General features: G+C 45.4%; 1 protein-coding gene across 3 annotated transcripts; it reads left to right on the forward strand.

Moving 5' to 3' along the window:
- Nucleotides 1-18,783: 18,783 nt before the first annotated feature.
- SUB1 (SUB1 regulator of transcription) lies at nt 18,784-41,091 on the forward strand. 3 transcript variants are annotated; one of them, XM_082251868.1, is made up of 5 exons: nt 18,784-18,866; nt 27,192-27,267; nt 31,458-31,583; nt 37,330-37,438; nt 40,777-41,091. In XM_082251868.1, the coding sequence occupies exons 2-5, from the start codon at nt 27,196-27,198 to the stop codon at nt 40,854-40,856; spliced, it is 387 nt and encodes a 128-aa protein (XP_082107994.1). In that variant the 5' UTR covers nt 18,784-18,866; nt 27,192-27,195; the 3' UTR covers nt 40,857-41,091. The 3 variants fall into 3 exon arrangements, with proteins under 3 accessions (XP_082107994.1, XP_082107993.1, XP_082107992.1); XM_082251867.1 differs by having other exon boundaries at nt 18,784-18,862; XM_082251866.1 differs by having other exon boundaries at nt 18,784-18,862; nt 27,195-27,267.
- The last annotated feature ends 30,998 nt before the right edge of the window (nt 41,092-72,089 follow it).

A 72,089-nucleotide genomic window follows, 5' to 3' on the forward strand; every position in this document is an offset into this window, starting at 1 on the left:
AGGTTTAATACCAACTTAATTCAGAATTCTGAGATTAAAAGTCAATTCTGAAAGTAAAAAGTCAGAATTCTGATTTTCAAAGTCAGAAATTTATGATCAAAATTCAGAATTCTGAGATTAAACATCAGAATTGTAAATTTTTAAGTCAGAATTATGATAATAAACATCAGAATTTTAAAATGTAAAATCAGAATTTAAATCTCAAAATGTTGATTTTAATGTTAGAATTCTGACTTGGAAACCCACAATTCTGACTTTTGAATCTCAGAATTCTGACTTATAAACACTGAGTTCTGACATTCTGGATTTTATTTCATTAATGTATTTTATAATGCCCCCAAGGCTTTTTTATAACAAATGAGAAAAAAACAATTTTGAGTGCAATTTACTCCAGAAAGGTTTTACTCTCTTAATGACCAGGCCATTTTTTGTGATTCGGCACTGCGTTACTTTAACTGACATTTGCGCAGTCATGCAACGCTGTACCCAAATAAAATGTATGTCCTTTTTTTCCCCCACAAATAGAGCTTTCTTTTGGTGGTATTTGATCACCTGTGCAATTTTTTTTTTTTCAACAGAAAAAGAGCGACAATTCTGAAAAAAACTATATTTTTCACTTTCTGCTATATACGTAACATTCCCAATAAAAAAAATTAAAAAATCTAATTTTTTCATCCTTTAAGGCCAATTTATATTCTGCTACATATTTTTGGCAAAAAAAAAAATGACAATAAACGTTTTTTTGATTGGTTTGTGCAAAAGTTGTTACGTCTACAAACTAGGGGAAAGATTTATGTAATTTTTATTTATTTATTTATTTATTTTTAATAGTAATCTAGTCTGCGATTCTTAGTGGGGCTGTGACATTGGGGCGCGCAGATCGGACACCTAAGTGACATTTTTGACACTTTTGGGGGGACCAGTGACATTACTACAGTAATCAGTGCTACAAATATGCACTGTTACTGTAATAATGACACTGGCAGGGAAGGGGTTAACCCAGGGACGCTCAAAGGGTTAAGTGTAAGCCTAGGGAGTGTTTTCTAACTGTGAGGGGGATGGGCTTATGGAATCAACACAGAGATCTGTGATCCTAAATAGGAGGATCACAGGTGCTCTGTGTTCATTCCAGAGAGAACAGCAGTCTGCTGTGTTTAAAACTGCAGACCATTGTTCTCTCTCCACGGGGAGTGATCGTGGGTGCCCGGCAGCAATCGCGGCCGCTGGCCCCGTGGATCGGGTTCCCTGCTGCCTGATAGGGGCGCGCGCCCCCAGGAGTGATCCCGCGAATTGACGTACCTATACGTCAGTTCGCGCAGCCGAGCCCAACCTGCCGCAGTATATCTGCAGCGGGTGGTCGGCAAGTGGTTAAAGACACCTGTTTTTTTTCTGTGTGCCCAGAAAGCCACTGTAGGCGGAGCATGTACTAATCAGGGGCGGGCGTTTATTTAATATGGTTGTGGTTCTACAAGAAGCATATCTTTACCACATTCATTTATTTGTTGCAGGCAAATCCTATGTAATAAAACTAGTTAGGAGGCATCACACTGTGGAAAGTTAGAATCACATAGAACAAAGCTGGAAATCCTTTAGTAAATGAAAAGACACAAGCAAACACTTTCAGATCCAGAGAAAAGTGAAAATAAGCAATTCTACATCACAATTTTTTATTTTTTGTTGGCGCACTGCTATTAATCAAAGAAAAGTGGTCTATACTGCTGCATAGCTCCAGCGTGTCTGGTTAAAGCAGTGTATTTAACCACTTGACCTCCAGAAGATTTACCCCCCTTCATGACCAGGCCATTTTTTGCGATACAGCACTGCGTTACTTTAACTAACAATTGCGGTGTAATGTTACTGGTAAGAAGTATAAGTTTGAGCATTTTTCCACTTGCTCCACAAAAAACGTGGGGTATCTCATTACCTGCCCTTGAGGGTTGCACTACGTGGGTCGTACTATCCATGCATTTCAAACAAGGATGAACGAACATGTGGCAAACATACGGAAGGGGTTCCCCAAACATTCCTTATCTAAACATTATGACCAACATCATGGGAGAGATCCCATGGGTACATCCTTCATGGTCATTGATGTTTTTCTTCAACCTTATTGGAGGGGGAGCCACATGAGGAGAGAGATCTCCAAACTGGAAACTAGGTGGATTTATTCACTTAGGTGTACGTTTAGTAAACTGAGAAGTTTTCTCTCAGTTCACTTCTCGGCAATTCTCAGAGAAAAATTATCTCCTCTGGCACCCAGTTTAGGTGGCCCAGAACTTCAATTCTCAAAGGGTGATCAGAGGAGAATTTTTTTCTCTGAAAACGGCCGTGATCACTGTATAACTGGGTGGACTCAATGGCGTAGCCTGGGTTATCAGCACCCGGGGCAAGGCAAGTAATTTGCGCCCCCTAACCCGACTTTGAGGTCACAAAAGTGGGAAAGGGGCCTTCAGTAATCAAGGTATAGTGTACCCCCTTTCGATGCAGAGAGATCATCGTGCCCCCTTTCAATGCAGAATGACCAGCGTGCCCCCTTTCAATGCAGAATGACCAGCGTGCCCCCTTTCAATTCAGAGAGACCAGCGTGCCCCCTTTCAATGCAGAGACCAGCGTGCCCCCTTTCAATGCAGAGAGACCAGCGTGCCCCCTTTCAATGCAGAATGACCAGCGTGCCCCCTTTCAATGCAGAATGACCACCAGCGTGCCCCTTTTCAATGCAGAATGACCACCAGCGCGCCCCCTTTTAATGCAGAATGACGAGCGTGCCCCCTTTCAATGCAGAATGACCAGCGTGCCCCCTTTCAATGCAGAGAGACCCGCGTGCCCCTTTCAATGCAGAATGACCAGCGTGCCCCCTTTTAATGCAGAGAGACCAGCGTTCCCTATTTCAATGCAGAATGACCAGCGTGCCCCCTTTCAATGCAGAGAGACCAGCGTGTCCCTTTTCAATGCAGAATGACCAGCGTTCCCCCTTTCAATGCAGAATGACCAGCGTGCCCCCTTTCAATGCAGAGAGACCAGCGTGCCCTTTTTCAATGCAGAATGACCAGTGTTCCCCCTTTCAATGCAGAATGACCAGCATGCCCCCTTTCAATGCTGAGAGACCAGCGTGCCCCCTTTCAATGCAGAATGACCAGCGTGCTCCCTTTCAATTCAGAATGACCAGCGTGCCCCCATTCAATGCAGAGAGACCAGCGTGCCCCCTTTCAATGCAGAATGACCAGCGTGCCCCCTTTCAATGCAGAATGACCAGCGTGCCCCCTTTCAATGCGGAATGACCAGCATGCCCCCCTTCAAGGCGGAGAGATCATTGTGCCCCCTTTCAAAGCAGAATGACCAGCGTGCTCCCTTTCAATGCAGAATGACCAGCGTGCCCCCTTCAATGCAGAGAGATCATTGTGCCCCCTTTCAATGCAGAGAGACCAGTGTGCCCCATTCAATGCAGAGTGACCAGCGTGCTGTGCCCCCCTTCAATGCAGAGAGATCATAGTGCCCCCTTTCAATGCAGAGTGACCAGCATGCCCCCTTCAATGCAGAGAGACTTACCTGCAGCTGCGGCTTCTCCTCAGTTTCCCGCATCTCCTCGAGTCCTCCTGCCTCCTCCTCGGCCAATGGCATGCGTTCGCCTTTCGGCCAATCAGGAAGCGGTCTCGGACCCGCTTCCTGATTGGCCAGGAGGAGGATCCGTGTGACAATAGCGAATTTTAATTCGCTATTGTCACACAATGGGTGGGCTTGGGGCGTTGGGGCGCACTGCTCTGCGCCCTGGGTCCACCATTTTTTGAAGCCTATTAGAGCCTGTGGCTCTAATCAGGTGATTAAAAAAAAAACCCACTCTGTGACAGCGCCAGGTTGCTGACTCACTCACTGCTAAACTGACTGAGCAGTAAGGAGAGGCGGCATAGGCGGGGGTTGGCTTGCAACGCCACCCCACCCTACACCAATGGACAGGTGAGGCACAGTCCAGCCCCGACCCGCAATTTTCAGCCATAGGGCGGCCGCGCTGGACATCTCCCAGCCTAAAGATGGAGGCAGCCGCAGACAGTGTGTGAATTGTGTATGTCAGACACAGACGGAGTGACACTGCAGATGCGCCCCCCCCCAGATGTTGCGCCCGGTGCGGCCGGCCCCCCCTGCACCCCCCATGCTACGCCACTGGGTGGACTGCCTGTAATCTCACGAGATTTTGTGAGATTACAGTGCCGCCAAGTTTTAAAAGTGAAACCAAAGTTTAAAAGCACTCGTAATGGCATGTTCTGACACATGAAAACGAACTGAATATCTATCGATCTATACACACACACACACACACACACACACACACACATATATACAGTATATATATACAGTATATATACATATATACATACAGTGTATATATGTATGTACATACAGTATGTATATATATATATATATATATATATATACATACACACACCAGTACATACAGTATATATATATATATATATAATACACCAATACATACAGTATATATATATATATATATACATACACACACCAGTACATACAGTATATATATATATATATATATATATATATATATACATACACCCACACACACATACGTACATACATACCATATATACATATGTATTTTTATTTTTTTTTATTTTGAACCCACTGGTGCTGATATATCGGAAGAAAGAAGTCTTCTTCCTCTAATCACAAAGCTTCTCCCCCTGATTCTCCACCTCTGAGCTGGAGAATCTGGAATGGAGATATTTCAGAATAACGGCTGTGAGATCTTCAGATCTCACTTTTCTAAACTGGCCATTTGTGACAGAACGGTCCATGTACTGTGATGAGAAGAGAAGAACATGTTCTCTGCTCCTCATCTCAGCTAACTAAACTGTAACTCATCAGAGATCAGTCGTGATCCTGAGGATCACGGCTGTTCTCTGTTTATTAAAAGTACACCTTAAAGTATACCGGCCGTATGGCCTAAATATAGAATGGGACGTGAATGCGTTCATTAACACCAGTTAGATTCATTCTATTGGCTTTTGTCCTGACATAATATTCCACTTCCTTCCAACTTGTGTCATTCTGGCTATGGCAATTCTTTTAGAGTTTCCAACATAGTATGTATAATTATGATATTATTATGATGATATTTGAGATATATTTTAATGTTAATACCATTTTATTCTCATTCATGTGTTTTTCTTTTCTTCATTTTCATTTTATATTTTTGTTTTAATTTTTAATTTTAATTTTATTTTTATTTTATTTTCATTTTTATTTATTTATTTTTTATTTTATATTTCTTTATTTTGAGCTTTTATTTTCACTTCAACCTTATTTTTATTTTTTTTCATTTTCTATTTTTTATTTCTATAATATATATTTTTATTTTGATTTTCATTTTATTTTCCAATGGAGTGCACTCTTTTTTAATTTCCTTATATAGGATCTTTTTAAGGATTTGTGCATTGATGTATTTTGTAAACAGTGCTCCTTTAGTCCCCGTTCACACTAAGGCGACCTGTGAGGCGACCTGGTCGCCTCACAGGTCGCCGTAGGTCGCCTTCCATAGGGAAGCTGCGGACCCGTTCTAATAGGAGCGACACAAGTCGCTCCGACTTAGAAAAAGGGTCCGGAGCTTCTTTGGGGCGACCCGGAGGCGACCGCCATAGACTTCAATGTTACGAAGTCCGTGGCGGCCGCTCCGAGGTCGCGGCGCGCTGCTCGCACCGCGACCTCGGAGGTCGCCCCCCCAAGTCGGATCGCGGCAATGTGAACGGGGCCTCAGACTTCCGTGTGAGACGTTTTTTCTCTTATTGTTTATATATCAGACCATGAAAAGGGCTATGTCCCCTAATGGTTGGGTTTAATTATTCATCAATTTCCGGTTCCGGGAATGGGCTGGTTAAGCACTCTTCCTTTTGGTGAAGCGCATACGTAATGTCTGGTTCCGGTTGATCTCACAGGTGTCTCCAATCTTGGCCCTGTCTGTTGTGACTATAAAAAGGATGTGATGCAGATTCCACGCCCCCTGAAGATGTCGTAATGACGAAACGCGTCGGAAGGAGCTAGCCAAGCGCCATTTACGTCACACCCGGAAGTCGATGGTTGGCCATATTCTTGGTTATCACCGGAGGAACGCTGTCCAGAGCTTGTATTTATGCCTTTACTTTTACACATTTGGTGAGTGCATACCCTTGTTTTTGAACAATAAAATTTTATCGAAGATACTACACTATGGGCCTGTTTCCTTTTGGTGTCTCCCCTTATCTATGAGGTTGTTGGTCCATCAAGTCACCTTATGAGTATAGGGCTCTCACATGATATGTGGATTTCTGGAATTAAGTTTGGAGGTTGGAGGCTACGATTATATGCAGTGGATGTCCCTGGGTTGCCTAGTTCCTGTGAAGGGGGTCTTAGCGGTCCCTTAACTGCTTACTGCTGCATTTCTTTAACCATCTGGTAAGAGTCAGTGTGTGGTGGATGGGTCTGTCAGGTTTACCTCTTATCAAGCACCTGGGTGAAGAATATGCTGACCCTGTAATCTGCATCCCTCACAACCTGCATTTTTTATATGGACTAGTTATGGTCTTATGTTTCTGTATGATTTAACTAGCGCTACTCATATGTTTACATAAATTCTTTTAAACCATCCAATGTTTTTTGAGTTAGCTGCTGGTGTCCTATAGGGGCGCGGGGTATTTTGTTGTTAAATTGCGGGGTAATGCAATGCTGCACCCAAATAGAATTTGTCATTGTTTCCCTCAACCACTTTAGGACCGCTCATGTTGCTGCTACTGCGGCACATTGGCAGCCCTGTGTCCTGCGACGTAGACCTACATCGCTGGACTCCTAGCTGTCTCGGCAGCGCGCTCGGAGGAGGAGAGGCAGTGATCACCGCCTCTCTTCCCCGATCGTCGGGGAAAGATTGACAAAAAACGGCCGCCTTGTGTAAACAAAGCAGGCGGATCTTCTCTGTGACAGACAGCGAGAGATCACAGGATTCAGCATAGCTGAACCTGCAATCTCTGTCTCTGTCACACAACCCCCTCCCCCCACACACGTCAGTAAGCATGAGAAATACATTTAACCCCTTTATCACCAACAGTGTCAACCCCTTCCCTGCCAGTGTCATTATTACAGTAACAGATTTTTAGCACTGATTACTGTAGTAATGTCACTGGTCCCCCCAAAAGTGTCAAAAATGTCAGTTAGGGGTCCGATCTGTCCGCCGCAATATCGCAGTCCCGCAAAAAATCGCAGATCGCCGCCATTACTAGTAAAAAAATAAAAAACAATAAAAATGAAAAATCTTTCCCGTAGTTAGTAAACCCAATAACTTTTGCGCAAACCAATCAAAATACGCTTATTGTGATTTTTTTTACCAAAAATATGTAGCAGAAAGCAAATTAGCCTAAAATGTTAAAAAATTTTGATTTATACATTTTTTTTTTGGAATGTTATATATCAGAATGTGAAAAATATTGTTTTTTTGTTTTCAAAATTTTCGCTCTTTTTTTTAAAAAATTAGAAATCGCACAGGTGATCAAATACCACCAAAATAAAGCTCTATTTGTGGGAAAAAAGGACATAAATTTAATTTGGGTACAGTGTCGCACGACCGCGCAATTGTCTGTTAAAATAACACAGTGCTGTATCGCAAAATATGGCCTGGTCAGGAAGGGAGTAAAATCCTCCGGTCTTAAAGTGGATAAAAATACGCTTATTGTGAATTTTTTTGTCAAAGACATGTAGCTAAATACATTTTGGCCTAAATATATGACAAAAATTGAATATATTGGATATTATTTAACTGTCAAAGTAGAAAATGTCAATTTTTTCACAAATATTTTGCTCTTTTTTATTAATATCACAAAAATTAAAAAGCGCAGAGGTGATCAAATACCATAGAAAGCTCTGTTTGTGGGAAAAAAAGGACATCAATTTTGTTTAGGTACAGCATTGCATGACCGCTCAATTGTCATTAAAGTCTTGCAGTGCCAAGTTGAAAAAAGTGGCCTGGTCATTGAGCAGCCAAATCTTCCGGGGCTAAAGTGGTTAAACACAGCTTTCTTTTGGATGTATTTGTTCACATTATAAACATAAAAAGACTGACAATTTTGAAATAAAAAAAAAAAAATGTTTTACTTTCTAAACATATCCAATAAAAAAAATTGGGAAAAAAAAATCACCTTTCTTCATTAATTTAGGCCAATATGTATTCTTCTACATATTTTTGGTAAAAAAAAAACCCAATAAGCGTATATTGATTGGTTTGCGCAAAAGTTATAGCATCTTTTATTTATTTATTTATTTATTGTTATTTTTTTACTAGTAATGGCGGCGATCAGCGACTTATAGTGGGACTCCGGGACTCCGATCAAAGGATTAACTGTGTGTCTAGCTAGTGTGTTTGTGTACTGTTAGAGGTGCTTTTACTAGGGGAAGGCACAGATCCATGTTCCTGCTTTGCTGGAACACAGGACCAATGCCTTCCCTACCGAAAGAATGGCAATCTGCCTAACGGTCAGTGGGTGCCAGCGGACATCGAGTCCGCGGTACCCGCAGATCAGTTCCCGTTGTGTATAATCACAGTGGGAGCAGGATGCCGGTGGCGCGCATGCGCACCCCAGACCTAGAAGTGTCAGATGACGTTCTAGGTACAGGACCCGGCGCAGCAGTGCCACCTTGCTGCAGTAAGTATGTGGCAGCAAGTGGTTAAAAAAAAAAATTGGCAGAGCTATTCATCCTATGAAATTGTATGTATGTTTGTTCTGAGTGAATGGTGGCAAAAAGGAATGTTATGACGGCTATTTTCCCACAGAGGAATGCAAATGCTGTTTCACAGGATTAATATCTCCACATAATTTTATAAATACACCCCCAAGTAAAGCTAGCTATACCTGATCCAATAATTCAGCTAAGTTACCTGTGCTGTTTTAATGCTGAACACAGCAAGCCACCCAAAGTGTCTGTGCATGTTTATCTCAAGCCCAGCAGAATAAATGAGAAAGGGTAGAGGGAGAGGTTGCTGGAGCCATGCAGGGAGGCATGCAAAGCAGAACAGTTGGCAAATATGCAGGATGGTCTGTTATAGTCCACACTAGAAGTGCTGAGTTTTAGAGGAGGATATTGGTCTGTGTACTTAGGCCTGTTTCACACGGGTTTGGCTTGTATAAGAGCAGTGTGATTGGCACGCTTTCACAAAGTATTTGCAAAGCTTTTAGCAAGCGTTGTTAAAGCTATTAAATACCACACAACTTACGTTTTTAAATGTTGAACAAAGATCCTAATGGGAGTGCTGATTGCCAATTAGGCTCCATTCACACCTGGGCGTTTTTGAGTGTTTTTCAGCTCCAAAAACGCTAAAAAAAAACCGTTCCAAAACGCCCAACAAGTAAAACCCCATTCATTTAAATGGCCCCTGTTCACATCTGAGCGTTTTGCAAAATGCCTGTAGCTGAAAAAAGTACATGAGCTTCTTTTTGGGCTGATTACCAGCGTTTTTGATAGATGTCAATGAAAAATGCCTGAAAAAAACGCCTGAAAATCGCGGTAAAAATCGCGGTAAAATGCAGTAAAAAACGCTACGCTCAAGTGTGAATGCAACCTTAAAACAAGCCATCACCCCCCCCCCCCTCCCGCCCAGAGACACAGAGGCTGCTATTACAGCCATCATCTTCCCCCAAGAAAAACAGCCTTTAGCCCCTCTTCCCCAGAGAGACAGAGACCCCCATCTCCCCAGGGCGAACCAGTACTACCATAACTCCTTCCCACATCCCAGAGGTTTCCCCTCTGAATTCAGTGCTTCGCAATGATGCTATATGATGCTTATGTCTCCGCTCAAACTCTTGCTACGATAGCATCAAAGGGGGGATTGTGGCATCACCTGGAAAGCCTTCTAAAATGGTGGATAATTAGCAAAACCAAATGGTTGATTCTGACAATCCCAGTAGTACTACAAAGAAACAAACAGTCAAGCTGTGAAGTTTAGTAATAAAGAAATATGACCAGCGCTACGGACTAGATGTTTGGGAGAGAAATAAATTAGATAGAGGTGTGAGCTGCCCCAATCAGACCTTGGGTGTAAGGTGCAAGTGTTATAAAAGAAGTGTGAAGATTGGTGGTGGCGCTACCTCTGAAATAAAAAATGCCCCTTGTGAAGTGTAAGGGGAAGTATACTAGTAAAAAATAACCCACAAATGGTGCAATATCTAAAAATAGAAATGGATAACAAAGATATATTCAAATCAAACAATAAATATATAAACCGATGTCGTGACAAAAAGACCCACAACCGAAGATATGTGAGTGATTTCCAAATGAATGTGCCACGTGATCTGTATCAGCGTGAGTGAAAAAAATATATAAAATAAAATAAAAAAAAGTGGATAAGTGAAATTCCACGAGTGGCCACTAGGTGGCGCAAATAGCTTGGTACAACCTGTATGTTGATGTATGGAGATGTTCCCTTCCGAGATGAACGAGCAGTAAGAGAAGTCAGCGGCGGGTGCCCTGAGTGCTCACATGAAAGGAAAAATACCCCATGGTGAATAGTAGTAACACACAGTTGTAAATAAGCGGCGTAGTAGACTCACTCGTACAGTAGATCAGGATCAGAATAGTCGTGTTCGCCGGGAGGCTTCCGCGTTCCACGGCCGACAACCGGAAGTGACGTTTGACGTCGGAGACTCCGCCCTACGCGTTTCGTCACAATGACGTCAACTGGAGCGGCCTACTAGTGAGTCTACTACGCCGCTTATTTACAACTGTGTGTTACTACTATTCACCATGGGGTATTTTTCCTTTCATGTGAGCACTCAGGGCACCCGCCGCTGACTTCTCTGACTGCTCGTTCATCTCGGAAGGGAACATCTCCATACATCAACATACAGGTTGTACCAAGCTATTTGCGCCACCTAGTGGCCACTCGTGGAATTTCACTTATCCACTTTTTTTTATTTTATTTTATATATTTTTTTCACTCACGCTGATACAGATCACGTGGCACATTCATTTGGAAATCACTCACATATCTTCGGTTGTGGGTCTTTTTGTCACGACATCGGTTTATATATTTATTGTTTGATTTGAATATATCTTTGTTATCCATTTCTATTTTTAGATATTGCACCATTTGTGGGTTATTTTTTACTAGTATACTTCCCCTTACACTTCACAAGGGGCATTTTTTATTTCAGAGGTAGCGCCACCACCAATCTTCACACTTCTTTTATAACAAGCTGTGAAGTTTAGACCCTCCTACTCTCCCTTTATCTCTTTCTCTCTGTTCTTTTGTAACTAAGGGGAAAACAGATAAGTGTGAAGTCAGGAATGTTAATTGCCATAGGTAAGAAGTAACAGGGAACATCTGTATTGCTTGCCAAACTAGTTAGGAAAATATGTATCTGTGACGTAACTGCTGTTATATATGTGATGTACATGCTTATTTGGGCACTGAGTCTTCTTTGCTAGTGAATAAAAAGTTTTGTTTTTCTGAAGTTTGCGTCCAGACTCCAAATTGGGTTTCCCCCAAAACTGTTTGCTGCTAAACTCCCACTCCAACTACAATGTGGCTCCTATACCAAACACAATACTGTTTCAATGCCAACCACAATATGGCTCCCATTCAAACTACAGCAGCCTTTTTCAACCAGGGTGCCCAGGCACCCTGGGGTGCCTTGAGGCTTCTTCAGGGGTGCCTTGGCAAAATGCCTAAAAATTTAACAAAAATTGTATACAAGCCAGCAGCTGGATGAAGCCTGCCTTTTAGCTACAGAAAGCCATACTTTTTCATTATGCACCATTATGACTTTCTAGACACTGGCATCCTAACAACCAATGATGTCATCAGTTGAAAAGGAGGATGTCTGTTGCCTCCACAGCATCCGTGTTTGACCCTCCTGTGCCTCTCTCCCTCAGCACTGGGGTCACATTAGCTGACTGAGGCTGAGTTCACACTGGTGCGAACACAGACATTGCACGTAATTTGCACCGCACTGCTGTGCAGATCACATTCGATGTCTGTGCGATGCAAATTCAGCCATGCAGTTTATATGGCTGAACTTGCATCACAATCACACCAAAATGGTACAGGACCCTTTTTTTGGTCCGCACTGAAATTGGATTGCGTGGGCATTCACACCCATCCGATCCGATTCCTGTACCATTTCACAGTTTGCACTGCGATCTGTGAACCGATCTGGGGGTGTCATTACCTTTACATTGACACCCACAGCCTTTCGCAGATGTCAGTGTGAACCGTCTACGATTCAGGTGCGATGCAGGAACCCGCACAGGATTTGCAGGGTTTCCCAGCATTGCACCAGTGTGAACCCAGCCTAATGGAGAGAAATTAAGGGGGAAGAGAAACATTGGAATACTAGTCAATACCAGTTTACTAAGGTGTATTTGCTTTGGAAGATTAAATTACCTCTAATGTTGGATGTCCTGGAAATATTTCTAAAATGGTGGATAATTAGCCTTCTAAAATGGTGGGATAATTTACAAAAATGGTAGATTCTGACAATCCCTGTGGTACTACATAGACCAGGACCGTCAAGCTGCCTATTTTAGACCTCCCTTCTCTCCCTTTAACCCTTCCTCTCTGTTCTCCTGTAACTAACAAGAATACAGATAAGTGTGAAGCCAGGAATGTTAATTGCCATAGATAGGAAGTTACAGGGAGCATCTGTATGAGAAGGATATGTATTGCTTACCAAGCTAGTTAGGGAAATATGTATTTGTGGTGAAACTGTTGTTATATATATCTGATGTACACTTTTATCTAGACACTTGGCAAACGGGCTAAGTTATTTTCGCTAGTGAATAAAAAAGGTTTGTTTTCTTGAAGTTCGCGTCCGAATTCCATTTCTGGTTTCCAACAACTATATCCACTATGTGTGGATGTTGCTGTATTATGTAAAACTTTAGAATCGCTTTCTACATTTTAGAATGGGGTGCCTCAAGGCTGTCCATAATTATAAAGGGTGCCCTGACTAAAAAAAGGTGAGAAACACACAACTACAGTATTGTTTCTACACCAACCACTGTATGGCTTCCATGCAAACTACAATTTTGTTTCCACATTAACCACAATATAACCTTCATACCAAGTGAAGGAAGCCATGTATGGCTGGCATAAAAACAATATTGTAGGTCAGGGATTCCCCAACTACTGTACGGCCCTCCAGTTGTTCAGAAACTACAATTCCCATTATGCCTAGTCATGTATGTGAATGTCAGAGTTTTACAATGCTTCATGGGATGTGTAGTTCTGCAACACCTGCAGGGCCGTAGTTTGGGAATCCCTGTTGTAGGTTATATGAAAGCCACTCTGTGGTTGACGTAGAAACAACACTGCAGTTTGTATGTATGTAATATTACGGTTGGTGTAAAAACAATATTGTAGATGGTATGAAAGCCATATTGTGGTTGGCGTTGAGATTTTAGTGCCGGTGTTCCGTGAAAAAGCCCTACCCGTGAAAATTCCCTACCCTCGTCACTTCCGGTGAGGGTACATCATTCATCAGCTGAGCCGCTTCCCAGTGCGCATGCTCACAGCTGCGGAGGGTAGGGAATTTTCACGGGGTAGTTTTCATGCGCGTCCCACTGTGCATGCCCAGCCACTAAATTAAATCATCTCGGCTCCAACCCGTGAGACTTTCCTGATCTCGGCTCCAGGAAAATGTTTTAAATTTTCATATACCCTGCCGCTTTAACATTTTCCTGGAGCCGAGATCATTTGGGATGCCGCACCTGTTGATGAATGATGCGCACGCTCAGGGAAGTCTCAGGGTTGGAGCCGAGATTATTTCATTTAGTGACTGGGCATGCGCAGTGGGACACGTGGCAACAGCTGATGAATGATGTGGTGTAATGTTAAAAAACACTACCCAGTGAAAATTCCCTACCCTCCGCAGCTGTGAGCATGCGCACTGGGAAGCGGCTCAGCTGATGAATGATGTACCCTCACCGGAAGTGACGAGGGTTGGGAATTTTCACGCGGTAGTAGCCGCTTCCCAGTGTGCATGCTCACAGCTGCGGAGGGTAGGGAATTTTCACGGGGTAGTAGCCGCTTCCCAGTGCGCATGCTCACAGCTGCGGAGGGTAGGGAATTTTCACAGGGTAGTGTCTTTTAACATTACACCGTGTCATTTATCAGCTGTTGCCGCGTGTCCCACTGCGCATGCCCAGTCACTAAATTAAATCATATCGACTCCAACCCGTGAGACTTCCCTGATCTCGGCTCTAGGAAAATGTTTGTCAGGCTTATTTGGGGAGGTTAAATTAAAAAAAAAAAAAGAAATGAAATGTTATATTTTGTTCTGTATAGAAATATGAAGCAATGACATCCATTTTTGTTAGGTTACTGTAAGGTTAAATCTCTTTAACAAAAAGTGCCTATTCAACAGGTTAACCCAAGACATGCTGTGTTGACCTAAGGTAATAAATAAATAGTCTGTTGACTTTCCTTAGATATAAGTCTAAGACGCTATACCAAGATAATCTTGTGTGTGTGGGACCATAAAACACTGGTTAAATATTCTGTGTTTAAACCCATGTAAAAATAAGATTTAAAGATATATTATAATCTTATATGTAACAGAATATTAACAATGAAATATATATATAACTAACATACATAGATATGTAGAAAACCGTTATATATTATAATTGTTTCATTCTTGATAACTGATATTGATGACTCATCTCTGTATGTCAAGAGAGGCTTCAGTAGACATTTGTAAATTGTAAGTTGTAGAAAGCATCATAAACTTTTCTAACCTTGCCAGGCTCTAGAAAGTCTGAGATGGTAAGCTCTTTGTCAATATAAGGTTCGAAGTTTATTTGTAGGTAAATAATGTTGTCATACTGAACCTAAGAGCAACACAATACTGCCATCTCTGGTGACTGACTGCTACTAGTTGAAGTCTTAGGTTAAAAAGTAATTTCCAATATATATAGATATATATATTAAATAATATATATTAAATATTAAAATGGTGTTACCAGATTTAATCTTTAATTAGATACATGGTGGATATTAAATGGACATGTAATAGATGAGAGCATGGATATATTTTATGTTGTTTTATGATACTCTTAAAATATGGAGATATCATCATTTAATTTTAATATACTGGTCAACCAAGAGGTGTCACCCAATGACCTCATCGGTTAATGGTTAAGTTGTCCCAACCAATGGGGATAATGTCACTCCTTCTGGGTTTAACTTATGGTAATTTTAATAGTCCTTTGTTCTATACCATATAAAAAGGCAAACTCAGATGAGAGGGAGACATCACACATGACATTTGCCCAACATACATCACACATACAATACACACGCTACTACAGCTATGCATAGACTCATCTATACAGACTCCATTTTGCTCCATCATGTATCTGAAACTTTGAGGGACGCCAAACGAAACTCCTCCCTACCTGGCCACCATCTTGGGAAGGCGGCCATCTTAAGGACTCTGGTAACGACCATTCTAAGCTAGCAGCCATTTTAAATATGGTAAATATGCCTTGCTAATTATTTGATTATTATTCAATATTGTTTATGTACTTCCTTAAATGTTTTACATTGCATATTCAAGGATAATGAGAGTACAATCCCAGCCGTATAAACCATATGTAGATTTTTCTCTAAAAAGCTGATTTTTGTTTTTATAACATTTTTATTAATATCAGATTTAGCGCATATTGGCGTATTAGTCTCACGTTTTGCATAGCCTATTCTCGCTTCATCTGCAGTGGAGTGACTATCAAGCTGTGCATTGCGCAGACAATTGTGGTCTGATTATATAGAACATTCATTTATGGTTTATACTATACCTGGAGAAAACGTAATCTTGCTTTATTTCACTTTCATTATTGAGCTACACATCACATTGCATTTATTGTTTGAAGTTCATATTTTATGTAAAGTTATTTTTTTTGTGTCATCTCAAGTTTGATCATTTATCGTGATTACATGTCTCGTGAATAAATATTCTTATACATTCCATACTGTAGACTGTTTTCACTAAGATTGGTATATGCTTTTAAAAAGAAATGAATCAATAAAAAGAATTCGCTACATATTGACTTGTGGAAATAAGTGGAGATTCTCCTTCTGCACAGATCTTTGCTTATTGACATAAATAGACACTGTTATATTCAGAGCAGTATAAACATTCTGACATGTTTTAAGTTTTCATATACCCCGCCGCTTTAACATTTTCCTGGAGCCGAGATCATTTGGGACGCCGCACCTGCTGATGAATGACGCGCGCCCGCAGGGAAGTCTCAGAGTTGGAGCCGAGATGATATCATTGAGGCTACGTTCACATGTGGGCGCAGCGGATCACGCTGATTCTGCCCGTGATCCGGAATCATTGCAAATGGCGGGACGCCTGTGCGATGCCCGTGATTTGCAATGGCACCCCAAATGCTGTGCGATGTTGCAGCGATTTCCACCTGCCGAATCGCGGTAACATTGCGCAAACAGAATCGCGGAACGCATGACGCCCAAAAATTTTGTTTGCGCGATGTTACCACTATTCGGCAGGCGGAAATCTCGGCAACATCGCACAGCGTTTGGGGTGCCATTGCAAATCACCGGCATCGCACAGGCGTCCGCGGGCAGAATCGCGGTGATTCTGCATGTGATATGATTTAATTTAGTGACTGGGCATGCGCAGTGCGACGCGCGGCAACAGCTGATGAATGACGCGGTGTAACGTTAAAAACACTACCCCGTGAAAATTCTCTAACCTTCCGAAGCTGTGAGCATGCGCACTGGGAAGCGGCTCAGCTGATGAAGGACGTACCCTCACCGGAAGTGACGAGGGTAGGGAATTTTCACGGGGTAGGGTTTTTTTTTTTTCAAACAGTGATATTTATTAAAGCGGTAGTATACTCTAAAAAAAAAAAAAAAAAAAAAAAACCCCTGCAAGACAAAGGCATAATGAGCTAGTATGCATCGCATACTAGCTCATTATGAAATACTTACCTTAAAACGAAGCCCCCCGACACGGACCCCCGGACACTGCTGTGGGAGCTCCGGGTTCGGCGGCTCCGGCGCTGTGATGACGTCACCCCGCGCATGTGCGCAGGGTTTTAACTTTCCGGCAACTTCCCGGCAATGAACTCTGAAGGTCCGCTGGACCTTTAGAGCGCATGCACTGCTCGCGTCAGCGGCTGCATGCAGTGCAAATATCTCCTAAACCGTGCCGGTTTAGGAGATATTAATTGTACCTACAGGTAAGCCTTATTATAGGCTTACCTGTAGGTAAAAGTCACAAAAATCGGTATACTACCACTTTAACCACTTGCCGACCGTCGCACGACTATTTACTGCGGCGGTCAGCCCCTCACAGGCAGAGTGACGTAGGTCTACGTCGCTAGCCTGTGAGGGTCTAGGGAGCGAGCGCGCGCCGCCGGAGGAGGCGCGCTCCCGCTCCTGAGTGGTTACGGACCCCCTCGCGTGTGTGACCGGCGGACCCGATGTGCACCGGTCACTCGGCGATCGTCGGGGGAGAGGGAGAAAGGCAGGCGGCTGATGTAAACAAGCCGCCTGTCATTCTCCCCGGTGTATGAATGGTGATCACACGGTTCTACTATGTAGAACTGTTGATCACTGTTCATACATCTCAAGCCACAGCCAATCACAGTTAGAATCACGCCCCTAGGGACACACATAGCCCCTCCCTCTCAAAAAAAGTTAACCCCTTCACTGCCAGTGTAATTTTACAGTAACAGTGCATATATATAGCACTGATTACTGTAGAAATGTCACAGGTAATCCCAAAAGTGTCAAAAATGTCAGTCAATGGTCCCATCAGTCCGCCGCAATGTCGCAGTCCCGCAAAAAAATCGCAGATCGCTGCCATTACGCGTAAAAAAAAAAACAACAAAAATGACAAAAATCTTTCCCTTTGTTAGTAAACGCGATAACTTTTGCGCAAATCAATCAAAATACACTTTTTACGATTTTTTTTTACCAAACATAGGTAGCATAAAACAAATTGGCCGAAAATGTTAAAAAATTTTGATTTTTACATTTTGTTTTGGGGGAATTTCATATAAAAAAATGTGAAAAGTATTGTTATTTTTGCAAAATTGACGCTCTTTTTTTGTTTATAGCGCATGATCAAAAAATCGCACAGGTGATCAAATACCACCAAAAGAAAGCTCTGTTTGTGAGAAAAAAGGACGTCAAATTTGTTTAGATACAGCGTCGCACGACCGCGCAATTGTCCGTTAAAGTCACGCAGTGCCGAATCGCAAAATACCCCCTGGTCAGGAAGGGGGCAAAATCTTCCGGGGCTTAAGTGGTTAAGGTTTCAGCACAATAAAAAAAAAAAAAATTAAAAGAGGGGTAGGGTATTTTAACGTTACACCATTATGGACGCCATATTGTGGTTGGTGTTGAGATTTTAGTGCCATTATGGACGCCATATTGTGGTTGGCGTTGAGATTTTTTAGTGCCATTATTGTGGTTGGCATAGATCTGACAGAGCAATTGTTATGGAAGCCAATTTGTGGTTTGCGTAAAAGTCACATTGTGGTTGGTGTACAAACACTATTATTTCTACACCAACCACATTATAGCATCCATAGTAACTTCAAAAGTTTATAAGTCATTCAATTTACGACATCCACAATATTGTTTCCATACAAATATTATTTCTCAGCCAACCACAAAATGGCTTCCGCACCCAACCACGTTAACGTTTGCACGCCAATCACAATATGGCCGCCGCTCCTACGTCACCTCGTCACTCCCGCCTCTTTACAGGCGGTGCGCACAGATAGGCGCCGAGACGTCACTTCCTGTCAGGGACGGTAGCACAGAGTGTGAGCAGCGTGTGTGAACAAGGAGGTAGGTGAGTGCTCCTCTAACAATGAAAGGGACGGGCGAGGCGGCATAAACGGGGGTCACCCTCCTCCGACACGGAGGGAAGTGGGGTGCAGGGCGCGCACTGTAGATTACACTCTCACCTCACGATGGGCGGGAAGGAGTCTCGCGGGGATAATCTCGCGCCTGCAGTGCCGTCCATGAGGAGCGCTCGTGGCGCGGGTGTGTTCTACCGCCGGCGGGAGCGCGCAGTGTGTGTTGAGGCCGCGGGGACATGTTGGTGAGGGCAAGATGGCGCTTGTCGGGCACAGAGCTCCTCAGAGAGCCGTGTGAGGAGGAGTCCTAAGACTCCTGGCAGCTGCTTGTGCCAGCTGTGTGTCATCCTCCAGAACAAAGGACTGCCCCCCCCAAGAATAAAATGTCTTTAATTCCCCCCCTCCTTCATACCAATGCAGCCTCCTCAGATATCATACAGGAGCAGGGGGATGAGGCAGATGTGGTACATTTGGGGGGGGGGGGGCAGATATGGCTACAGAACAGCTGCCTATGGATGACAGAAAAAAATATGGCGGAATGTCAGCTGAGAAAACATCGATAAGTGCAACGAATCCAACCTGTGAGAAAAATTGAAACTAAAGTAGAACTAATGACAGTTTATTTTTTCTATGTAAGACTAATGGAGGGTTATCATCCCTGTCAGGTTTTTGTCATCTGTCCCATTGGGGGGGGGGGGATTTCCTTTCACTTCCTGTACCCACAACAGGAAGTGTAGGGATCCCTGCTTGTAGATTTCCCTCTTTCTGTTTCGGGGGCAGCCCAATATTTGGTATTTTCTTTCACTCAGTGATGAATTTCCTCTTAGCTGCATAAAAGGCCCCTTACACCCCAGCAGATTGATGGGGGTCAGCCTGTTTGTCCGGCGCACCCGATCGGGGGTCAGTCTGTCTGGCGCACCCGATGGGACCACCCAATGCTCTCTATGGAGTGGCAGGCTCACACCTGCCAGTGTTCTATCAGATCTCCCTACTCCATCAGAAATCCAAACCCTCCTCATTTCCTGTAAAGATCTGCCGTGGATTCGTCATGCATCAGCTGTAGTTGCATCACACGTTGTAGTGCTCATGAGTGGAATAGGTAGGGAAATTTGATAATATTGCAATGGTCGGGCACACATCCTAGTGTGCATGTGCGGCAATGGGCAGGGAGATCCTTTATAACAAACATCCACCCGATCTCCATGCCCCACACTGCACTGACCTGACAATGGGACAATCCAATCTCCATGCCCCACACTGACCTGACAATGGGACAATCCGATCTCCATGCCCCACACTGCACTGACAATGGGACAATCCAATCTCCATGCCCCACACTGACCTGACAATGGGACAATCCGATCTCCATGCCCCACACTGCACTGACAATGGGACAATCCGATCTCCATGCCCCACACTGCACCGACCTGACAATGGGAAAATCTGATCTCCATGCCCCACACTGCACCGACCTGACAATGGGACAATCCGATCTCCATGCCCCACGCTGCACCGACCTGACAATGGGACAATCCGATCTCCATGCCCCACACTGACCTGACAATGGGACAATCCGATCTCCATGCCCCACACTGACCTGGCAATGGGACAATCCGATCTCCATGCCCCACACTGACCTGACAATGGGACAATCCGATCTCCACGCCCCACACTGACCTGACAATGGGACAATCCGATCTCCATGCCCCACACTGACCTGACAATGGGACAATCCGATCTCCATGCCCCACACTGCACCGACCTGACAATGGGACAATCCGATCTCCATGCCCCTCACTGCACCGACCTGACAATGGGACAATCCGATCTCCATGCCCCACACTGCACCGACCTGACAATGGGACAATCCGATCTCCATGCCCCTCACTGCACCGACCTGACAATGGGACAATCCGATCTCTATGCACCACACTGCCCCGACCTGACAATGGGACAATCCGATCTCTATGCCCCACACTGCACCTACAATGGGACAATCCGATCTCCATGCCCCACACTGACCTGACAATGGGACAATCCGATCTCCATGCCCCACACTGACCTGACAATGGGACAATCCGATCTCCACGCCCCACACTGACCTGACAATGGGACAATCCGATCTCCATGCCCCACACTGCACTGACCTGACAATGGGACAATCCGATCTCCATGCCCCACACTGCACCGACCTGACAATGGGACAATCCGATCTCCATGCCCCTCACTGCACCGACCTGACAATGGGACAATCCGATCTCTATGCCCCACACTGCACCGACCTGACAATGGGACAATCCGATCTCTATGCACCACACTGCACCGACCTGACAATGGGACAATCCGATCTCTATGCCCCACACTGCACCTACAATGGGACAATCCGATCTCCATGCCCCACACTGACCTGACAATGGGACAATCCGATCTCCACGCCCCACACTGACCTGACAATGGGACAATCCGATCTCCATGCCCCACACTGACCTGACAATGGGACAATCCGATCTCCATGCCCCTCACTGCACCGACCTGACAATGGGACAATCCGATCTCCATGCCCCTCACTGCACCGACCTGACAATGGGACAATCCGATCTCTATGCCCCACACTGCACCGACCTGACAATGGGACAATCCGATCTCCATGCCCCACACTGCACCGACCTGACAATGGGACAATCCGATCTCCATGCCCCACACTGCACCGACCTGACAATGGGACAATCCGATCTCCATGCCCCTCACTGCACCGACCTGACAATGGGACAATCCGATCTCTATGCACTGCACCGACCTGACAATGGGACAATCCGATCTCCATGCCCCACACTGCACCGACCCGACAATGGGACAAGCCGATCTCCATGCCCCACACTGACCTGACAATGGGACAAGCCGATCTCCATGCCCCACACTGACCTGACAATGGGACAATCCGATCTCCACGCCCCACACTGACCTGACAATGGGACAATCCGATCTCCACGCCCCACACTGACCTGACAATGGGACAATCCGATCTCCACGCCCCACACTGCACCGACCTGACAATGGGACAATCCGATCTCCATGCCCCTCACTGCACCGACCTGACAATGGGACAATCCGATCTCCATGCCCCACACTGCACCGACCTGACAATGGGACAATCCGATCTCCATGCCCCTCACTGCACCGACCTGACAATGGGACAATCCGATCTCCGTGCCCCACACTGCACCGACCTGACAATGGGACAATCCGATCTCCATGCCCCACACTGCACCGACCTGACAATGGGACAATCCGATCTCTATGCCCCACACTGCACCGACCTGACAATGGGACAATCCGATCTCTATGCCCCACACTGCACCGACCTGACAATGGGACAATCCGATCTCTATGCCCCACACTGCACCGACCTGACAACGGGACAATCATCAAATGTGGGACATAGCCATCAAATGGACAGTGGGCATATTGTCGGGCCGGTGCAGTGTGGGGCATGGAGATCGGATTGTCCATTTGTCAGGTTGGTGCAGTGTGGGGCATGGAGATCGGATGGATATTTGTTTTAAGAGATCTCCCTGCCTGCTGCCTAAGCCCGCTGCATGAGCACTACGATGTGTGACGCGGCTACAGCTGATGCATGGGGACTCCACAGATGATCTGAACCGGAAATGACGAGGGCATGGATTTCTGATAGAACACCGGCGTCCAATCTGATCCTGTCCATTAAAACCAGAGGGGTGGGGATGCTCCGTGTTTATTTTTTTTTAATATATATTAAGCTTTTGTGTATTGATGCCCCTCCCTAGTTGTTGCCTGCCAACCACATGATGCAAATTACTTTTGTTTGTTTTTTTTTTTTCTCAAGGGGAACTCCAGGATTACTGGTAAATGAACAGCTCATACACATCGGTTAACTGCTTTCCCTGCCAAAGTATTTGTACTTCTGTATAGTCAGTCTTGTTTTCACCTCTGGTAGTTGAAAAGAAAGCTTTTTTCCAAATTCAAGCAGTTCCAGACTGGCCTATAGCAGATATGCAGCTACAGGTTGGCCCTCCTATGCAGGATCTGGTGTGTGTAAATATACGTAGTTTTGCACTTCCACCTACAGGGGGCGTGTGTGTGGTGAAGCTGATCTGTGTGTGCTGGGCACTGGATGTCCGCTGGCACCCGCCAATCACTGGTAAAACACAGAACAGAGATCTGCCTATGTAAACAAGGCGGATCTTTGTTCTGACATGCAAGGATTGGAATTTGTGTCCCTGGGAAGCAGGGAATAAAATCCATCTCTTCCACTAGTGAAGGCAGCACACCTTTTACACACAAACACTGGTTAGGCACATATTGAACCCTTTGATCGCCCTAGATGTTTAACCCCTTCCCAGCCAGCATCATTAGTACAGTGACAGTGCATATTTTTTAGCACTGATCATTGTATTGCTGTCACTGGTTCCCACAAAGTGTCAGATTGTCCCACTATTAGTTGGTGATTGCTGCCATTACTAGTATAAAAAAAAAAATTCCGTAAATATATACCATAGTTTGTAAACACTATAAATTTTGCATAAACAAATCAGTATACGCTTAAGATTGTTTTACCAAAAATATATAGCAGAATACATATTGGCCTAAATTTCAACAATTTTTTTTTTTTTTTTTAATTGGATGTTTTTTATAGCAGGCATGTTCTACCCTGTGCCTGTGAGGTTCCTCCAGGCCCTCCGGTTTTCTCCCACACGCCAAAGACACGCTGGTAGGGTAATTTGCTCCTGTCTAAATTGGCCCTAGTATGTGTGTGAATGTGAGTTGGGGACCTTAGATTGTAAGCTATTTGAAGGCAGGGACTGATGTAAATGTGAAATATGTAAATTGACAGTGCTATATAAATACCTGTAATAAACAAATTAATATGGGTCCTGCTTAGTAAAGCTTACCATCTGTTAGAGGGCAAGGTAGGTGACGGTGTCTGTCTTTCATAAAGGAAGAGTGTCATTGTTTGAATATTCCTTTTTGTAGCTTTTATTTGCAAACTAGATCACTAGCTCTGCATGCGGTTGCAGAAGCAAGGGGAACACGTTTGCTATATGAACTGATGTAGAAAAATGACTTGCTCTAGAGTCCAATCTCTTTGGCTTTCATTGTTTTACACAACATGTCACATGCTTTGTCATGAAGCCAAGCCAACCTGAACTTGGGTGTTTTTTTTTATTTCACATGTGAAAGAACCGATAACAAAATATGTAGTTCAGTTACATGTTTGCTGGTTTTTCTATCAAAGAATTTCTAATTTTAACAAGCTATGCTGGCACACCTTTCTGCTTGTCAAGAAGATCATTCTGCAACTTGGGCTAAATAGTAACTTCACCCAATACAAATGTGCCACTTCACCCTTTTACCTTTTGATTTCTTTGTTCTAATAACACAGGCCCTGTCCCATGCCACCATCTTCCTCCTTCTGTCATGGGGAACTGGCTGTCTCATCTGGGGTGGGGCGGGGAGGGGGGGTCTTCGGTATCCTGGATGTCTCATTAAAGAGAACCTGTCACCAAAAAACATTAAATGGGGGGGACATTTTTAATTGCAAAAACTTTGTTACACCCAGGCACATAAATCCCCCCCCCCCCAAAAGAAAAGTTGAGCCCCCACATAAACATAAACTCGGGGGGTGCCTATGCCTAAAAACCTTAACTGCGATACACATGTAAAAGCCCGTACACACAGTAAGAAAATCTGTAGGGAAATTTCGTCCGACGACCGATCTGCCGATTTTCGGATTGTTAGTATGAGGCTTTCGAAAGCCAACTCCGACTTTTCGGTTGACAAAATCCTGACGTGCAGGCTATATATTTTTTGTCATCCGTAATACAACGTCCGATTTTCTTCTCATTAGTACAGATTTTGACGGAAAAAAATCTTAAGAGCAAGACTAGGCATGCTCAGAGATGAAAGAACACATACAAAGCAATCCAACACATGACATCACTTCTGAAGTAGAATTCTGTCGTACGGGAAAATTCCTATGAAAAAAACCTCTTCACTTTCCACATCAGACTAGCATGCCACAAAAAACGGACGACAGATCGTTCGATAATTTGATCGTGTGTAAGGGGCTTTACATATCGCCGCGCACGCCCGAATGAGAGCAATAATTCTAGCACCAGACCTGCTGATGAACTACAAGGAGCTTTTAATGCGTCCTCTGGAAAATATAGGGTGCTGAAATTTGTTACCTTTTCACAGGCACACACACACTTATGGTTTGATGTGTTGGGTATCTATTTGTTCAGTGCAACGTTGGCGTTTATATTTTAGTAAAAAATTGGTTAATTTATTGGGTTTATGTGCCCCCTAAAATTAACTTTTAATGTGTGTGTGTGTGTGTGTGTGTGTGTGTGTGTGTGTGTTTTTTTTTTTTTTTTTTTTTTTTTTCTGAAGCGTTTTGTTTTATAGACCTTTGCAGTAATATCGCGTGGCACACAAACTACAACTATTTTATTCTCTAGGGTGTTTGCTTTCTGAAAATGTTTGGGGGGTTTTATGTCATCTTCAGGCCTTAAATTATTTTTTCTTAAACATGTGCAAAAACTGTTCTGGCTGTGAAAGAGTTAAAGGATAAATTCACTGTTTAGTTAAAAAAAAAATTGGGGAGCTTTTTTAAAAAAAAAAATAGCTGGCTCCCGGATTTAAAGAATTTGTCAAGCCCTGGTTAACATGTTCTATGCATGGTGAAAAGTAATGCCTGCTCAGATATGACTTCAGTATCCCAGGAGGCTGCAGGCAAAGACTGAAACATCCTCTTGTTTAGGTGATAGTGAAGGCAGGGGGCGGGTCGAACAGAAAAAAATGAACAGTTAAACCAAATCAAATTTTTAAGACCCCTTTCACACTGCAGCGGCACGAATCTGTACTACTTCGGGGGCGACTTGTGAAGTCCCGTGCACCGCGACTTGCATGGACTTCATATAATGAATGTCTATGCAAGTCGCCCCGAAGTAGTACAGGACCCTTTTTCTAAGTCAGAGCGACTTGTGTCGCTCCTATTAGAACGGGTCCTGTAGCAGTCAATGGACCGCGAGGGAGCGCGACTTGTCAGGCTGACAAGTCGCCTGACAAGTCGCTCTAGTGTGAATCGAGCCTAAATGTTTGCTTTCTAAACAGTGGAAGGTAGTTGGGATTAGAATGGTGTAAAATGTTTTTGTTTGAGGGAGTCTGCTTAAAGCGGTAGTATACTCAAAGGGAGAAAAAAAACTCTGCAAGACAAAGGCATAATGAGCTAGTATGCATCGCATACTAGCTCATTATGAAACACCTTAGAATGAAGCCCCGTCACGGACCCCCGGACACCGCTGTGGGAGCGGACATGATTCGTCGGCTCCGGCACTGTGATTGACCGGAGCCGCAAAGACGTCACTCCCGCGCATGCGCGCTGGAGTGATTTTTTTTTTTTTCCGGCAAGGAACTCTGAAGGTCCGCTGTACCTTCAGATCGCATGCGCCGCTCGCGTCAGCGGCTGCATTCAGTGCAAATCTCTCCTAAACCGTGCACATTTAGGAGATATTAATTGTACCTACAGGTAAGCCTTATTATAGGCTTACCTGTAGTTAAAAATCACAAAAAGCGGTATACTACCGCTTTATGCCCACATTAACATTGGTCCGATTTGACGTAAAATCAGCCAATTCCCGGCAATGGCACCGTCTGAATTGGTGCGACGCCGACTTTGTGGCACCGCACTGATTCCCAAAAGTAGTTTCTGTACTACTGTTGGCGGTTTTTTTTTTTTTTTTTTTTTTTTTTTTTTTTTTTTTTTTTGGGGGGGGGGGAGGGGGGGGGTTTCCATAGACATCTTTGCAGGAACCCACGCAGATGTCTGTGAAATCGCCCCCGAAGTCGGACTGAAATGCCGGCTTGAAATCGTGCGAGTTCAGTGTCATCCTGGGCTTGGGGTCCTTTCACACTGGTGCCTCTGTGTTACGGATTCCGCTTGCTCAGTGGGGATCGCTCCACTGATCCTGCTAAGGGCGGACACAGTCCCACTCTCCTCTATCAGGAAATTGGGATGGAAATGGACTGCCTGACCGTTTCCATCTGATCCACCAGACGGATGGAAAATGGGACCACCATCGGACACTGGGTGTGATCCAAAATCAGATTCTTGAGGCAGAGGAAAGTTAGATTTGTTGCATATAAATGTTAGAGCTGCAGTGGGGATGAAGCCATGTAGAAACTTTCTTTTATATTGTGTTGAACCAAATAAGCTGTTCTTCTGACAAAGTGCATGGGTAGTGTGTTTGGAGTAATAACCATTCCCTTTTGTTGTTCAGCAGAATGCCTAAATCAAAGGAGTTGGTTTCCTCAAGCTCATCAGGAAGCGAGTCGGATAGTGAGGTTGACCAGAAGGTAAGTAAACTACTACACCTTTTATAAATAGATTTTATTTACATTGAATGCTCAGATGAATCCCCGGGTTTATCCTTTGCAGAGGGCAGCACCATGGGGGTGAATGTTATTCCTATTAATGTTAATCATATTCATCAGAAATTTGGAAACCTTGGTCCCAGGACTACTGCATTGCAAGGGCACGCATGTTCTTTGTACTGAGATGTTTTATGAAAACCAGGTCTGGGTTCTTCAAACATGATAGATTTGGCACCTCCTAAAAAAAAAAAAAAAAAAAAAAAAAACTCTAACCTCTTTTTGTCAGTTGAAACATATCTTCTTGTCCGTAACCCTATCATCCTTAGTGCTCATTGAAGCCTACAGTTACTGCTTGCCACAATACCCTTGAAATGTAGAGGTTTTCTTGTTGCTGATATGGGACTTCGGTAAACTTTCTATCTGGGTCATTAGTTTGGTGTGCTGACTTTTCTCATTAGCAATAAAAAGTTTGGTCTATGCTTTTAAGGATTTCGTTTTGGCACATTGCTTTAATTTTTTTATTGCTAGGTTCCATACCTGGCTGATGGCTTCCAAACACTCCTGGGGACTTTGATGGGGAAAAAAAAAGATTACATTTAAAATTACACCCAAGCACATAAATACCCCCCCCCCCCCCCCATTTTTATTTATTTTTTGGCTACCCACATACACACAAAAATATTAATGGGGTTAGGTTGATTATTTCTCTACAGTGCCATCATTAATCTGTGTGAGCCAGCATAACAAAGAATATCCTTTTATAGACCCCGGGACAATGTGGTTATAGAGTGGGCTCAGAATTGGCAAAAGGAGAAAATTCTATCAAGTGTTCTTAATTTAAATTGTATTTATTGGATAAATTATCACGTGAATATAGAACACAAAATATTGTAACATAGTCACTGCAACAGTAACTGAAGACAAGACAGAACAAAAATTAGACAAATGGCCGGTACCGGATGCTGCTTGCATCTAGAGGGATATCCACGACTACCTCCGTATTAAAGATGGAGGACACAGCTGCGACGGAGGCGCAGGTTCCCTTTGGCACTCACAAGCCATCCAGAGTGGCAAAGGTGTTCCCTTTCCCCTCCTATTTTGACAGAATTGTCACTAAAGGGTGGGGACAACCAAAGCGCCCCCTTGGGGACCCTAAGCAATTTGCTAGGTGATACCCTTTCGAGGAGTCCCTTCTTAAGGAGTGGACTGTTCCACCGGTGGTGGCCCCTCTGTTTTCCAGATTAAACAAGGCAACGATGATTCCAAGTGTAGAGTCCCCGGCCTTTAAGGACCCAGCTGACAGGAAGGTGGAGGCTGTGGCCCGCAATATGTCCACCCTAGCTGGTTCAGCACTGAGGCTGATATTCACCATTGCCCTGGTGTCATAGACTGACCAAATGGGCTAAACTTTTGCACAGTGACCTGGAGGGGGTTAGCTCCCCCCTGCCTTTGCTGAGCTAGCAGACCAGATGGTACAGGGGTTGCAGTATATATGTGATGCCTCTTTGGATGCGGCTCCCCTACTGGCTCGGCTCTCTTTTGGGAGTGGTCCTTCGGTGTGTCTTTTCACTCAAATGCTGATCTGCGGAACAGACATCAAAAGGCCTTGACTGATCTTCCCTTTCAAGGAGATCGCCTGTTTGGTGCTACCCTGGATGACCTCATTAAAGGTCTTTTCTGCAGGCTACTAGAGGGAAGAACCCTCGTCGTAGACATGGGCCCCCCCTCCTCGGCTCATAAGATGTTTTTAGTCCCTCAGGGTGGATTGATAGGGGATCAAAGCCCCCCCCCCCCCCCCCCCCAGAAAGGTACAGAGGTTTGTGGCACGGTCACAGGATCCTCTAGCGAACGTCAGACGCGCTGGTGTCCCTGTGGTGGTCAGTATCGTCTGATTTACGCCTTCCCTCTCAAGCTTCTGTCAAGACTTCTATGCAGGATCGAGGCAGCAGTAATTCTGGTCATCTTGGTGGCCCTGGACTGGCATTCCTGGGCCTGGTACACTGATCTAGTGGGGCTGGTCGCCAACGTCCTTGGAAGATTCCCCTTAGGGAGGATCTGCTGTACCAAGGGCCAATCTTCCATCCTGCTTTACAGTCACTGGCTTTGACGGTTTGGCTGTTGAAAGCCAGGTGCTAAAGGATAGAGGTTTGTCTGAATCAGTGATTCCAACGCTGTTAAAAGCTAGGATATCTACTTCTAGGAGGATCTACCATTGTACGTGAAAAACGTATATCGCGTGGTGTGAATCTATTGAGGTGCATCCTCGCTCTTTCTTGGTTGCTCGGATCTTGACCTTCCTTCAACGGGGTGGGGGGGGAAATTGGCCTTGAGTAGCATCAAGGTCCAGGTGTCGGTTTTGACGGCCTTCTTCCAACGACCCTTGGACACACACTCCCTGGTGTGTACCTTTCTTCAGGGTGTTCGACATTTGGTTTCTCCAGTGCAGTCTCTGTTGCCTTGGGACCTCCCTTTGAGAATCTTTGGGAGATTCCCTTGCTTACGCTGTCTCAGAAGGTGGCTTTTTTGATGGCAATCATCTCTGTGCGCACAGTGTCGAACTGGCAGCAATATCGTGTCATTCACCTTACTAGGTGGTTCTTTGACCCTGTCCGTCGTTTCTTCCAAAGGTTGTCTCGATTTATTTTTAAATGACAACGTTGTGTTGCCTCCCCTGTGTCCCCGGCAAAAACATCCTAAGGAAATTGCCTTGGATGTGGTTCGGGCAATTAGGGTGTACCTGGCAGCTACGGAGTCTTTTTTAGGAAGTCAGGCTCCCTATTTATGCTTACAGATGGGCCTCGGAAAGGGTTGTCGGCTTCCTCTGCGACCATTTCCAGATGGATCAGACAGAAGGTGATTCAGGCCTGGTCTTCCTTTGAGGGTGTATTTTTTTTTTTTTTTTTCTTCCTCAGGTGGGTGCCATTTTGTTTTAGTTGAGCTCCTGTTGCCTGTTTGGCTGTAGTTTAGCTTGGGAATTTTTTACTGTTCCCACCCCTCATGTTTAACACTGCTTTGATACGCCTCAATTGTTAAGATCATGGGACATGACCCTGATGACGTTGGCTACATGCTGACGAAACGCTTTGGGACGTTGGATCGTAATCGCTCAACTACGCCACTTCCGGCTCTGGGTGGAACGCGGAAGCGGCGTTCTTCACCTGGAAACCGCGGCTTTTATTTCTGTCGTTTGCAAGAAACTTATATGTAAGTGTATCCTTTTATCTCAAACACCATGTTAAACGTTGGCCTGCCATTACCTTGTATCAACAGCTTGTAAGCTACAGCTATAACTGACCCCCTGTAATTAAGGGGTTTGTGCACACTGGGTGGTCTTGATCTGGTAGAGGTGTGGAGACACATGAAGAACTGTGCCATTAAGAACATCTTGGAATCAAGAGACTATTTACACCATTCCTATATTCGTTATCCCACATTGTATTGATTTATTACACTTGCACTATGTTTTTTATCTGATATCATTTATTCATGTATTTTTTGCATATTGCACTTTGGCTTATATCGGATATCCATTTATTAATTTTTTGCACATATAAAGTGTTTGAGCGCATTTTTTATATATCACTTTATAAGGTTTTCCACATGATGTTTTTTTGTTCATTTATTTATTGTTTTAATACTATACTCCAGGCCATTAAAGTATTTACAGGGTGCAATATCCTCTGCAAGTAGGAAACATTATTATGAAGCCTTTAGCTTGTATGTCATTGCTAAAATGATCACATTCTAATGAAAGACTGAAGCTGTCATTGACAGCAGCTGTAAAGCCTGTGTATTTGGGTGTCTACATCTAATAGGCACACATTTGGTGGGGGTCGATTAATTTATGAGCTACTAGTGCATTGGGAAAAAACGTTTGTTTTTAATTTTTATCTTTTTGTTCTGACTTTCACAGCAAAGAGATCCTATTTTTTTTCCATTTCTGCTTTTGACTGCTAGATCAATGAGCCATGTTTTTAGTCTAAACTGCAGAAATGAAAGTTGGAAGCGGATTACCATTTTCCTGTTCTTATTTTTTTTTTTTTTTTTCCTCTAAAGGCTTTTGTTTGGTAAATGCCATGAAGCTATGTTGTATGGTCAGTTTGTGTGCCAGCAGTAATTGGCAAAGTCTTGGCTGCCTTTTGGTTTGTCTTAATCCTTCTATTGTTTTTCAGGCAAAGAGAAAAAAGCAACCTCCTCCACCAGAGAAGGAGAAGCCAACAAAGAAACAGAAGACAGGTGAAAGTTCTAAGGCATCTGCCAAACAAAGCAACAATGATCCAGAAGACAACATGTTTCAGGTAAGAAAAAAAAAAAGTATACTAAAGGCAAAACCTTTAGTTTTGGAAAGAGTGGAGATGAATTAAACACCTATTAGGTTTGCAGTCTGGGAGATTCACCCTCTTCATTTGTCTTGTGTACTGTTATCAATGAAAGTGAAAAGATAGTAAAGAGAATCTTTCAATGGAGACATTTGGTTCTGGTGACCTGGGGGTCCCCAAGTTTCCTTAATGTGCAATGATTTCCTCTCTCTTCCTGTTTGAGCTATGAGACAGGAAGTGAAAGGAAATTCTGACAGAGGTTATAATATACCCTGTTCTACCCAAAATGGGGGAGGGGGGGATAGTTTTGCCTATAGTTCTACTTTAATTTCTTTAAGAAGCCTCTAATGCCAGACAAACAGGTAATTGTATAGTTGAACTGTTCTACTTTGCAGAGGATTCAATTCCCACAGTAGCATGATACTGACACATTTCCATTGAGTAGGGGACACAAGGTTACTGCGTTAAAATGCCTTAAGGGGTTCTAAAGGCTCAAGGTTTTTTTACCTTAATGCATTGTATGCATAAACATAAAAAACCTTCTCTTTGCAGCAGTCCCCCCAATATTTAAGCTCCATTGTGATCTAGATATGTGCACGAGAGCCTCATTTCTCAGGGGACTCTGCAATCCTCATTGGCTGAGCCATTAGGGGAGAGCCATCGGTCACAGCCAGTGAGCCAATGTGGTGATAGGTGGCAGGGCCGAGCCACGGCTCTGAGTGTGAATGGACACACACATAGCAGCGGCTTGGGAGTGAGCCTGCTTGGGTGCCCCCCTATGCAAGCTTTTTGCTCCGGAGGCACTTGGGAGGAGCCAGGGGCGCTGGCGGGGGGGGGGGGGACTAGAGAAGAGGAGGAGCTGGGCTGCTTTGTGCACAATCATTATATAGAGCGGTTAAGTGTGAAATGCTTAACCACTTAAGCTCCAGAAGTTGTACCTAAGGAAATTGTCTTTTTCCCACAGAACTTTCTTTTGGTGGCATTTGATCACCTTTTGCATTTTTTTTTTTTTTTTGAAGAAAAATCTATATTTGCTGTAAAACCTATCCAATAAAAAAAAGTTCTTCATAAATTTAGGCCAATATGTTATTCTGCTACAAATTTTTGATTAAAAGAAAAAAAAAATCCTAATAGCGTCTTCAAACTATATAGCATTTATTTTTACTAGTAATGGCTACGACTAATGGCTGGAAACTGACACTTTTTGGAGGCCGGTGAGAGTGATCAGTGCTAAAGTCAATGTACTAATGACACTGGTGTCACAATATTTGTGCAGCGGTCTTAACAAATGCTATTTTTCTGGGAAAAACACTTTTTTTAATTAAGAAAACACTAACGTTCTCCAAATTTTTTCATATAATGTGAAAATATTACGCCGATTAAATTGATACCGAACATGTCATTCTTCAAAGTTGTGCAAGCTTGTGAAATGACAAACATTGGTACTTAAAAAAACTCCATAGGCAACAGGTTACAAGTTTTGAGTTGGAGGAGGTCCAGGGCTAGAATTATTGCTCGAATGATCGCTGCTATATCCCACGTGTGGTTTGAACACCATTTACATATGTGAGCGCGACTTGCGTATGTGTTCGCTTCTGCGCTTGAGCTTGGAGGGATGGGGGACTTTAAATATTTTTTTTTTTTTTTATGCTGTCCCCTTTTTAAATTTTATTCCTATTAGAAGTAATGTAAAATGAGGTTGAAGGATTGTAAGAGGTGCATGAAAGTCAGCCAGCCCCTCCCTCCAGTCTGTCACCAACCAAATGAAACCTGTCTCTTGGTACAAAGAACAGGGGTTTAGTTGACACACATTTGCAAACGCATGTGAAAGCTGCAGAGCCACTTCACGGCACCCTGTTATATCTGCAGTCCTAACACTCCTAATTTAGTGTCCTCACACTGGAGGCACATGGCCGCTAATGGATGGATGGGGGAACAGGTGAGAGGGAGACAGCCCAACCTCCCCCCAACCCGTCCTCATCCATGACTGGCTGTTGACTCAAAGACTCAAATAATTAGGTTATAACCATGGTGCAAACTGGAAGAGACCAGCTGAAAAGCATTACACCTCCATCCCCTTGGTGGATGCAGTATATAGATAGGAAGGGATTTTATGTATGGGGCATGGCCTGTAAAGCTCACTGCCTTTGAAATCCCTAATTTCCTCCTTGGGACTTTATGTAAGACAAGCAGGACATGCTATTGGTCTCCATCCCTGTATACGGAAAACACTAAGGTCAAATCAAAACTGCATCCACCAAAAACGCACGAAAATCGCACAGTGGGACTTTATATGAGGCACCAAGCTGTAAGCAAGGCGTCTCCATCCCTGGTTGCTTAAACATACAATCCTTCAACCTCCTTTTGTTTTTTGTTATAGGGATGGAGACGCCGGGCAACACCAGCTTGGGTCTCATTTAAAGTCCCACCTAGTCCAATATGTTTAATTATAAGGAATGTAAACATCCCTTGTAATAGAAATAAGCAGGACAGGTCCTCTTTAATGTGCGATCTGGGGTCAAAAAGACCTCCGAACTCACATCCTACACTTAACAAGCGCAAAAAAAAAAAAAAATCTTTCAGTAAAAAAAAAAGCCCTGTAAGACCATTAAGAGGAAGCGACGTATGATGTTGCTCCAGTCCTCCAAGGCCATAGTCGAGTGGGGGCCATCTTGCCCTCACTTGACTTCAGCCTAGGACCTGAAAGGACTGGATTGTTTCCCTGCTAGCGATGACTCCAGTAAGCGTGGGAAAATGATGGGAAGCGGCGGGAGGGGGGTGGACACCTCTCCCGCTGTCCATAAACGTAATCCTGCAGCGAATTCGCTACTGGGACTACTTATTATGTGAAAGAGGACCACCGGCGGTGTAGAAAATTACCAGGGTTATGGCAGCTACTTGCTGTAATAACACCAGTATTAAACGTTAGAGTACCAACGTAAATATACGGTGGGCAGTCTGGAAGTGGTTAGTGTTAATAAACCCACAACAGTAAAAATCAGTCTGTATATGCAGTAAAGCTTGCTTGTTATACTCACTGCGGAACCTAAGGGGTTAATCCTCTACATTGTGTAAAAAGGCTGTTTGATCCTGTCTTCTGACCTCACCTTCTTCCACTGTCCCCAATATATTTCATGATGATACAGAGCCAGAGGACAAGCTGCACATGATCCGTTTGGGGTGTGTTGCTAGAGTGGTGTTTTTTTTTTTTTTTTTTTTTGCCGAAGGTGCGTGTAATTAGCACAGGGCTAATCAGCACTGTCCAGATAGAGGGTCAGGGGTCCTGCATCCTAATAGGACAGCTCCGTGCAGAATGAAAAATCCTACAAGCTTTAACCACACTTACAGAAGTCATAAGACTGCTATACAGTATACTGATGAGAAGGTATTTAGGTAGGAGTTTAGATTTACTAAAACAATTGCATGTTCTATGGAAGACCAGAGATAGTAACTGCAGGCTCTTTAGTAACACTTTGATTAGGCTATGTGGTAGTTGCAAGACAAATTACCAGTCTTTTGGTAGATGGAACCGTTCATATACCTTTTTTTTTTTTTTTAGATGTTAATATTTCTTTTTTGACTAAAGAGCTCATTTATGGCTTGCATAGCTGGGCAAATGCAGAAGAGTTGACATTTACTGCTTGCTTGTTCAGGTTTATGCCTCTGAACTAATAAAGCTGGTCACAACCAGGAAACTAGTAATTTCAGAAGAAAGCCAGGCTTTGGTAGCTGTGGTACTTTTCTCAGGACACTTCCACAAAAATAACATCTGTCTAGCTAGGTGCATCTTGTAAATCTCTTGCTATTCAAGAGGTTAACCATTTGCCGCCCGCCCGCCGCATACATACTGCGGCAGGCTGGCTCGGCTGCGCGAATAGACCGACATACTGGTATGTCGGTTCACGGGAGTGGTGCTGGGGGGAAAACCGCAGTGCGTTTCCGCCCCCACTAGGCAGCGGGCATGCCCATCCACAGGAACAGCAGCCGTGATTGCTGCCGGGCACCCGGGATCGCTCCCCCGCTGAGAAACAGTCAGTTGTAAACACAGCTGACCAATCTCTCTGAAAGGATCACAGGTCTCTGATCATTTTACAAGTCCCTCCCACAGTTAGAAAACACTCCCCTAGGCTCACAATTAACCCTTTGATCACCCCTAGGTTAACCCCTTCCCTGACAATGTCATTATTACAGTAACAGTGCATATTTTTAGCACTGAATACTGTAGTAATGTCACTGCCCCCCCCAAAAGTGTCAATGTCATTTAGTGGTTCCGATCTGTTCGCCGCAATGTTGCAGTCCGGCTAAAAATCACTGATCGCCGCCATTACTAGTAAATAAAAATGGCATGAATCTTTTCCCTAGATTGTAAACGTGATAACTTTTAGTGCCGGTTCACATTCTTGCGGCTGCGGCGTTTGCATGTAATATCGGAGCGCACTGCTCCTTCATTACATGCGATCGGCTGTGCGGTGCGAATTCAGCCATACACTTTGTATGGCTTAAATTCGCACTGCACCCGCACCAAAGTCGCACAGGACCCTTTTTTTCAGCCGTATCAGGATCGGATCGCACAGTGGTTCACACTTGTGCGATCCGATCCTGTGCGAACTGTAAGATCGCACTGCGATATGCGATCAAACTGGGGTTGTCAACATTTCATTGACACCCCCAGCGCATCGCATATGGCAGTGTGAACTGCCAGGGGTGCGTTTGTGATGCGGGAACAGGTTGTGAATTCGCAGCCTTCCCGCATCGCATAAGTGTGACCCGGCACTCATGCAAACCAATCAAAATACGCTGCGTGTAATTTTTTTGGTGTGTGTGTGTGTATAATATGTATATCTAGCAGAATGGGAAAAATATATAATTTTTTTTCAGAATTGTTGCTTTTTTTTTTTTTTTTTTGTTTTATAGTGCAAAAAATAAAATTGCAGAGGTGAATAAATACCACCAAAAGAAAGCTCTATTTGTAGGGAAAAAAAAAAGGCATCAATTTTTATTTCGGTACAGCGTCGCACAACCGCATAATTGTCAGTTAAAGCACTGCCGAATCACAAAAAATTGTCCCGGTCCAGAACTGGTTAAAGGGTAACTTTTCAACGACTTTAAATGCTTGTTTTGTCTAGAGCAGTGTTTCTCAAATCCAGTCCTCAGGGCACACTAATGGGCCAGGTTTGCAAAAAAACTGCAATACATCACAGGTGATATCATTTGCTGCTCAGTGATTGCAAAATTCTAGTCTGCATCTCCCCAAGGTAATACTTAAAATCTGGCCTGTTAGTGGGTCCTGAGGACCGGAGTTGAGAAACACTGCTCTAGAGGAGGATGAGGTAAGGTGAATTATCTTATTCCTCATTTTTCCAGCAGATGGCGACCTCACGCTTGTGATGTGGGCATGCCCTTTGCTTCCTAGCATACAGTGCAGGTGGGCAATAAGGGGTACCAGTCCAGGGTTCCAATTTAAAATTCACATTTAAGACTGGATTCACATTTTCTTTTCAGTGTGTTTTTCATGCATCCTTCTGTGCATTAACAGTGGAACATTTTACAGCACTACCATTGTCTTCTATAGGTTTTTTATGCATACTTTTCATGGATGTGTACTAGCACCATTTAAAACAATGCCTAGACTCTGTGAATAGCTCCGTTTTAAAGGTGCGAATGGACCCTGAATGCTGTACCATTACTGTCACTCACAAAGCTTTTATAAACTGTTTCTTAACAGATTGGCAAAATGAGATATGTCGGCGTTCGGGACTTCAAAGGGAAAGTTCTCATTGATATTCGAGAATATTTCATGGATCAGCAAGGAGAAATGAAGCCTGGAAGAAAAGGTAATGGCAATAATAGAACTGCTGTATTCTCCCTGCAGAAGATGATACATTAAAATGGCACATTTTTCTTAATTAATGTGGGATACATTTTTGCAGATGGCGGACTTTGGTTTTAAAGATAGCCGGGGCATTAAGTTTTCTTAACACTTTCGCTTTTTATTTACTAACCTGCACTCAAGAAATGAAATGGGTCAGAGCCACTGGACACTCGCAAGGAAATATTGCTGGTTTGAGGTCACCTTCTATACTTTTAATTTGAATAAAGACTGTGCTCCCAGTCTGCTTAAAAAATTGGCCTAAACTATTTCTGGGAAAGCTAAAATCCAACCGAAATGTACTTTTTAAAAAGAACAGATAAGAACTAGAATGGTTTTGTTTCTGGGTGCTTATTGAGGGACACAAGCAATGGGAAAGCTTTGTAGTATGATGAGAGAGAGAACAACATCCTGGCATGTGGTTGCTTTGGGGAGTTTTAGCCTTAGTTTTGTTCAGGCCCATAGAGACCAAGTCAATAGGTGAGGGGTAATCTCTCCAGTGGAGCCTGACAGAGGTTCTAACCCTTGTATCTTGTAAACACAAGCTGAGGAAATCATAGTTGTGAGCTTAACCTAAAGCAGATGGCAGACATAGTGTTAAGTGTTAAATGAGCGCTAGTTTTTTACCTTGAATGTTTGTCATATTGGGGTTTGACTAAAACAAGAGTGCAAAATCCTGTACAGGTGTGCATGGTAGAGAATCAGCTTCTAGCTTCTGCGTGTTCAATTAAGCTTTGAAAAAAAGAGAAAAAAAAACCTGGAGTCTGATTGGTTTTTATGCAGCGCTGCACCAGATATTGTGCCCCCATTGTTCCTTTGTATAGTTTGCACTTACACATGTGCATTGGGCAACTATTTTTGCTCCTAAATCTTTAAATTAAAAAAAATTGGGTTTTCACTGCATTCACACTTATGTGCATTTAAAATGCAGTGTTTTTAATTTTTTGGTTTGTAAGCCCTTTATCATTTTTTTTTTTTTTTTTTTAATGTGTAGCTAATATAATTCTCTAAACAATTACACATGAATCGGTTTACAATATTTCAACATTGTTTTACTATAGTTGTCATTTTCAATCTAAAATATGTCCTTCAGGCTCTGTTCACATTAGTGCGATGCGGGAACCCTGCAAATCGACTGCGGGTTCTCGTATTGCACCCATTTCGCAGGCAGTTCACACTGCCATATGCGTACTGCTGGGAGTGTCAATACAAAGTTAATGACACCCCCAGATCAGTTCGCCTATCGCAGTGCAAACTGTCAATTTGGACAGGAATCTAATCGCATTGGGTGTGGACACCCATGCGATCCGATTCTGATGCGGACCTAAAACAGGGTCCTGCATGAGTATGGTCTGATTGCGAGGCAAATTCAGCCATACAATCTGTATGGCTGAATTTGCATTGCACAGCAGTGGGGTGCGAATCGCATGCAAGATCTAACATTGCTTCAGTGTGAACCGGCCCTAAAGTGTGCTTTATTTTACACATATTATTGTAAAAGAAATTTTATTTTATTCATTCTTGCATGATATCATCACGGTTCACACTGATCTAACAGAGCAAGGTTGGGTTGCACATGTGACTGGGTACATCGAAGATGAGAAGGTTTTTTTTTTTTTTTTTTTTTTTTTTTTTATTATTCAATGACCCCAAAAACAAAATTGTATTGTACGTATACTTTAAGGCATCCTATTCGTTTTCAGTGGGCCTTAAAAAGCCAGAATGCGCAACATATACATGCCTGCACGATTTGTGGCCAGTGTAGTGCACCACAATGCAAATGGCATTCACTTCTGTAAATGAAAGGCAGCTGCACTGCTTTACTGTGTGTGTGCTCTTGCGCTCAATGGGGGGCTCAGAATTGCCACACATTGCACATTCACCTCGTGTTATGCTGCTTGGGTGTGAAAATCTGTTTGCTTTCTAACAAATATTGTCTCAATCAGCCGGCGCTGAATAACCCCTGCACATAAAAACACGGGGACACAACTTATCCCTCAAATGTTCCGTTTTTTTAAATCCTTTAAAAAATAAACAAATCCGAGCATGTGGACAATGTAGGTTGTTACAGATTAGAGTCTGTGGGAGTCCTGTATTTGCTATTACCATCTGACTGGGGTGGTATGTACTTTTTATCAGCTTAAAGATCCCTGAGATGCTGTCAAAACAGGTAGCTCTATAACCCCCTCCCACCTGGCCTGTTGTAATGGCAGGTGAGCAGGGGCCCTGTTATCCTGGGAGGACATGATCTGATGTCCTCCCAGGATTGCGTCCTCCTCTGTCACACAAACTAAATTTACACTGCTTTAGTGTCCATTCACACTAGCACGACTTGTCAGGCGACTTGGTCAGCCTGACAAGTCGTGCAGTACAGGAGCTGTTCGAATAGGAGCGACACAAGTCACTCCCACTTAGAAAAAGGGTCCTGTACTACTTGGGGGCGACCTGGAGGCGACTTGCATTGACTTCCATTATGTGAAGTCTGTGCAAGTCGCACCGAAGTCGCGCTGCAAGCGACTTCACAGGTCGCCCCCTAAGTCGGAGCGACCTAATATGAATGGGGACTTAGGTTGTTTTCATCCAAAGAAATTTAGAAATATGTATTTTGACCTAAATTTATGAAGAAAGGTTATTTGCAAAATTTTATAACTGAAACAAACAACGTTTTGCTTTTTTTTTTTTTTTTTTTTTGTTTAAAAAACCCAGGTGGTGGTTAAATACAGAATGAAAGCTCTATTTGTATGAAAAAAATGTCTTATGGGTACGGTGTTGAATGACTGCAATTGTCATTCAAAGTGTGACAGCGCTGAAAGCTGCAAATTGGCCTGGGGAGAAAGGGGGTGAAAGTGCCCAGTATTGAAGTGGTTTAAAAGCAAATACACCTGACTTGCTGTGCTGTTGAACAAACAATGACTTTTTTGATTTTACTTGGCAGAAGGCAATGACTGGACTTCATCCATGAAAGTAATGTGTAGCTGAGAATTGTCTGTAATAAAAGTAGATCTGCCCGAGTGTGATCTCATTTACCTGTTTTTGGCAGATTTCTAATACCAGCACTACTCGCATTGTTCACATGCCCTGTTTATTTTTATATAGATATTTAAAAATTCTGGACATTTGAGGGTCAAGTTGTGTCCCCATGTTCTAAGTGTGTTTATGTGCTGGAGTTATTCAGTGCTGGCAGATTTCGGTATTTGGTAAAATATTCACCGAAGTGAGGTGAACCAGCCCATGGAGACATTGTTTTCTTTCCTTTCTAACAATTGTGATGTAAATATGGATGTGCTTGTGTTTTTTTTGTAGGTATCTCATTAAATCCGGAGCAGTGGAGCCAGCTGAAGCAACAGATGTCTGACATTGACAATGCAATAAGAAAACTGTAACCTTCATCCACTGGCACCACAACCTCATGTTTTAGTTTTAAGCACTCTTTTTACATTTGCTGTTTTTTTGTTTTCTATATTTGTTTTACAAGCTCTTGTACAGTTTGGATTGCAAAACAATTTGTAAGATGACGCATTTTTATGTGCATTAAAATTGGTCCGATTTGATTTAAAATGCAGTTTTAGCCTCAATTGCCCAGTGGAAGGACTATTCTTTAGCCCTGCTGTGGCTTATTTCAGGGCAAAAAGAACATTTTGGTTTTTTGCTGAAGTTTCTAGTGTTACTCATCTGATATGTCACATTCTATTTGGAGAAAGTTTCCCATTTAGATTGTAAACTGACAGCTAGGTCATACTGTAACATTTAAAATAACCAAAATCTGTTTTAACTTTTTCAGCCTTTCAGAAATCCATACAGTATGGGGTACTTTTTTGTTACATTTAGGTTTGCATTGAATACATTTCTAATGTGTAAACAGCATATTTAGTTAAAGTACAACTCCAGGTTAAAGTTTAGTTTTGGATGGGGGCATGTTTGCTGTCCTGCTAGATTTTTATTGCTCTCCCTTTACTGCTGGGTATGCTCTGTGGGAGTGCATTCACTATATATTCATATGGAGAATTTGCTGGGGAGCCAGTGACACTGTCACTAGAATTTAAGTGCAGGGGGGGTTGGCGCGCACCGAAACAGTCGACAGTGAAAATCTGAGGATCAAACAATTTATACCCTGTCCAAAGAACCTTGGCTGGAGGCTTACTTTAAATTTTTTAGGGCTATAAGAACAGTTAAGCACTGATCTTGCTTTATTTTTCTGCAGTATATTTTGAAGGGAAGCATCTATTATGTGTGGTACCAATGCAGCACTAGAAGGTTAGGTGACAAAAATGTGGTGAAGCTGGATAGCGGAAGATGGCTACAAAATATTTAAATGCCTTTACTCCATATTTTTTTTCCCTGTGCAGTGTCCCCTCCTGCCAACTTCTTAAGAGCACCAACTCAACAACCTAACTCCTTAACTCTGCTTTAGTAACATGCATGATAGATGGGGGAGGAATCCAGACAATTGTAGGGTAGGTTTCAAACCCAAACAATACAGCTGATTTATGAAAATTGGAGGAAAGAAAAACTGAAGTTGAGTTGATGACCACAACCTGGGCAACTTCCCATCCCCCCCAGTTTTTGTAAAAAAGCCAAGTGTCTACTGCTTCTTTTCCTCTCAGTAATGTTCTGTGCTGCAATACCATGGATTCTTTAAAACAATCAAACTGTTTTTTATTACTCTGGTTGTTTTTACTGTTAACTGCTTCCCCCCCCCCCCCCCCCCCCAGTATGATGCTATATATTGCAAAATGTTGTTGCTCTTTGCACCACGCTGTTGTTAAAAGGCCTTATTTTTTTTCCAGCAATACATGAACTGTTTTCTCTGTGCTCATAGTATATGAATAAATCTTGGGTGCTGCTTGGTTCTCCAGCTGTTGGGCCACTAAAAGGTCTAGTATACTAAGCCAACCAGTAGCACGTGGCACATGGGGGCATGCCGTTTCTTCACCAGCTTTAGGACCACAGTGTTCCCAGGTTTACCATAAACTGTCCACTGCAAATAATGAATTGATTTGGTATACTGTGCATGTTTTTTTTTTTGTTAAGCAGTTGCTCCTCATTGTCTGTTATGCACATACTAAAAGTATCTCTTGAGATGTTTTGTACCTTTTTTGTATAAAAGCTGCATTTGTGTAAGCGGTGTGCTTAGGTTAAATGAAATCTTCTATTGCTGTTTGGGTAAACAAACTGGTTGGCTGCTGCCATAATTCTAGAACCTAGATTGACTTCCTTTTGATGTACCCTCAGTAAATATACATTCCAAAGCAATACTGGCACAGCAGAATTTCTTTTTATTTGTCCTGAATTATTAATTTTTCCTGTGTAATGCAATGTTTTGGAATTTACGGGCATTATGTTAGTGTGGTAATATGCAAGCCTCTATTAACCCATACAGTGGTATGGCCAAACGTCAATCCATATTCGGGCACCCTGGTTGTACAAAAGTTGATCTACTGACCAGCCTGTCAGGTTTTTCCCACTTAATCAGTGCTTGCTGGCTATAGTGGGAAGCACTGATCATGGTTTTCTGACAACGGGGAGTGCTCCCTGCTGTCAGAACACAACACATCAGGGTGATTACCCCATCCAGATAAACAAAGGAGCACTTATAGTTGGGACTTTAATTATGCCTCCAATAGTGAGTATACAGAACATAAATGTGTTTAAAATTCCAACAGTATTTTATTACAAAAATTCTTGGCATATCAAAAAGACATAAAAATACAATACAATGGACATAATTGAGGGTACAGTGTCAATGGTCTATGCATTACACAGAACCACCTGCTTCATCAGGAGCTATTTGTTGTCCAATGATGTTTTTGATGATGAATGTACTGTAGAAAATAAACAAGGACTGTGTTTCCAAGTTCCATAAATATACATAAAATTTACAAACGTGTAATAACACTTTCTATATTGAAAGGCTATATATCTGTACTAGGGATGCACCGAAATTATCGGCCGAAAATGAGCCTATCTCATTTCGGCCGATAATGGTTTAACATTGCCGAAAATAAATATGGCCGCCGTGGGGAAGGAGGAGGGCGCAGCCCAGGTTTTAAAAGTCCCGCCTCTGGCCGGCCGTCCGCCTCTCAATGACGTCCCTACTACGATCTGTGCATTATGAATGTACATACCAGGCGGGGGGGCGGGGCGAGCGGCCGCTATAGAGAGAACGAATGTGATCCATCCCTGTCAGCTCAGCACGACTATGTGTGAATGAGAACAGAACTGATACCGGGGGGGGGGGGGGGGGCGGAGCGGCCGCTATTAGCTGTAACTATGTGAGAGTTTCACTTCACTCTCAGCGGAGTTGCATGCCTGCCTGTCAGACTTTTGAATGAAGGACACCCGAGGAGGGGAACGCTGAGGCAGCTTACCAATGGTATTTGTATTATGAAGCATGAGGGGTTAATGTTTTGTCACTACTGGTCACTCATTAGTGACCGACCAGTGGCAGGTAATTAACCCCTTTGTGTTGCATTAGTGCAACCAGTATCCGTGTTAATTAACACTGGTTGCACTAATGCAGCACAAAGGGGTTAATTACCTGTCACTGGTCGGTCACTAATAGATGAGTGACCAGCAGTGACAATACATTAACCCCTCATGCTTCATAATACAAATACCATTGGTAATTTAACCTCTTGCCAACCCATCACAGTACATATACTGTGGCAGCAACAGGTGTACGTCACTACCTGTTTTTGGTGTATGCCCCTGTTCTATCCATTTTAAAAATTTTGGGGGGAAAAAGTCATTTTCGGTTTTCGGCCAAGGGCATCCTGCATTTTTGGGTTCGGCCCAAATTTTTCATTTCGGTGCATCCCTAATCTGTACCTAACAGCAGAGAATAAAACCACAGCAAAAAAAAACACCTTACCGCCTGGTTGAGATGAGCCTGGTCCTTGGACAGGGAGAAAATAAGCCTGTAGGCAACTCTCAAAAAGCCACCATGAAAAAGAATCCAATTAACTGTAAGATTTTTCTCTCAACCTGCTTGTTTGTTCATCCAAAAGTCTTGGAAATCTTTCCTGACTGCATAAATCAGATGACCTCAAGTAAACAAAATGCTCTAAACAGTCTTTAAAATTAATCCTCAGAGTACATTGTTGCTGAATACTGGGGAACTCGGCAAAGGTCCCCCCAAGAATACAATGTATTACATAGTGTGTCCCCAGGTGTATACATGCCAGTCTGGCCAATACAGAAAATTGGCAAAGTAGTTACTCCAAAAGGGTGTGCGCAGGGAGTAATCCAGACTTTATTAGTGAGCAAAAGGGTCTCCTGGTACCAACCCCCATGCTGTGGCTGAGTTTGGGCTAGCTGCCTGATGTGTATGTGGTCAGGGTGCAGGCTTTGCTCTGCTCCCTTTATGTCACCAAAGAGGATCAATGGACTGGAAATGCGCTCTGACCTGGATTGCAAGAAAGAACATGCACCAAGTCACCCCATGTGTCAAAACACAAGATCCATGTGGGTAAACATCTAGGTGCAAATCCAAATATATGGTGGTAAACTGGAGCTGGGGCCACTGGCCGCAAGACACACAAACAAAACATCCCCAGCAAGCCATGCTACATTACCAGGGAGGCTGGAAAAGGGGGAACAAAAAAATAAATGAGATATACAGTGTTTCACAAAAGTGAGTACACCCCTCACATTTCTGTATCGTCCATTGACAGACGCAGCCTCATCTTTATCAGCTGAATGGGTTATGCTGCCCCCTGCAGGGGTAGTCTAGGCATGAAAAATGTACATGTACACGCCCACAGCGCTTTCCCCACAGGCATAACCCACACTCAGCTCAGCAAACCAGTTTGTTTCTGCCTAGAGAAGGAGTAGGACCCAAGTTTCCTGCTGGGACTCCGGTCTCAGTTTTTTTTTTTTTATTCTTTTCAGAATATTTTATTTAATTTCTCTTTACTTATTTTGCTAGTGTGCAGGGGGGAGTCTCCTGGTGATCTATAAGCAATGCCGGCTGGGGCTTTGCACTGGATAATCCAGATCCTTATGCAGGACCGGACTGGCCTACAGGGATACCGGGAAATTTCCTGGTGGGCCGCTTTAAGATAGAACGCCTTTAAGCATTGGGGCCGGCTGCAGTGATGATGGCCGCTGCAGCGGCCCCGGCTGCGCTCCAGAGTGACGGTCCGTCCATAATACTCTTCTACGTCAGCTGCTGTGAACGGCATGACGTTGCATCCGGCGGGGGCGGCTGCGCGGCGGTGGATCAAGTCTGACTGGCTGCCTGCAAGACTCTTCATGACATGGGATCATCATCAGGAGGAAGGTATGTGAGCACCATACCGCTGGAGGGGGGCACACAACTTACACTGCAACTGTACTGGGGAGTGAAGGTGGGGGGCTTACTGAGGGGTCTGTACTGGGAAATGGGCTTACTGAGGGGTCTGTACAAGGAGGGGGGGTTTACTGAGGGGTCTGTACTGGGAGGGGGGCTTACTGAGGGGTCTGTACTGGGAGGGGAGCTCACTGAAGGGTCTGTACTAGGTGGGGGGGGGGGCTTATTGAGGGGTCTGTACTGGGAGGGGGGCTTACTGAGGGGTCTGTCCTGGGAGGGGGGCTTACTGAGGGGTCTGTCCTGGGAGGAGGCTTACTGAGGGGTCTGTGCTGGAAGGGGGCTTACTGAGGGGTCTGTACTGGGAGGGGGGCTTACTGAGGGGTCTGTGCTGAGAGGGGGCTTACTGAGGGGTCTGTGCTGAGAGGGGGCTTACTGAGGGGTCTGTGCTGGGAGGGGGGCTTACTGAGGGGTCTGTGCTGGGAGGGGGGTTTACTGAGGGGTCTGTACTGGGAGGGGGGTTTACTAAGGGGTCTGTACTAGGTGAGGGGAGGGATTAATTTGGGGTCTGTACTAGGGGAGCTTACTGAGGGGTCTGTACTGGGGGGGCTTACTGAGGGGTCTGTACTGGGAGGGGGGCTTACTGGGGGGTCTTTACTGGGAGGGGGGCTTACTGAGGGGTCTGTACTGGGAGGGGGGGGCTTACTGAGGGGTGGCGCTGGTATAATGACGTCATGAGGGGAACCTACTGAGGGGTCTGTACTAGGGGGGCTTACTGAGGGGTCTGTACTGGGAGAGGGGCTTACTGAGGGATCTGTACACAGGGGGAGGGCTTACTGAGGGGTCTGTACTGGGAGGAGGGCTTACTGAGGGGTCTGTACTAGGGGGGCTTACTGAGGGGTCTGTACTGGGAGGGGGGGCTTACTGAGGGGTGGCGCTGGTATAATGACGCAATGCTATGGGGCTGGTATGTCATTTTTTCCAGGGCTGGTTTTCATACCCAGTCCGGTCCTGTCCTTATGCTCCCCCCAGCCTAGCCTACGAGCGCGAGCAGGTTATAGTCCCGCACTAGGCCTCGCCACGACGGTGCCCCTTTCTGGATGGGGACGAGCCTGTGAGCGGATGCTGGGACGCGACGACCTGGAACGCCCTGAGTCGCAGCGATTCCCTCACTTCGAGTGGAAGGAGGTCTGCCCCGAGCGGAGCCCACCTGGTCAATGGTATGGTGAGTAAATGGGGGGGGTGTGGGCCCTCTATTGGGGATAATAGGACCTGTACCCCCCTAAAAATCCCCCTGGCCTTCGTGCCCGGTCTCCCTCTCCTGTCCCCACGGGGGGGCTATGTAACTGGGGCTCCTGCAATAGTACTTTGTCTCTTGTTGGGTCTTGTAGATCCTTGTCTTCATTGTGGGGGTCCCTGGCCGCATGGCTCGCTGTGGGTGCTGCCATCTTAATTGTGGGCAATGTGCAGATTTTACCAATGACTTGTATGGGACGGCCATTTTCCCTGAGCTTCCTATTAAAATGTATTGGCAACCATTTTTGTGTAGTATTTACTGCACTGTCAGCATGACCTTTTGCATCCAGGCCGAGGTCCTGTGTCTCTTCTCCATGCTGCAGAGGCTGTTCAAGAGGGTTCTCTCTGGAGGTGGTACAGTACTGGGGTCTTTGCAGGCATATCCCTACATACTCTGCTGTTAGTATATATTAAATGGGGGCTATGTAGACCACGGTGATCGGTGGGAACCGCGATCGGTGCTTCTTAAAGTGACAGTACTTCGTTTTTTTGTACTTTAATTATAGAGTCCCAGGCTGTGATTTCACCCTCAGACCTGCTCTGCGACTCCCAGACAGTCCGGATCGCAGTCCCTGGCCACGATTTCAGTAGCTCTGGAAACCTTGGCACCAAAAGTTGATTTTGTCATGAAAAAGGTTACTAGCCAAAAACGGCTGCTGCCTTCTCCATCAATGGTGTAGTCCTCTGATTCAGAGGCTGATGTGGTCGCCAGGGAAACCCCCCTACCTGAAGGGTTGCTGTCCTCACTGTCAGATTGAAGAGGACCTGTCTTCAGCTGCAGCACGGGAACGCGCTTTAGTGGAAGCTCTGATTTGTTTCAGTGAGGGAAACTTTAAAAATGACTCAGCCCACTCCGGCCGAGGTCTGGCAAGGTTTTCCCGTCCCGAAATTTTTCATGATATTGTGAATTACCAATGGTGGCGCGTTAGGTATGTGCTAGTGGTGCCAAAACGCTTTAACTGCCGGTATTCTTTTGCTGATATGGTCTCCAACCGTTGGACAGTGCTACCAAAGGTGGATTACCTTGTTTCCAGGTTGCACAAATCTACTTTTGTGCCTATGGAAGTTTTCACGGATCTGGTGGACAGGCGTGTGGAATTCTTTTTGCGCCATCTTCACGTGTTGGCGGGTTCCATTTTGAAACCGGTCTTTGTGTCCGTTTTAGTATCACAGATGGTTACGGAATAGATTAGGGTTCTGGAAGGGAACTTGGACCCTGACGTGGGTTCCCCAGAACTGATGGAACTTTTGGACCGGATGGCCTAGGTTCTGGTGATTCTGTGTGATGCGTCCCTGGATGCAGCTCCTCTGGTGGCCAGTTTTGGCTGTGGGGATTGCTCTGTAGCGCATGGTTTGGCTGAAGGGCTGGTTGGCTGACCAAGCTTCCAAGGAAGCCCTGACAGATCTCCTCACATATTTGCCTTAAGGGATGCAACAAAAGATCTGTATAAATAAGACCAGTGGTGTCTTTCATAACGTAAAGGTCCACAAAAGGTAGAGAGTGGGTATGCTAAATCAGAATAAAGGATAAATTAAACTCTTATGTTCAGCTGATCAATAAATCCCACCAAGAACTGCCCGTGCAAAAAAAATGAGGATGTCATCTATATGCCTGTGCTATAAAATTATATCCACATTGAGTGTGTAGATGGGGAATCTGATAATTTTGATAAATGTATTGGCTGCCTTATAGATCTTATGCAAATTATAAGTGTCCAACTGCGCATGTGGAAAATCTATATGGAAAAAAAGCTGCTAGCACACTATGAGAAACTTTGCACAGCCCAAAAATATAGTATGCAAGGCTTCATCCAATTTTGTATGACAAATAAAAATATAATGAATAAAAAAAAATAGAGTCCAGATAGACAAAATAACTTGAGTCTCTTGTAAAAATGTTGAAAGGGCAACACCTCTTCTTTTGTGTACCACCACCAAACCGACTTAAAATCTGCTTCTCAGACTCCCATGACTCTCAAACCATAAAGAGTCAAACTGTGCATTTAAACATGATCTGTATGGGTCACTGGTACTCTTCAAACTGTAAGCTTTAAAGGTAAGAACACGCTCCACCTGGGGACCACTCCGCAACACCCACCATGTTAGGGATTCTGGGTGTGCAGGCAACTACCAAAAACAAGATCAAATGCTCCACATAGTGTTAAAACTGTAGACACATTTAATAAAAGCAAATAGTATTGCACTTACAACAAAGGTAAAATGGTAATCATTGCTGTAAGAAACCTTAAACTCCACATCGAATACAGAAAATGGTTGACTTCTGGTTTGTGTGGTGTTGCCACAGGCTCTGCCAATGCGTTTTGTCATAGATAATGTCTTCCGGGGGAGGGCACGGCCCCAGCCAATTTACTTGTATAGAGTGTCTTAAAGGATAAGTTTATCTTTTGTAACAAGGAGAAGCACAGGCACCTTCTAAGTGTAGCTTGTTAGAAAATGTTTATTTACAACAGAAAAAAGGAACTACTCTCAAATGTAGAGCAAAACAGGCGTGTGTAGCTCATGGTACTAGTGGGAGAAGTCCGCAGCAGCATAGTCCGGGGGAACCCACAAGGGAAATAGCTCTACTAAACAGGGGCTGGACTGCGAGTTAAACGCCTTGTGAGGTCTCATGCGTCCGGGTCTTGGCCTGATTCGCAGCGTTCCTCCTGGCCAACAGCCCCCCATTTCAATGGAGAGGGGTTCTGTCTGGATTGGTGCCCACCCGGTTCCTGATATGGTGAGTAGCTGTCCTCCCTCTCCCCCTGTAGGCTTTTGTGGTGGATGTGGGCCCCTCCTCCCCATCAGGCACCTCTCTTTCATCTCCCCCCCCTCCACTTATGCTGGGGCTGTTTGGGTGGTCTGGTCCACCTCCTGGGGTTGGGGCAGGGTGCTATACTGGCGATGGGGGCTGGGGGGGGTTGTACCTGGTGGGGGCTCCTGATGGGGTACCTGGGTCATCCCCTGGTGCTGACTCCTGGATCATTTTACTTCCTGATCCCTGCATGTGAAGTGCAGTTTATCCCGATGGGGTACCTGGGTCGGTCCCTGAGGCCTAGGGATCCCTCCTGGAAGCCTTGTGGTGCCGCCATTTTGTAGCCTGTGTGTTTCTGCATACGGCGGCCATGTTTGTGTAGTCTGGCGGCCATTTTGCGGTGGTTTGCCATTGAAAAAGCAGCGGCCGTGACTGTGGAGCCCTGTGGGTGGCGATTTCGGTGGTGGGAGCCCCTCGTCATCCCCTGGTGCTGACTCCTGGATCATTTTACTTCCTGATCCCTGCACGTGAAGTGCAGTTTATCCTGGTGACTGCGGGTTCCTGTTTCTGTGGGGTGGAGAGTCTGGTGCGGTTCTGTCCCTCTCTGGTGAGGATCACTTGGTGCTCTGCGCCTGGCGACTGTGTGGTGCTGTCAGCACGATGGGGGTGTCCCTTGCAGTGTTTGTCACCTGTTTTATGGAGTTGCCCTGGTGACTCCATCGATGCACTGACGGCGGTCCTGGAGTCCTTTTTGTCTTTTTTTCAGGTAACGGGCTAGCAAAAAGCGCCCCCTACCTTCCCCTGCCTCATCTGATCCTGAATCGAATTTGGCTGCCGTGGATGTGGGTTACCCAACCACGCGCTCGGAATCCACTGCTAGTGAGAATGATTCCTCCACGTCTGCAACCGTGCACGAAAAGGCGCTGGTGGAAACACTTTTTGTATTGTATCTGTGCGTGAGGCCTTGAAGATGGAGGATGCAGCTGTGACGGAGGCTCAGGTTCCCTTTTGGCACTCGCAAGCCATCCAAAGGTGTTTCCTTTCTCCGCATTTTGTGACAGAATTGTCGCTAAAGAGTGGGGATGACCAAAGTGCCCCTTGGGGTCCTTAAGTGCTTTTCTAGGCGTTACCCCTATGAGGAGTCCCTTATTAAGAAGTGGATTGTTCCACCGGTGGAGGACCCTCCAGGTTTCCAGATTAAACAAGGCAACCATGATTCCAGTTGAAGAGTCCTTGGCCATTAGGGATCCGGCTGACAGGTAGGCGGAGGCTGTGGTCTGCAATATGTACACTCTGGCTGGTTAGGCACTGAGGCCAGTATTCACCATTGCCCTGGTGTCGCAAACTCTGACCGAGTGGGCTAAGCTTTTATGCTGTGACCTGGATGGAGAACCGCTCCCTCCGGCCTTTTCTGATCTGGCGGACCAGCTGGTTCAGGGGCTGCAGTTTATCTGTGATGCCTCTTTGGATGCGGCTCCCCTAGTGCCTCGGTTTTCTGTTTTGGCAGCGGTCCTTTGGGGTGTGTCTTTTGGCTCAAATGCTGGTCTGTGGACCAGACTTGTAAAAAGGCCTTGACTGATCTTCCCTTTCAAGGAGATCGCCTGTTTGGAGCTACCCTGGATGACATGATTAAAGGTCTCACAAGGGCAAAGATTACCTTTCTTCTGCAAGCTACTAAGGTCAAGGATCCTTGTCGTAGACGTGGGCCCTCGGCTCATAAGAAAATTTTTTGTCCCTCAGAGTCTTTCAGGGCCTCCTCTGGAGGATCCAAATGAACCTGGTCTGGCAAGCCGAGAGCGGGCTTCTCCAGACCCACGGACAAGGCTCCTTCAGCATGGGGGGGGGGGGGGGGAACGTGTTCAACCTGTGGACTTCCCTGGTAAAGACAAGTGGGTCCACTAAGTCATTCAGTCTGGCTCCAAGATCGAGTTTCATTCTTGTCCCCCGGCAAGGTTCTTTCCTTCCAACTTGCGCCTGTCCCCGGACTGCTTACAGGGTTTGTTTGGGACGGTACAAGACTTCAAGGGGTGATTGTTCCGTTTCTGACTTCGGAACGTTTTCAGGGCTTTTACTCAAACCTGTTTACAGTTCCCAGGAAGGAAGGCAAGGTGTGTCCAATCCTGGACCTCAAGGTGCTGAACTGCTTTGTGTGGGTGCAGAAGTTCAGGAAGGAGTCGATTTGCACGGTGGTGGCATCCCTGCATCAGGGGGATTTTCTTAGGGAGAGAAGAATCCGCGCTTAGGATAAAAATCTCAATCAAGAATGTAGGAAATTGGCTGCAGCTTACCTCTTAACTATTCACAAAAAGTGCTCAGTAAAGATGAAGGGATGACAAGGAGGTAAGTGACGCTGGCAGAAATAGGTATAAGGGGACAAAAGAGAATATGTACATATGTGTCCACAGTGTGAGAACTTATTACCAGATGTGTGTTAAAATAATACTTAAGTACATAAAATAAGCATCAAGCGAATCCTTATGTGTAATGTGCTGGTTAATACAGTATACACCAAAAAATGGACGTAAATAAATTATATACTGAATTAATATCCAAATAGGTGACTAATAGTGAAAAAAGGAAGAGACCCTCTTGTAGAAATAAAGTACATGTAAATAAGGTGATTGAGTGTCTCAGTGGTATAAATTATTCAATATATCAAAGATAATAAGTAAACCAAAGAAAGGTGCAAGTAGCAATTAAGGTGCAAATATAAAGTGCTACAGTGACTATATGTGCGTATACTCTATACAGAGCAAGCCCCACAAGGAAGGGGCGAGTGCAAATGAATACTACTCAGTACCCAAACGAATACAACAGTGATTTTTTTAAAAAAAAAAAGGTGATAATTGATGGTGCAATTAGATGTGATTCCAACTCGCATACGTAGCAAAAGGTGGAAAATTCCAAGAAAATATACAATATAGTGTCTATCACTTTTATAGTGAGGTATAATACTCCAAAAACCTTTTTTCTATTATAATAGTCCCAATCGCACAAAAAAAGTGCTTCAGTGCAGGATTTTAAATCGTTGCAACTTCACATCAGGGATGACTTATGTAATTCCAGTGACTCTTCAAGTGTGGCCGGTGTGATGGGTCAAGGTGCTCCCCTCCCAGGACTGCACTTACCAGAAGGAGGAATCCCTGCAGGGGTAATAGGCCTATACTCCAAATTCAAGTATCAATGGGGATACTATCACCCTTGGATAACTGGGGACACCACTGGGGGTCATACACATGAAGTAAATCAAGCATTGAAAAACAGCATGAGCCGGGCCGCTTACAGGGTTTGTTTGGGACGGTACAAGACTTCAAGGGGTGATCCCGTTTCCGACTTCGGAACGTTTTCAGGGTTTTTACTCAAACCTGTGTACAGTTCCCAGGAAGGAAGGCAAGGTGTGTCCAATCCTGGACCTCAAGGCGCTGAACTGCTTTGTGCGGGTGCAGAAGTTCAGGAAGGAGTCCATTTGCACAGTGGTGGCATCCCTGCATCAGGGGGATTTTCTTGCCTCTATTGACATCAAGGATGCTTACCTTCACATTCCAATATGCGCCGGTCACCAGCATTCTCAGTTTGTGGCGTTACCCTTTGGTCTCGCCTCTACTCCTCGGGTCTTAACAAAAGTGTTAGCCTCGGTGCTAGCGTTGTTACGCCAACTGGGGAATGCGGTACTGGGCTACTTGGACTACCTTCTGCAAGTGGAGTCTCCTACTTCTCTGGTGGAAAACCTGGAAATCACCAAATGAACTCTAAGGGAGTTTGGCTGGATTCTGAATTTTCAGAAGCCTGCTCTGGTTTCATCCACAAAGCTGGACTATCTGAGTCTGACTCTTGACTCGACCTTAGCCAGAGTGCTCCTTCCTCTGGACAAGGTCCAGAAATTGCAGGCAGCAGTTCGGCTCCTGCTGTCCAGCAGATGGTCATCCCTCCGGACTTGCATGTGGATGCTGGGCCTGATGGTGTCTACCTTTGAGGTGGTTCTGTTTGCACACTTCCATACGAGGTCCCTGCAAAGGGAGATTCTGGCCAAATGGGACAAGACTCTGCAGTCTCTGGACAATCAGATCTGGCTGAGCTGGGGATCGAAGGAGTCCCTGATATGGTGGCTTTGTTCTCCGGTGCTTCGGCTGGGCAAATCCTTCCTCCCCTTGTATTGGACAGTGGTCACCACTGGTGCCAGCCTGTCCAGCTGGGGAGGCATCCTCTGCAAAAATTCTGCTCAGGGGCTCTGGACACTGGAAGAGTCCAGACTATCGATCGATGTCTTGGAACTCCGAGCAAATCAGACGGTGCCTGGACCATTGGACGGATCGTCTTCAGGGATGTCCAGTGCGTATTCAGTCGGACAATGAAACGGCCGTGGCTTATGTCAATCACCAGTGGGGCACAATAAATGTCCTGGCAGCTCTAGAGGTAGCTGGCATTCTAAGGTGGGCAGAACAGATTGTTGCAGCCCTCTCAGCCGTGCACATTCCCGGGCTGGAAAACTGGCAGGTGGATTATCTCAGTCTGCAGGTGTTGGACCGAGAGGAGTGGTCCCTTCATCTAGAGGTGTTTCATCAGTTGTGTCTCCGGCGGGGCATCCCCAAGGTGGATCTGTTGGGGTCTCGGCTCAACAGAAAGGATGCAGAGGTTTGTGGCTTGGTTACGAGATCCTCTGGCGGACGCCACAGACGCGCTGGTGACCCCTGTGGGGTCAGTATTGTCTGATTTACACCTTCCCTCCTCTTAAGCTTCTGCCAAGACTTCTACGCAGAATTGAGGCAGAAGGGATTTCGGTCATCTAAGTGGCTTCGGACTGGCCTCGTCAGGCTTCGTATGCTGATCTGGTGTGGCTGGTCGCCGATGTTCCTTGGAAGTTTCCTCTCAGGGAGGATCTGCTGTCCCAAGGGCCAATCTTCCATCCTGCTTTACAGTCGGTGGCTTTGACGGCTTGGCTGTTGAAAGCTGAGTGCTGATGGATAGAGGTTTTGTCTGAGTCTGTGATTCCAACACTGTTAAAAGCTAGAAAATCTACTTCTAGGAAGATTTACCATTGTACGTGGAAGACGTTCATTGCATGGTGTGAATCCCTCCGGGTTCACCCTTGTTCCTTTTCGGTTGCTGGGATCTTGGCTTTTCTCCAATGAAGGGTTGTGCAGCACCTGGGCTTGAGTACCATCAAGGGCCAGGTCTTGGCCTTGGCGGTTTTCCTTCAATGCCCGTTGGCCACACACTCCTTGGTGCATGCTTTTCTCCAGGGCGTGGGACACTTGGTTCCTCCAGTGCGGTCTCCATTGCCGTCGTGGGACCTCAATTTGGTGTCAGTTCTCTAGAAGCCTCCCTTTGAAAATATTCAGATTTCCCTGCTTACGTTGTCTCAGAAGGTGGCCTTTTTGGTGGCCATTACTTCATCGCGAAGGGTGTCTGAACTGGCGGCATTGTCTTGTTGTTCACCTTATCTGGTGGTTCAGAGGGATAAGGTGGTTCTGCGTCCATGTACGTCGTTCCTTTCAAAGGTCATCTCTGACTTTCATATGAATGAAGACGTGTTGCCCTTCTTGTGTCCCAAGCCTAAGCATCCTAAGGAAGTTGCCTTGCACTCCCTGGATGTGGTTCGGGCAATAAGGGTGTCTTTTAGGAAATCAGACTCACTATTTGTCCTCACGGATGGACTTCGCAAGGGGCTGGCTGCTTCTGCTGCGACCATTTCCCGATGGATCAGACAGACTGTGGTTCAGGCTTATTCTATTAATGGTCAGGTTCCTCCACTCTACTCGGGTGCTTAGTGCCTCCTGGGCCTTTCATAATCAGGCGTCAGTGATGCAGGTTTGCAGGCGCCTACCTGATCGTCTGTACACACATTCACGAAGTTTTATAAAGTGGATGTGTTGGCATCTGTAGATGCTTCTTTTGGCTGCAATGTTTTGCAGACTGTTGTTTAGAGGACTTGTCCTCTTTGAGGTTGTTTTTTTCAGGTGAGCTCCAGTTGTGACAGTTGAGCTCCAAGTTACCTGATCGGCTATGTTTAGCCTTGGGGAAGTTTGTTTTTTCTGCTGTTTCCACCCCTCATGTTTGACACTGCTTTGGGATGTCCCTACGGTCAAGAAGAGCTGTGTCTGTCAATGGACGAAAGAGAAAATGTGATTTTTGTCTTACCGCAAAATCCATTTCTCTGATGTTCATTGACGGACATAGCACCCGTCCCTCTATGGAGTTGGGTTTTTCCTTCTGACACTGCTTGTTACAAAACTAATACCTATAGCAGGAAGTTGGAGTATACCCCCAGGGACTGCCCCATAGGCATGTTCAAGAATTTTCTCTGCCTAGTGTCTTACTCCTGTAGGGGGCAGTATAACCCTACAGTCAAGAAGAGCTGTGTCCATCAATGAACATCAGAGAAATGGATTTTACGGTAAGACAAAAATCCCATTTTTTTATGTGTGATCTTCGTCTTCTAGGGCAACCCAGCCTGCTCGTTTAAGGTAAAGCTAATAAAGCATCTGGTAATGGCAGCAGCTTGTCCGGCCCCACAGGTCCTGTCCCATATTTACAGTGTCACTGAGTGCTAACAGAGAAAAAAAGGTATGAAGTGCTGGGCCTACGGTGCAGGTCTGTTACCAGACTAACATGTCTGTAAAAGTTGCCTATGAGACTTCTCTAAAGGGCAAAAGATTCTAGGGCAGCAAGTCACAGCCCTTCTCAGGCAAGTAGTTCATGAGTCTCTGTCAGACACTTATGCCAATGGTCTCCCAGCCACAATGTCAAGGACCCAGCCCTCCATGTGAGTGCACGGCATCACAGTCAGCCCTCCTTAACCAAGGAGGCCCTGAGCCCATCACAACCATGTTTAATCCTAACTCAGGGGGCACCTAATCATAGCCATTTACCCCTGCCTTACACCTGGGCCTTGACAGAGGCAGAAGAAGGTCATCTTCGAAGAGGCTAAGCAGGGTTTGAGTGTCACTAAGTTCTAGCCATTCATTAGGGAGATTAGGCAGGCCTGGAATGGGATGATACTGAGGTCTATCTTTGAAGTCAGAACATACAGTGCTTCCTGTTTTAAAGGTTTGGCCTGCTTTTCTTCTCACTGAGCAGTGAAGTTAGGTTATGAGTTCAGGAGGAGTGGCAACTGTGGAATAGAGGTCTCACATGGGTAAGCAGCAGCAAGATCATATCTTACCCCAGAGGGAAACGCCTCCTCTCTGGACAGAAGAATGACACTTCAACGTGTTAACGCACCTAACATATATTGCAGTAACACACGCATTACAGCAATGCACCCCATTGCAAAAGTGTGGACGGTACCGTAATCCATTTTGCTGAGAGTGTTACTCTTTCTAGGGAAGATTCAGCTTCTTTTTGTGGTATCCTCAATCATAGTGTGGACAGAGATCTTTGAGATTCATATTGAGGGGCAGGGGGTGTTTATAAGCCAGTGATCACATGACTTTGTTGCAAGCACAGTAGAGTTGAGATTCAGAATCTTGAGGCCACCATCATTCAGAAATCACTGAAAAAGCAGGTTATCCATGCTCTTGGTGAGCTCAAATGCTTGGCAGATTTCATGGATGGAGTAGGATTAAATGTTTTTTAATGTACCTCTAAGGCAGTACAGCTTTCAGTCACAGCAAAGAGGGTTACATGGCCAAGACTTTGGTCAACTGACCCGTTCTCAACCAGAATGGTTGTAGGCACACATTTGATGACAATTTGTCCTTTTGACTAGAAGTTGGATGCAGCTATTCCAAGAGTAATTGGAGGATAGTCTGGGCTATAGCAGGTTGTGGCTTGGGTGAGTTCCTTCTCCTAGTTTGGCCCAATCCACATTCTGGGACTCAAGATCCTTTTGCCAGAATGGAACTCCATAGGGAAGAAGTAAAGGGAAAAGTGATTGTGGGGGTTTGTTATAGGCCACCCAACCAAAGGGAGGAGATGGAGCTGGAATTTATATCACTGTTGGGTAAAGCGGCAAAGCTGGGATCAGTCATCATATTAGGGGACTTCAATTATCCCGACATTGACTGGGAAGAGGGGACTACACACTCACAGAAGGCCCGTCTCTTCATGGAAACCTTACAGGACAACTACATGTCTCAGTTGGTGGATTCTCCTACTAGAGAATGCAGTGCTGGATCTATTGATCACTAATGACCCAGACCTAATCTCGGAGGTAGGAGTCCAGGACAACCTGGGCTCTAGCGATCACAGGATGATCACATTTAGCGTAAATAACAATATAACAAGGCAAGAGGGGAACATAAGAACCCTAAACTTCAGAAGGGAAAACTTTCCCAAATTGTGCTCAATGATGGAAAGAGTAAACTGGGACCAAACCCTAGGAACACTGACCACGGAGGAAAAAAGGGAATGCTTTAGGAACATATTAAACAAATGCATCTCGCAGTGCATTCCTATGGGAAATAAATTTAGAAGAGACAAAGCCAAACCTGGCTGGCTAAACCGTAATGTTAAAAAACTTATTAGGGGAAAAAAAAGGCATTCAAGAAATATAAATCAGAGGGCACATTATCGGCTTTCCAGCAATACAAGGAGGCAAATAAGAAAAGTAAATACGAAATCAAAATGACTGAAATCAACTTCGAGAGACAAATAGCAGAGGATAGTAAAAAGAACCCTAAGAAATTTTTTAAATATATCAACAGCAAAAAAACAAGGGCAGAGCATGTTGCACATATAATTAACAATGAGGGGAGGATGGTTACAGAGGACACTGAAAAGGCAACCGTGCTTAATGCTTTTTTCTCCTCAGTCTTTACACAGGAAAAGGAGGGGTACACTGACCATGACTGTATGGTTAGCAGTTATTCACAGGACTTGCTGCTATGGCTAACAGAGGGTGAAATCAGGGAAAGGCTGGATAAAATTAACACAAATAAATCACCAGGCCCGGATGGCGTACAGCCGAGAGTACTAAAAGAACTTAGTAAAACTATACCTAGACCACTGTTCCTGATCTTTGCTGACAGTATTATGACAAGAAATGTATCGGGGGATTGGAGGAAAGCTAACGTGATACCAATATTCAAAAAAGGGCAGAGGCATGTCCCGGGAAATTATAGGCCGGTCAGTCTGACATCGATAGTATGTAAACTTCTGGAGGGGATGATAAGGGACTATATAGTAGAGTTTGCTAAAGACAACAACATCATCAGCAATAATCAGCACGGGTTTACTAAAGGGCGTTCTTGTCAAACCAATCTCTTAACATTCTACGAGGAGGTGAGCTGTGAGCTAGATAGGGGTAGACCAGTGGATGTGGTGTATCTGGATTTCGCTAAGGCGTTTGATACAGTTCCCCACAAGCGCTTAATTTATAAAATAAGGTCTGCAGGCATCGACCACAAGGTTTGCTCTTGGATATGGAACTGGCGAAAAGGGTGTGTCCAAAGAGTGGTAATAGCGCATACTCAGAGTGATCTGGGGTGGTAAATGGAGTCCCCCAAGGCTCAGTCCTGGGACCAACCCTGTTTAATTTATTCATAAACAGCATTAAGGACGGGATCAGTAGTTCTATATCAGTTTTTGCAGATGACACAAAATTGGGCAGGGCAATAACTGCACAGCATGAGGCAGATATCCTACAGAATGACCTGAACAAAATAACAGAGTGGGGGCAACGACATGGCAAATGAGGTTTAATGTGGAGAAGTGTAAGGTTTTGCACTTGGGGACTAAAAACATAAAAGCACAATACACTTTAGGGGGGAACCTTTGGGGGAATCAAAATGGAGAAAGATCTGGGAGTCTTTGTAGAGGATAGACTAAGCAACAGCATGCAATGTCAAGTGGCAGCTGCCAAAGCCGGCAGAATATTAGCATGCATAAAGAAAGGGATGAATTCCAGAGATAAAATTATAATCCTACCACTTTAAAAACTCTGGTCCGACCGCATCTGGAGTATTCTGTCCAGTTCTGTTCGCCAGACCTCAGGAGGGATGTGTTGGAGCTGGAGAGAGTCCAGAGAAGGGCAACTAAAAACGAATCAGGGGATTGGAGGACCTTAATTATGAAGAGCGTCTACAATCTCTTAATTTATTCTCCCTGGAGAAGAGACGCCTGAGAGGAGACATGATAGCAATTTATAAATACCTCAATGGTGATCTCAGCATAGTAAAAAAGCTATTCAGTCGCAAGGATTGCATAAGGACTCGAGGACATACAATGCGATTAGAGGAGAAGCGTTTTGACCTCAGGCAATGCAGGGGGTTCTTTACTGTTAGGGCTACAAGAGTGTGGCATTCTCTAACACAAGAGGTAGTTTCTGCGGGAAGTATGGCTACTTTCAAAAGACTCTTGGACGTACATCTCAAGGATTAGAACATTAAGGGGTATGAGAGATGATTACGGCCACGCGCGCCTACATAGGTTGAACTGGATGGACTATTGTCTTTATTCAACCTCAACTACTATGTAACTATGAAAACTTCAAAAGTGGATGGAAGACTATGCAAGTCACCTTTCTGAAGAACGCTCAGGGTGTCCTCTGTAACTTTCCAGAGAATAAAGTAAAATCATTAATTCCTTCACTGCAGAGCTATTGAGTAACGCAGCATTGAAGACTGCAATGGAGCGCTCAGATGGTAAACTCAAGCTGCGCTGTAATGGTGGATTTGTTTTTTCAAAATGTATTTTTAGTTTTGGTGTAGATATTTTTAACAGTTTGATAACGTTTATTTTTGTGCTCCTTTTGAACTGTTGACACATTTGGTAACAATGTGCAGAATGTCTTTGAAGCTCCACCAGTAGTGTCTAAAAGTGTGTTTAGCCTGAGCAGCTCATGTTGTTTAGTCTGTGAATCAATGTTAATATTTAATACATCTGTTTCACATTTGTATGCATGTGCAAAATATCATTCCTTTGAAGAGGTCTGTTTTTCAGGTGTGAAGCTCAGGTGTTGGTGTAGCATTGGACTTACTGTAGGAATTTAAAGCGGCATTGAACCCAAAAGCAAACATTTATTATATTTCAGCTTACCAATTCTTAGATGTGATGGTTGCATTAGTTTTCTTTCCGCCTTGTGATCTAAACAGTAAGTTTGTTGTTTTTCAAAAGAACAAGCTCTCCTGCAGATGTAGCAGTTAGGGTGATGAGACAAACCATTTAACACGGGCAGGGGTGCTTACAATGATCAGCTTTTGTAGGTTAAAACTGATTTTTCTCTTACGTCCTCCGACAGTCGCCGCCCACTCTTACAGTCTTCACTAATGGGGTATTGCTTCCTCTCCGCAGGAGTATCTAGGCATAAGACTTGTAAAGAACAAGAAAGTCTACATAGTCACACCCATGGGGGTTGTCCTTCTAGTCCAATACCCCCCTGCAATAGCCATCCCAACTCAGTTTGTCTTCTGCCTAGCTTAGGAGATGCTAGGCTTCCCTGTGCTGGGGCTACAGTCTCAGCCTTCTTCTTTTCTTTTATGATTTATTTTCTGAAAAAATTCATTTTTTTCTTTACATTGCTAGCTGTTTATTTTGTCAGCGATAGTTAGTTGGATCTTCGGATGAAGGCGGCGTTTGCGGCGCTGGGAATTGGACTGATCGTCCTGGTTATCCAGGACAGAGGGTCAGATGGCATCCCAGCCTGCCATCGAGCGTTTAGCAGGCTATGTGTTTGCCCTGGCCTCGCAAACGACCCATCCCTGTCCTCAGGGATGCAGCCTGTGAGGTGGCTACCTCACTGGACACAGCCACGGTTCATCCGTGCACTACTAGTGTCCTGCGTTTTTGGCTGACGGCACTCCCCTGCCATCTAAGGGTGGCGGTTTCCCATTTGGTATGAGGCACCCCACGACATCGGGTACAGGTAAGTACACTCTGTGTGGGGCCTCTGTCTGGGTTCGGCAGTCCTGTGTGTCTGTGGTGTCCCCTATGTCTGTGCGTTTTGGGCTCCCTTGTCCCGGTCCCTGTGGGGGTTTATTCTCTCACAGCCAGCGCTGTGTGGGGTTTTTGGGGGTCCCTCTCCTACTGTCACTTTAGGGTGCTGGAGGTACAGACACATGCGGTGACCGCTGCGGGGTTAAAAACTGCCGGTCCGCCATTTTAGGTGTGGGCAGCATGTCTGGCTTCACTATGGGTGCTTATACAGCATGCTATGTAGTGTATTTTGGTGTGTGGCAACGATCGTTCTGAGCACATGTCGGCGGCCATTTTGCCGAAGCCTCCCATTACTTTCAATAGGCATCCATTTTTCCTTGGCCTGTAGCCTCAGTTCAGCCTCCGGCGGTGATATCACTTCCTTCTCTCTCTCAGGATCGACCGAAGGCTGTGGTAACACACTTGTGGGGATCTGTTCTGCTGTCCTTTTCTTTTCCTGCCTTGTGCAATCTTCCTGGCTTCAGTTTGTCCCTGCGGGGGGTCTGTGGTTACAGTCTTTGTAGCGGTGTGCTGCGGGGGTCCGCGGTGCTCTTAAAGGGCCAGTACCATAAAAAAAAAAATTATTTTTGCAATGGAATCCCAGGACAGCAAATTCCCTCCAGCCTTGGTGGAGGATTCAGGTTCCTCTGAATCCTCTACCCTGACTGATTTGGCTGCTGTAGTGGCGACTTTGGTGTCCAAAATGGATGTGCTGATGACTGAACGTGCTGCTAGAAAAAGGCCTAGGTTTTCTTTTTCTTCTGATTCTGAATGTGACAAAGTTGCTGTAGGTAGCGTGCCCCTTTCAGGGTCTCGCTCTTCTCAGGACCTGCAAGAGTCTGAGGGGGAGGCAGAGGTTGCAGGGGTGGATGATTCCCCCCCTGGGACGCCCGAGGAACGTGCAGCTATGGATGCGTTGATTCTTGCCATTAAAGAAACACTACATTTAGAGGATGAGCCCACTCCTCCGGGCATTGTGTCCTCTTTTGGTACACACAGGACCCACAAGACGGCGCAGGTTTTTCCTTGCCCCGCAGAGTTTCACCACACGGTGAATGAGCTATGGCGCAATTTGAAACACACCTGCGTGGTGCCTAAGAAGTTTCAACTGCTCTACCCTTTTGCGGCTACTACGGTTGCACGCTGGTGTGTGGCTCCTCAAGTGGATCACACTGTAGCCAGATTGAACAAGGCTACTCTGGTTCCCACCAAAGACTCTCCGGTATTTAGGGACCCTACTGATAGGAGGCTGGAATCTCTTGCCCGACATTCCTACATGGTGGCAGGTTCCATGCTCAAGCCTATTTTTGCCTCTGTTATGGTGGCTCAGGCTGTGGCGGATTGGACCAAGGTGCTCAAACGCACCCTCGTGGCTGATTCTGCCCCCCCCACTACCGTGGAGATGGTGGATCAGATTTATCAAGGGGTCATGTATTTGTGCGATGCGGCCTTAAATGAGGCCCCATTAGCTGCGCGCCTGTCCAGTGTCGCGGTGATTAACCGTCGTCTGATCTGGTTGAAAAGCTGGTCGGCTGACCAGAAATCCAGGAAGACGGTGGCTGATATTCCCTATGCGGGGTCTCGCCTTATTGGGGAATCCCTGGATGAATTGGTTAAAGGAGTCACTGGGGGCAAGAGCACTCTCCTGCCCCAGAATCCTAAGGGCAATTTTTTCCACGGCAAGCGGGGCCCCTCCTTTAAACCTAATCAGGGGTCCTTTCGTGCCTTCAAGGCGCAGAAAAAGGGAAAACCCTTCAAGGGCCAAGGTGGCCAGAAAAATCCCTGGTTTGGCAAACAAAAATCCGGCCAAGCTGGGACGGCGGCTCAGTCCGCCTCTGCCTGAAGGGGCGCCCTCACCTGTTTCAGGGGTGGGGGGATGTTTGAGGGGTTTCCTCCAACCTTGGCTGCTCCGAATCACGGACAGGTGGGTTCAGGAAATCATTCGGTCAGGGTGCAAGTTCGAATTTCTTTCACAGCCGGCAGACAGATTCTTTCCCTCAAATCTTCATTTGATCCCAGGGCGGTTACTAGACCTGCGTCAAGCGGTACAGGATCTTCTCGCCCAGGGGGTTGTCGTCCCGGTGCCTCATCGGGACAGGTTTCGGGGGTTTTATTCGAATCTGTTCACTGTGCCCAGAAAGGAGGGCAAAGTGCGTCCGATTCTGGACTTAAAAGCTCTGAACCGATTCGTGCGCGTTCGAAAATTCTGCATGGAATCGCTCTGCTCGGTGGTGGCCTCCCGGAATCCATGGGAATTCCTGGCCTCTATCGACCTGAAGGATGTGTATCTGCACATCCCCATTTTCGAGGGTCATCAGAGGTACCTCCGATTCGCTATCGCGGAGGATCATTACCAGTTTGTGGCGTTACCTTTCGGTCTCGCTTCGGCTCCAAGGGTCTTTACCAAAGTGTTGGCGCCTGTTCTGGGCCTGTTGAGGGCACAGGGCATTGCAGTCTTGGGATATCTGGATGATCTCCTGCTAAGGTCGAGTGCCAGTCAGACTCTGCTGCGCGATCTGTCCACTACGGTCCAGACGCTCCAGGAGTTCGGTTGGACCATCAACGTTCAGAAGTCGACCTTGTCGCCTTCGTTTCGTCTCCCATATTCGGGAATGGTTCTGGACTCTGCTGAAGCAAAGGTGTTCTTACCGGAGGACAAGCTCTGGACCCTACAGGACGAGGTCAGGTCCCTTAGGGACAACGAATCCTCATCGCTCAGGACCTGTATGCGGTCCCTGGGATTGATGGTGTCGGCTTTCGAGGCGATACCGTTTGCACAGTTTCACACGCGATCTCTCCAAGCGGAGATCATGGCCAGGTGGGACAGACTACCTCAGTCCTTGGACCTGAGAGGGTCTCTGAGTCGCCAGACCAGAATGGATCTCTTGTGGTGGCTTCAGTCCCCAGCTGTGTCGGGCGGAAAATCCTTCCGACCAATTCTGTGGACAGTGATAACCACAGATGCCAGCCTTTCGGGCTGGGGTGGTGTTCTGGGCAACCTGTCTGCCCAGGGCACTTGGTCGGTGGAGGAATCCTCCCTTCCGATAAACATTTTGGAATTGAGAGCAATCAGGCTGTGCCTGTTCCATTGGTCGGATCGTCTTCAGGGCCGTCCTATATGGGTGCAGATGGACAATGCCACTGCGGTGGCTTACATCAACCACCAAGGGGGCACCAGGAGTGCCCGGGCGGCCCAGGAGGTGACCAGTATTCTGTCTTGGGCCAACATTCATGTCCTGGCGATATCGGCAGTTCACATTCCGGGTGTGGAGAATTGGCAGGCCGACTATCTGAGCCGCCAGACCCTGGACCAGGGGGAATGGTCCCTACACCCGGAGGTGTTTCAAATGCTGTGAGCAAAGTGGGGATCCCCAGATGTGGATCTGTTCACGTCTCGGCTAAAACCACAAGGTGGAAAGGTTCGTGGCAAGAACGCATGATCCTCTGGCAGACGCCTTGGATGCGCTGGTGGTGCCTTGGCATCAGTATCATCTGATATATGCCTTTCCTCCGATTCAGTTGTTGTCCAGGTTCCTTCGCAGGTTGGCCTCGGAACAAACACTGGTGATTCTGGTGGCACCGGACTGGCCACGTCGGTCCTGGTACGCGGACATCGTTCACCTGGCCATCGAGCCTCCGTGGCGGCTGCCGATGCGGGAAGATCTACTGTCTCAAGGACCGATCTTCCATCCTGCTTTACAGTCGCTGGCTTTAACAGCATGGCTGTTGAAAGGCAGGTCCTGAGAGACAGGGGTCTCTCTTCAGAGGTCATTCCTACTTTAATCAAGGCTAGAAAAGCCTCGTCTGGTAAGATTTATTACCGTACATGGAAAGCCTATTTTGCCTGGTGTGAGCCCAGGGGTTTCTCTCCTCGTTCATACTCTGTGGCGAGAGTCTTGGCTTTCCTCCAGTCTGGTGTGGACCAGCGCCTGGCGTTGGCCACGATTAAGGGTCAGGTATCTGCACTGGCTATTCTTTTCCAGCGCCCTGTGGCGTCTAATTCCTAATTCGCACCTTCATTCAAGGTGTGCGTCACTTGGCCCCTTCTAGAAGGGAGCCTTTACCTCCATGGGACTTGAACTTGGTTCTGTCTGTGTTACAGCATTCCCCGTTTGAAAACATCAGGGAAATTTCGTTACCTATGCTGTCTAAAAAGGTTGCTTTTCTGGTAGCGATCACTTCTGCTCGCAGAGTGTCGGAACTGGCGGCGTTGTCTTGCCGCTCCCCTTACCTGGTGGTTCATAGGGATAAGGTGGTCTTGCGACCTAACCCGTCCTTTCTGCCGAAGGTGGTTTCGGATTTTCACCTAAATGAGGACATTGTTTTACCTTCCCTTTGTGCGAATCCTAAGTATCCTAAGGAGGTTGCCTTGCATTCTCTGGATGTTGTCAGGGCGATCAGGGTTTACCTGTCGTCGAATGAATCCTTTCGGAAATCGGATTCTCTCTTTGTCCTTCCTGAGGGACCTCGGAAGGGTATGGCTGCGTCTGCAGCGACCATTGCCAAATGGATCAGACAGACAATTGTACAGGCCTATTCGTTGAGGGAACGGGTACCTCCCTTCCCTGTCAAGGCGCACTCTACAAGATCGGTGAATGCGTCCTGGGCCTTCCGGCATCAGGCCTCGGTGGCCCAGGTGTGCAAGGCTGCGACTTGGTCGTCGGTGCACACCTTTTCCAAATTCTACAAAATTGATGTTCTGGCATCAGCTGATGCCTCCTTTGGCCGCAAAGTTCTCTGTGCGGCAGTGCCACAGGGGACCCTGGTCTTGTACGGGTCCCTAGCTGTTTGGGTTGTTTCCCCCTTGGTTATTTGTTTTCCTGGGTTGTTGCTCCTGTTGAGCCTTTTTTTTGTTGCCCAGCAGTTTACCTTGCTGTTCATGTAAGGTTCCTTTCTCTGATGTGGGTACTGCTTTGCCTTTTCTGACGGTTGCGTTTCCCACCCCTCATGTCTACACTGCTTTGGGACATCCCCATTAGTGAAGACTGTAAGAGTGGGCGGCGACTGTCGGAGGACGTAAGAGAAAACTGAATTTTTGTAAAATCTTACCGTAAAATTCCTTTCTCTGAGTCCTCCGACAGTCGCCGCCCCCGCCCCTCTTTTGGGTTTTTTTTCTACACTTTACTGCTTGCAACCAAACTGAGTTGGGATGGCTATTGCAGGGGGGTATTGGACTAGAAGGACAGCCCCCATGGGTGTGACCATGTCGATTTTTATGTTCTTTACAAGTCTTATGCCTAGATACTCCTGCGGAGATGAAGCAATACCCCATTAGTGAAGACTGTAAGAGTGGGCGGCGACTGTCGGAGGACTCAGAGAAAGGAATTTTACGGTAAGATTTTACAAAAATTCCGTTATTTACAGTAGATGATATCCTTTGGATATTATTGGACCTAATTTGGTCACTTTTTGGTCACTAAGCACTTTATATTTATACCAGTATTTTTATTTTTATTTATTTTTTGATCGTGTCTTAAATTATTCACCTTCACTATCACTTTATTGCACTACATGCAATTTTTTATACTGTTGATTGCTTCTGGTATGCAATTATTATAACTGTAATACATTTATTGTGGTGTTAGATATTCCATTAGTACCACTCTCATGTAATAATACCCCAGCATTTTTAGGCAGCGCCATCCACCTCACCATCCCTACATTTTTTCTGAATATAGGCTTTATAGGCTATATTTTGAGGTAGGCTGCAGCCATAAATCATTTCCATAAGCGCGGAATTTCCAATCCATATTAATGATCAGCTTTTATTTATTTAACCAGTTCCGGACCTCCCACCACATTTATACTGTGGCAGGGAGGCCCGGCTGCACAAAATCATGTACATGTACGTAATTTTGTGCAAATGATCTAGGGGGCGTGCGTGCGCTACCGAAGTGCCACTCCCACTGTGATTGGACACAGCGGGAGCCAATCAGTGGGTCCATCGGCCGCAATAGCTGCCGGGACTCGCCGATAATTCGGGGAACGGCAGAATGGTGGTCTGCCTATGTAAACAAGGCAGACCGCTGTTCTGTCAGGGAGTAAAAGAACGATCTTGTGTTTCAGCGTATATAATAGGGACCACGCTCAATAGATTGTGTGAACAATAGATAAATAAATAAATATATGCAAATTTTGTGCAAAAGTGCTATGCTTCTCCAAGCTGAAACACAGATCTGTCCTTTTGTCCAGAAAGCACTCCCTAGGAGCACACTTAACCCCTTGATCACCCCCAGTGTTTACCCCTTCCCTGCCAGTGTCATTTATACAATAACAGTGCATTTCTTTTTTTTTTTTTAGCACTGATTACTGTATTGGTGTCACTGGTCCTATAGGTGTGTGCAGCCTTTTACATTTGGGTGTGCATCCCAAAGCTCAAAGCTTCTCTGTAGCTTCAGATTCCGTTCACACTGGGGCGACCTGTCAGGCGACCTGGTCGCCTGACAGGTCGCCGTAGGTCATCTGCCATAGAGTAGCTGTGGACCCGTTCTAATAGGAGCGACACAAGTCGCTCCGACTTAGAAAAAGGGTCCGGAGCTTCTTTGGGGCGACCTGGAGCGACCTGCATTGACTTCAATTATATGAAGTCTGTGCCAGCCGCTCCGGAGTCGCGGTGCGAGCTGCGCACCGTGACCTGTGAGGTCGCCCCGGCAAGTAGCGTCGCCCCAGTGTGAACGGGGTCTTAGGCATTGTGGAGAAACTCGTCTTTAAGGTTCTCGATAGAGGCATTGAAATCTTGGCTCTTTTTCGATTACTTTCTATTGCAACAGAATGTCAGCAGTCTGCCAGCCCTCCAATTTAAACACAACCACAAGTGTGTGCTCAGCATCAGGCAGAGTCATCTGAAACAAAGTACCAAAATGGTAGCCATGACCAAAAAAATAAAGTCTTCATAGAAACGGTCTTGTATTATGGAAACGCGATAACCAGAAGATATTGTATTATGCATGTAAAAGCATTGAGTGACAACTGGTGGCAGAGGGTCTTATGGAGAAATTAGTACAGCTCTGAAAATTTTGGTTCACAAAAATACATTTTGAGTTAAAACCAGGCTATAGCTGATTTACTAACGGCAAATATAGACTGTGCACTCTGCAAGTGAAGTTGCTCCTGAGCTTAGAAAATTAGGTTGTTTCACTTTACAAATCACATCACATGCAAAGGAAAAAAAAAAATACTATATTTGTTTGCACATGATTTAACTTACTGAGCGCTGGAGCTTGCAAAGTGCACGGTCTATTTGCCTTTAGTAAACGAACCCCATTGCCAAATTTACTGTTATATAAGATACTGATTCAGCTTCAGTCTGCCGCTAACGTACATAACATACAGTAAAAAGAGTATGTAAGGTTATGGTGGCTGGTTGCAGAAGTTGGAATATGATGTTCCATTAAAGTAGCTAATAAAATACATGCTTGAAAAACACCAAGGGCTATATACAATCACCAGCCACTTTATTATATACACCTGTTCAATTGCTTCGTAACACAAATTGCTAATCAGCCATTCACATGGCAGCAACTCAATGCATTTAGGCATGTAGGTGTGGTGAAGACGACTTGCTGAAGTTCAAACCCAGCATCAGAATGGGGAAGAAAGGGGATTTAAGTGACTTTGAACGTGGCATGATTGTTGGTGCCAGACGGGCTGATCTGAGTATTTACAAAATTGCTGTGATGTAATGTACTGGAGTGTCAGTGAAGAGGATAATGTCTGCCTTACAGTGATCAGTGAAAGTGTGCTGACAAGTCAAGTCAAGTTAGTAACGGTGGTTGCCATGGGCAACAAACTGACATTTACCCAAGAAACAGTATCTGTTCTCAAGTAAAATGCAGGAGAGTTGATGGAGAAGAAATGCAGTTTTGTACAAAAGGACTGTGTCTGCTTTACAGTAATCGTTGCAAGTGTGGGTGAAGAGAGTGGTGACCTGGGACACAGGGATTAGTGTGTCGGGGGTCATGTCTGTGCATATGCTGTGAAGAAAAGTGTTGACCGTGCAATTTATGACAGCGGGGCAATTTTCCTAAACAGTGTGGGAGGTCAGTTGGCTTGGCAAGATAGAAGTACAACTGAGGCCCAGGTAAGGACAGGAATGGTGGATGTGTGTGGATTGAGGAAAACAATCTGCCAGGCAGTGACCTTCGTGCTGGCTGAGTGGAGTTGGAGCAGCAGTGAAGAGGTTACTGCACCGCGTGGGAAAGCGCGTGCTGAAGAGATCTGCCTAACAGGAGGAGCCATCGCCAGAGAGTCAGCTGTTCTGGAGTTGTGGGCGGGGTTTGTGCCCACAGACTGCCAATCCAAACAGAAAGAAAGCTGAGACATCACTTTCACCTTCGGGTGTAGCTGAGGGGCAGACACGTGTGTGGAGGAGCAAGATGTCAGAGTGAGCCGGAGCGCAGGGGCTATGCCACATGTTGGCGGAGTACCTAAGAAGTTGGTAGAACCACCGGAGTCGGTCCTGTGGGACATCGGAGTGCGGTTGGTGCCAAAGGGAGGACTGGCGCTGTGCAGCGGAAAGGGCAAGGAGCATTTCGGGCTGGTATGTCACCAATGCTTGAATGTGTCCATGCGGCTGCAGGCCTGGACTCCATGCGGACACTGCAGTGCTTTGCTTGTGCAGGCAGTGCCGAGTGAAAGTCAGCCCAGGAAGTTGAGTGTGATCTGGGAGACAGGCTTCACTCAGGAAGTGCTGGCACCCCTGAGGATCCCTGTGGGCAGAGGAAGAGGAGTGCTGCGAGCGCTGCTGGAGTCGGGGCTGGTAGTGCAGGCCTATGCAAAACTCATCAGGAGACAAGAGACCCTGTATTCCCCACTTGGGAGAGGAAACCGACAAACTCTCCCCAGGTTCTCAAGATGCCAGTGTCTGATTAAGAGGAAGGTGGCCCTGCAGTATGGGTATGACTACCCTTATGCTCCCCGGGAGATCATGTTGGAGGCCAAGGCCAGAAGAGAGGAGTGGTGCAGTGATGCGATTTGGGAGTTCCTCTACATTCCCAAGCCATACCGGAACAAATAAAGACCTAAACTATGAGACACCTTCTGCTCTGTGAAGACCTAATGGAACCTAGGGCGGGCCATCTATATAGATCGTGTAGAGGTTCGCTGTCCAAACGGAACAGTCCAGGCTTGGTCTGTCTGTGTTCAGGACCCTGAGGGGAAGTCTGTCCGGATTCCCCATCCTGACCATTACTGCTAAGGATGTAGGATCCCACCCCTGCCGAGGTATAGTTGCGAGGCTGGCTAGCCTGAAAGCTCTTTAGAAAAGAGGGGACTGGAGAGCCTAAAGTTCAAGTGCAAAGTTCAAGTTTTTGTTGCTAGAGCCAAAGCCCTATTCCCAAATACCCCTTTCCCTTCTATCCTTGCAAAAGGGATCAGGAAATCAGCAGAACTGCTACCACTAGGCAGTACCATCAAAGAGAGCCGACCCTCTAAAACACAACAGACTTTCTGTTCAAGAGGACTTAAGTAGTCACTCTATGTCATGCTTCAGTCATCATCAGAAGTCAGTTTCACCACATGCTCCACCAAGATTCTTTGGGCCATCGGGCCAGGATCACTTAATGGAACAAGTTAATGGACACTTTGCAAAGAGACTTGGGCCATTGGAAGGGGTACAGAAGAAGAGGATCCCTTCACAAAGATACTTTATTCAAAGGACACTTTGCGAAGATCCTGTTGGGCCAGTGGGCCAGTTGGAGAAACTTTGTGCAAGTTACTACCTCAGGAGAGCGGAGGTGGCTTGATGTCTCTTCAGAGAAGGGAATGCCAGAGTGAGGGGCCCCTTGAAGAGAATAATAACGCTTACAAGTTAGACAAGTTTGCTCAGGTTCCAGCAAAATAGCTTGTCACAGAGAAAGACAAGTTGCCTCGGTGTTACAGGAGGAAAGGACACTGTGAACACCAGTTGGGTGCATGTTTTGGTTCTGAACTTGTAAGTCTGACTGTGATAGAAGGAGAGTCAGTGCTCTAATGCTGAGAAGGGACTGTGCCTATCATCTAGTCACTAAGAATGGTTCACAGAGATTAGATAGATAGTTAGCTTGGCAGGGTTTAATTGTTACCTGTTCCAGGAGTAACAGTGAAACGCCGAGTCAAGTGTGTCTGGAGGGGACAGGAATTGAAGAAGATCTCTATGTGAATGTGCAGTTAGGAACAATGTGGTGAGAAAGATGCCTCTGAGGAAAGGACAGTCTCACTGGTGTAAGTAGTTATGCATTAACCCATGCTTAATTCCTTTGCAGGCTTGCTTTGGTTTTCTGGTTCTGGCCAGACCCTCTATAATTTTATGCAATGTACATATTGTATCTAGTTAGCTATACAGGATAATGTTCTTTACCTGTCCAAGCAGATTTTTGTTTGGCAGGGGGTGTATTGACTTAAATGCACCTACTGTGTGTAAATAACCCTGTGAATATTTGTACAGCAGAT

The sequence above is a fragment of the Pelophylax lessonae genome, assembly GCF_965119305.1.
Source record: "Pelophylax lessonae genome assembly, chromosome: 1".
In the NCBI taxonomy this organism is placed as follows: Eukaryota; Metazoa; Chordata; class Amphibia; order Anura; family Ranidae; genus Pelophylax; species Pelophylax lessonae.

What these genes read in the sequence shown, in the direction of transcription:
- SUB1 (XM_082251868.1), top strand. Translation starts at nt 27,196, where the DNA reads ATGCCTAAATCAAAGGAGTTGGTTTCCTCAAGCTCATCAGGAAGCGAG. An exon ending in ATAGTGAGGTTGACCAGAAG is followed by an intron (nt 27,268 to 31,457) that starts GTAAGTAAACTA and finishes ATTGTTTTTCAG; the next exon opens with GCAAAGAGAAAAAAGCAACC. An exon ending in CAGAAGACAACATGTTTCAG is followed by an intron (nt 31,584 to 37,329) that starts GTAAGAAAAAAA and finishes GTTTCTTAACAG; the next exon opens with ATTGGCAAAATGAGATATGT.